At 30.9% G+C, this 72,089-nt stretch overlaps 5 protein-coding genes and 2 long non-coding RNA genes across 10 annotated transcripts in view; 4 read left to right on the top strand and 3 right to left on the bottom strand.

Moving 5' to 3' along the window:
* The first annotated feature begins 15,438 nt into the window (after positions 1 to 15,438).
* Positions 15,439 to 17,187, top strand: LOC148202593 (uncharacterized). Its single transcript, XM_088108847.1, has 2 exons — positions 15,439 to 15,960; positions 16,386 to 17,187. Exons 1-2 carry the CDS (start codon positions 15,542 to 15,544, stop codon positions 16,417 to 16,419), a joined length of 453 nt encoding a protein of 150 aa, XP_087964973.1. The 5' UTR covers positions 15,439 to 15,541; the 3' UTR covers positions 16,420 to 17,187.
* A 7,990-nt stretch (positions 17,188 to 25,177) lies between these two features.
* LOC148202592 (protein neprosin-like) lies at positions 25,178 to 28,290 on the top strand. Its single transcript, XM_088110606.1, has 7 exons — positions 25,178 to 25,309; positions 25,400 to 25,486; positions 25,617 to 25,811; positions 25,920 to 26,087; positions 27,150 to 27,203; positions 27,428 to 27,574; positions 27,763 to 28,290. Exons 1-7 carry the CDS (start codon positions 25,181 to 25,183, stop codon positions 28,132 to 28,134), a joined length of 1,152 nt encoding a protein of 383 aa, XP_087966732.1. The 5' UTR covers positions 25,178 to 25,180; the 3' UTR covers positions 28,135 to 28,290.
* Positions 28,291 to 38,563: 10,273 nt separating this feature from the next.
* Positions 38,564 to 41,029, top strand: LOC148202591 (protein neprosin-like). 2 transcript variants are annotated; one of them, XM_088110555.1, is made up of 7 exons: positions 38,564 to 38,750; positions 38,846 to 38,932; positions 39,071 to 39,265; positions 39,381 to 39,548; positions 39,911 to 39,964; positions 40,193 to 40,339; positions 40,542 to 41,029. In XM_088110555.1, exons 1-7 carry the CDS (start codon positions 38,604 to 38,606, stop codon positions 40,911 to 40,913), a joined length of 1,170 nt encoding a protein of 389 aa, XP_087966681.1. In that variant the 5' UTR covers positions 38,564 to 38,603; the 3' UTR covers positions 40,914 to 41,029. The 2 variants fall into 2 exon arrangements, with proteins under 2 accessions (XP_087966681.1, XP_087966682.1); XM_088110556.1 differs by lacking the exon at positions 39,071 to 39,265.
* Positions 41,030 to 47,055: 6,026 nt separating this feature from the next.
* On the bottom strand, positions 47,056 to 49,136 carry LOC148202590 (uncharacterized). The gene is made up of 4 exons (XM_088109659.1): positions 48,842 to 49,136; positions 48,489 to 48,742; positions 47,445 to 48,374; positions 47,056 to 47,352 (listed from the first exon to the last, which is right to left on the bottom strand). Exons 1-4 carry the CDS (start codon positions 49,134 to 49,136, stop codon positions 47,056 to 47,058), a joined length of 1,776 nt encoding a protein of 591 aa, XP_087965785.1.
* A 2,583-nt stretch (positions 49,137 to 51,719) lies between these two features.
* On the top strand, positions 51,720 to 55,165 carry LOC148202589 (uncharacterized). 3 transcript variants are annotated; one of them, XM_088108491.1, is made up of 3 exons: positions 51,720 to 51,853; positions 52,397 to 52,803; positions 53,863 to 55,165. In XM_088108491.1, exons 2-3 carry the CDS (start codon positions 52,424 to 52,426, stop codon positions 54,515 to 54,517), a joined length of 1,035 nt encoding a protein of 344 aa, XP_087964617.1. In that variant the 5' UTR covers positions 51,720 to 51,853; positions 52,397 to 52,423; the 3' UTR covers positions 54,518 to 55,165. The 3 variants fall into 3 exon arrangements, with proteins under 3 accessions (XP_087964617.1, XP_087964618.1, XP_087964619.1); XM_088108492.1 differs by lacking the exon at positions 51,720 to 51,853 and adding an exon at positions 51,867 to 52,006; XM_088108493.1 differs by lacking the exon at positions 51,720 to 51,853 and adding an exon at positions 52,028 to 52,049.
* Positions 55,166 to 62,748: 7,583 nt separating this feature from the next.
* LOC124841474 (uncharacterized) lies at positions 62,749 to 64,174 on the bottom strand. The gene is made up of 3 exons (XR_007029114.2): positions 64,089 to 64,174; positions 63,816 to 63,920; positions 62,749 to 63,199 (listed from the first exon to the last, which is right to left on the bottom strand). It is a non-coding gene; the product is annotated as an uncharacterized LOC124841474 (long non-coding RNA).
* A 7,438-nt stretch (positions 64,175 to 71,612) lies between these two features.
* The window catches only part of LOC148202588 (uncharacterized), a 1,531-nt gene continuing 1,054 nt past the window's right edge, over positions 71,613 to 72,089 (bottom strand). The window contains exon 3 of the long non-coding RNA XR_015784636.1: positions 71,613 to 71,938. This is a non-coding gene — a long non-coding RNA (uncharacterized LOC148202588). The remainder of the gene's footprint in view (positions 71,939 to 72,089) is intronic.

Genomic DNA, 72,089 nt, shown 5'->3' with positions numbered 1-72,089 from the left:
TTTCCTTGTGGTGATTGACGATAGGGAGATTTGTGGTATGAGAAGGGGAATTAGGGGAAAGGCTATGAAGCAAACCCTTTTAGGATTTTAGGGTCACAAGGTTTGGTTTCGGTGAGTGGAAGACACCAAGGTATTGAGGGGTTGGTAGTCAAAGAATGAATGCGAGAGTGGAGAGCGAGAGACATGAAGTTTGTATTGGGAGTTGCAATGTTTGATGGGCCGAACCAAGTGTGGAGAGCTAACCCTACTCCTTTGTTTGGTGATTGTGTAATATGTGTCGATCTATTAATGTTGAAGTCTATGTTATTTCATTTGTTTCTTTGGATATTGAGTATTGAAGTTGTGAAGTAACATAAGCATATTGTAATGCATTTTGGATGAATGATCCTTATGGGTGTTGTGTTGTTGTGTACAAGGATAGTGGTCAACATAAGTTACTAATATACTTTAGTTGTTTGTTCATAACAGAGGTTAAAACCTTAAATGTTAAAACCCCAAAATTTAACCTAAAACCTTCTAAAATCACCACAATAACTCATACCTATTTTCTTATCATATTTTTATCAACTTACGGTGTTAACAAGTCTTAAATAACATATTACCAGATCTGAAATCCCAAATTCTTCAATCCAAATCTTATATCCCAAACTTGCCTATTAAAACCTTCATTTTTAACCACAAAAACCTATTTCTTTCACAACTCAATATTCCTTAAACCTTGTAGCCAATTTCAGACATCAAAACAACTTTATAACATGCAATTCATGACATCAATGACATCCAAATTACATTACATCAGAAAGCAATCCTCGAATAACCAAACATACTCATTTAAATAAACTAACATTATCATAAATATTGAAATTATAACTCAACTAGTTTAACATATATACAAGCACAAAACTTACACAACAAAAATAATTTAAGGTTAGACATCTAGCTTCCCTTACCTTACACTGAAGCTACAAAACATTGACACTCTTGCTTCCGACTCAAAAAATCTTAAAAATGCCTAACAATCGCGAAATTGGAAACAAAGTGAATGTTTAGGACCACTAATCAACAAAGAACAAGAAAGGAAAAGGGAACGAGACATGTGTCACCTCTAACCAGAGAATTTAGAAACAACTAGTGAAAAAATAAGGAGCAGAAACTTACTTGCTCTATAGAAGAAATTGATTAAGTAAAAACGTAGACCTCGTTGTCATAGTCGTTTGGACATCTCCTGATCGTCAAAGAAATGACTCATAAGTTAGAAAAGGTAGAGAGAAGTGAGAAAGAACTCAAAGACAATTTTAGGAAAAAGGCGATTTTAGATAGTGAAACAAGTTTAAGAAATTCTATTTATTTTATTGAAATATTTTAAAATAAAATACTCAGTCTCACTATTTTAAAATATCTATCAACTCTAATATTCTATTTCTTCAGATTCTTGCATATATTATATTATCATATTTTTATTAATCTCTTAAATATTAGAGTTATTATATATATATATATATATATATATATATATATATATATATATATATATATATATATATATAATTAACCATTAATTAAAGATAATATTTCTTGTCACTAAAAACGATAATAGTTAACTAAAATATAATATTATACTTCAAATATATATAGAGAGAAAAAGATTAAAAGACTTGATAACTGAACTCACTAAAATGTGGAGTGAAAATTGTGAAATGTTATGTTTGTTTTGATTTGAACTACTTTTTAGTTCACAGATTTAGAAAAATTATTTTTTTGGGTTAATAATAAGTTTTAATCCAGTTTAATTAATTTTGTCTACCCTAACATTGGAGAGTTAATTAATAATATTAACTAACATTTAATATTTTGATAAGTGTTATATTCTATAAAAATATTAATTAATTTATTAATATTGATAATAATAAAAGAATTCGAGTTAAAAGACTTTTTTTTCCAGTAGAAAAGAATTAAAATATAAGAAACATATGGGATACTTCCGTCTATTTACAAAGTAAAAAAAAAAAAAATTGAATCATCGATGAATGCCTTATACATTGTCAGTTGAAAGACATGCATTGGTTTTCATTAATAAAAACATCGTAGACAGTGACGGTAACAGAATGCCATGGCAGAGGGTATTAATGCAAACGAAAAGAAAAAAGTTGACGAAAAGTGTGCCCAGTGTAATTCTCTTCCATCTGACAGATACCTTTTGGCTTTTTATTTTCAAAAATATTTTCTGATTTCTGAAACAATTTCGTCCACGCATTAATTGTTATAATTATCGAACATATAATTATCGAAAATATAAATAAATATAAACATTTGCAATAATATTGTCTCTAAAATAAAACTCATATTAGCAGTGTTATTCAATTTTATGTGAGTCTAATTGTATTACATTATTTATACTACATTCTTGTTTAATTATCTTATAATCAGATCCATATTTAATAGTTTTTATTTATATTTTAAATTTTCAAATCAAAAGTTTTTTATCATTTAAAATTTTAAATTTTATGTCATATTATCATATTCTTATTAATTTCTTAAATATTACAATAAGTTTATGTTAAACATTATTTTAAATTTTGATATCTTAATTATGTTAATACTCCAAAAAATCATCAGTTATCTATTAGTCACATGTTTGGATTCAATTGATTATAAAAATATTACATTATTACAATTAGTCCATTATGATATTTATTTAAAACATGTGACTTTATACATGATTAACAACATAATACACTGATAAATACAGAAAAAATGTGATATATAGATTAAAATGAACATTGAATCTCACCAATGCATATAACCATGAATTCGAATAGGTTTCAAGAACAATAAGACTTGAAATTATGATATAATGTGATCTCAATTTAACTAATATATGAATGTACTTTAGTACACTAATAATCCAATAATTAATTCAATTCATACCTAATAATGTGAGCCCTCATATATAAGTTAATGTTAGAATGTAAATTTTCACACTAATTTTACTTAAACATCATTTAAGAGCATTTTAACCTCTGAACACTGTTCTCTGTCTTCTTCTGATCTGACAAAACAAAATTGGCATGCAAAAGACCAATGCATGGCTGTCTGAGATGCATTCTCTGACTTCTTCAGGAAATAATTAAAAAGAAAAGTTGTCATTTTCTGGTTTCAGAGAATTCTTGTTTTGGAAATGATTCCAGTCACGACTGTGATGTATCAAAGAAAATCTTCGAGGCAAAACAAAGAAAGCTTTTACCACGGAAATAAAAAATAAAAAAAATCATTTAACAAATAAAATAAATAAATTTTCCTAACAAATAACAAAGAAGAAACTAAAAACTGTTTATTTTGTGATTATTATTGACAGGTTCTTCTTCAGCTTCACCTCTTCAAAACTTACTGAAACTGTTTTCAAGAAGTTGACCTGCAAAATATAAATGGAGCATTGGTAATCTCAACAAAATTTATTAAACCCATATAGCTAATGAGACAAATACATAGCTGTTTTTTGGTATCTCCCAACTTATACACAGACATGCAAGGTTCAAACAAATGCAGAAATGGCAGAAACTGTATTCATGCTGCTTCAATACACATGGGAATATAATATTTGAGCTTGATCTGAATGTGTGTACAAATGGCAGCCATGCAAAAGGGTATGAGTCTGTCACCTTTTAAATAGCTGGCTAGATGAAATTTCTTCAGAAATCGAAAAATTTTCTGATAATAAAAAGCCAAACAGTATCTGTCAGATGGAAGAGAATTACACTGGGCACACTTTTCGTCAACTTTTTTCTTTTCGTTTGCATTAATACCCTCTGCCTTGAGATTCTGTTACCGTCACTGTCTACGATGTTTTCATTAATCAAAACCAATGCATGTCTTTCATCTGACATGCATCACTGTATTAGGTAAAACGATCAGCTCTGTAATTAATTCTGTGATGCAAAACGATGAGGCTGCAGTAACACCACATATTGTTTTGCAGCAGTTGGGTTAATTAACCCAGTATGATATATATTTTCTTAACCTCGTATTATATATATTTTCAAAAAGATAATGGTAGACTATTTAATTGAAAGCACCCAATGATTAATGTATATTAAATTTATCATTAATAAAATACTGTAAGATAATTATAGAAATGATGATGAGAACCTTTAATTTAATTAAATGAGGATCATCCATTGTGCTTGTGCGGGCTTTAGTTGAAAGGATTTAGCCAATATGACATACTATAATAACTAGTTTGTTTTATAATCAATTGAGCTCTAGATAAATACGTATATTTTTTTTTCTTTCACTTTTTTTTTCTTTTCTTCACATAACATTGATAGTTATAGTTTTTTACTCCATAAAGTGATAAAAGTAGACATGGAACTAGACAAACAATTGATAGACACACAAAGGGGCTAGTATTGAAATAAGCTTGTGTCTAAAAAGTTGGTGGACAATGTAACTCTAATTTATTTTCTATGTTTTCTCTTCGATTACGTTATATTATTATTTCTACTATTTTGAAACAAACAAATAAAATTGCAAAAATTATTAATAAATGTTCTCACAACTAATTTATTAAATTGCAACCTTTTACAAAACCATTATATTACGATATAATGTAATGATGTGATTATATTTGTAAAAATATTATATGTTTTTAACTAATTTATATATTTTATTTATTTTCTATTTTTCTCTTCAATTATATTATTGTTTCTACTATTTTAAAACAAACGAATAAATTTGGAAATTTTTTAATAAATATTCTCACAACTAATTTATTAGATTGAAACCTTCTACAAAACCATTATACTACGACATAACGTAATGATGTGATTATGTTTTTTACAAGAAATTTTTATTCAATTGTGGAATGTGATTTTAATTTGTTATATGAGATGAACGAAATTCAACAATATCAATAATTAAAATAAAAAATCCTTAAAAATTAATTAACAAATAATGTGATTTGATTTTTTATTGTCTCAAAATTAATAAAATATAATTTAACTCTAACCACACAATTCATTTAACATTCAAATATTGTAAATCTTCTCCTCATACAACTTAAATAGTTTAATATGTTGATTATGTTAAGATATGTGGGTGTTAATATTTTGTTTGCATATGTTACATTTCTACATTCTTTTAATTTCTCCTAAATGAAAAAAAAAATCATAAATGACATCCCATAACAGAAACAAAAATATCATCAAGTTAATATAAACAAACATACATATATAAAAGGTTAAAAAGAAATATTTTTTTAATGGTAAAAGTCGTACTTTTATATTTAGGTTGAATGATTAATAAATATAACAGGCTTATCTCTATTTAATATCAATAAATATATAATATTAGTATTTATTAATTAACTAACAATAATTATAATAAACTCTCCTATTACCCAGTTTTTAAAACGAATTATTATTTTACATAAATTACTAAGCACTAAATATTATTTATATAGCAGTTTAGTTAAATACCTAATTTGGTTACTTATGATTATATATATTGTTACATGCATTTGGTTAAATATCATGGTTGTTTTGAGTTTTTTCATGTAAATTTTTATAGTCAATTGAATCTAGATATGTAACTAATGAATTGTAGTTGTAGTTTTCAAAACCATATTGTGAAAGAATAAAATCTTAATCTAAAATGTTAAAATATAATTCTTTCATAATATGATTTATAAAATTGAAATTATTACAAACCATTAGTCACATGGATTCAATTGATTTTAAAAATATTACAGAATTAGAATTAATCCATCATGATATTTATTTAAAACATGTGACTTTGTTACGGCTTTCCGTGATCCGTGTTTATCTCAGTGAGCGAGTTATGGTGTTTAATTAACCATGTGGTGTGGTGGTTATATTTTGAGTATGTCTTCTGGTTATACTTTGTTAATTTAGGATTGTACCTTTCTTCTTTTGAAAGGTAGAAAGATAGTCACATTTCCTCTTACAAGGGGTAGAAAAATAGATCTCTTTGTCTTTAAGAGGCGGTGGAAGAGATTAATCTCTTCATCCATGATGGTATAAGAGACTGAGATTCAAGTGACGCATTTTTCTCTTTTGAGGGGTAGAAAGGGATGAATTTCTCCGCTTCCTCTGTTCCTTCCAGCAAGCCTTCCATTCTCTCTCTGTCACCCACACACTCGTAGCCCTCAATTTCCATAGTGACAAGGATAATAATGAGTTTCTCCGAGAATCGTTTGCAGCCATTGAACTTAGGAATTCTGATTACTATCATGGGGAAGATGAATTTGGTAAAGCAAGAGGTCCAAATGAAAAGAACTTAGACTCTTTGAACGAATATGATTTAGGGCATTCTGGTGAATATTGTTTAGCAGCTGATATTGATCGGGAAAGCTTTTGTATGCCTCAAGGTTGAGTCATATGATCACATGCAGGAACCGTATCTCTAGAAGCAGCACAGGAAGGCTTTGACCCATTTAGACAGAAGGACTCATCGCAGATATGGTAGTCTTGAAAATGTTGAGGTCTCATATCTTCGACATCACTTATCCAAGGGGAGAAAGGTCAATGGTTTATAATCTGTTGTCAGTCATGATTATGCCCTTGAGGGTCATGGTGAGGAACAAAGTCATCGATCCTTCTCTCGAAAGGACTCACTTTAGTTACCTCTGAATGAGAGCTCCCTCGGTAATCGCTTCCATGGTAGAATAAAACTTCCAGCAAATGCCAAAGCTGGAGGCAGAGCTGATGTAGACTCGAGAAATGGAAAATCATCTAATATTAAAAATGAAGAAGTTACTAATGGATCAGATCCTACCCAAATCACAAAGACACAAAACGATGTGTTGTCTGAGATCAAGGAATATGTCAAAAATCAAAATAATGAAGAATCCAAGGTTGAGGTCACTGATGCAGTTGGAGGAGAGACTATGCCTTTGACGTTGTCGCCGAATTGAACGCCTCCCTCTATGTCTTCTTCCCATCCACCACCACTGCCCTCTCCCTCTTCTTCCACCTCCCAATCCTTGAGGGAAACATAAAGGTCTCACCTTTGGGAAGCACCGCTACAATGGGAAATCAACTCTTTTGGGCTTTGACTCATGGTTGAAACATCATTGATTGTTGTCAATAAACAAATAAAAGGTCTCTATGTTTGTGTTCGAAAGCAGTGGGACCCTCTCCACTGCTTAGATGAAAGTTGGCACCATGCTCAAAATCACTGCAATTTCGAAAACCCTAATAGAAAGAGGACACCTAAGGAAGAAAACAATGCTTTATTGCGTCTTTTATAATTAAATTTCACCTAATGCATAATTAAATTCCACCTAATGTGATCTTAGTGTGCCACATCAGAATTAATTGTTTGGTCAACATGCCATGACATAGTAAATTTAACACCATCCACTGAAATTAACGACAAGGTTCCAATTGATCAATTTTACATAAATAAGAACCTAATTGAGATAAAAAGAAATACGATGACCTATTTGAGATAATTCTACATAAATAGAGACCTTTAAAATGATTAAACCAAAGTTTTATTTACTTTGCAAAAGATTAGGAATTTGTATTAAACTATATATTTTCGCGTGGGATTTTGAATAATTAATATTTAAAATTATAATATTTATATGGAAAATAAAACTTTAATTACGTACTTAATAAATTTCTTTAATATTCATTACTTTAAGTGATTCCCAAACTTGGAGCGTTATACCCCTCCCCTAATAGTTTATTAAAATAATATTTATCTTTTTCGATATAGAAATTAATAATTTGTAAACTTTATACTTAATTTGTTGCGTAATACTATTTTATTTATTTTCTATTTTTTTATTACATTATATTGTTATTTCTACTATTTTAAAACAAATGAAAAAATTTGGAAAACTTGTAAATAAATGTTCTCACAGTTATTACAGTAACATCCCAAAATATAGTATAAAACTATATAAAAAAGTCATCACATATATGATATGATAAAATAGTTATGGATCAAAAGATAAAGGATAATCTTACAGTCATCCAAAAACAACTATAGTTTTAAACTTTATATACAAGTGGTTAGCAAAACTATGTACAAGGATAATCTAAAACTAACTAAACTGCGTTCACACCAAGAGCCTACTCCACTGACAGCTCATTCCCCTCTGCTCACACTTACAGAATGATCATAGCCAACCAAAGAAAAAAATAGCCACACATACAAGCACAAGTACAAAAACAAAAAGGTAAGCTAGATTTCAAAACAAGTTATAGATTATTTAAAGTAAATCATACAAGAATTAATCATATCGATCTCAATCCAACCATCTTAATATACAAATACCTAATCGACCGTCCGAACTTAGAATGAATAGTAAACTATGGCGGGTTGTCTACTTGTGGTGGCCTCTACTGCTTTGCAAAGCCATTGCCAATGGATTTCACCCTACCAAACACACAAGGTTAGTCCGTTATCGCACAATAGGCCTCCAGGTAGTGCATACACTAGGATCTCCTACTACTCTCACCACATGTATCAATCTTCTCTATGTGAGAATGAAAGATCATTAGAGTGTTAGGATAACTCCCAATACTAAGCTCCTGTATTCATTCTAAAACACTTAAAATATCGAAGGAATTCTCCTGTAGAACCCATATTACCAACCGTGAAATCATTTGGAACCAACTTAATCATGCATACATTTACAATCGAATTACTACATTTCTCAAACCAATCACAAACTAATAAGAAAAGAGTACATCACAATTGGACCAGTCACTCAGCGAACCCCCTTTGAGCGACCTGTTGAGACTTCGGCAAGTGTACTGAATCGTTCAAGTAATAAAACCGGTAAGACCGGATATCGTTTCCCAAGAGACTCGTGTCACCAAACAATCGTATAATTTCTAACTACTTTAGACTAAAGAATGCTTCCATAATTTGGGTTTTAGTGCAATTAAAGTAAACATGAAACATAAATGATAAAAGTGATCTTAGATACTAAAACACTTGGAAATGGAAAGATTAGAAATGATATGGAATGATATTGTTGGGTTTATGATTTGACCTACTTCACTCTTATATATGGTAACTCACTTCCTCTTCATTAATATGCCAATGTTAATCTATTAATTTACTTAAACCCAATCCCTTGGTAGAGAGAGCCTAGACTTCCTCATTAGGCTCCAATCCCTCGGAAAACCTAACAATTATTTCCGCATTAAGAATTGAAATTTAAGACAACCAAAGGTCCTAGTTCTATCCCTAGATATTATTTCCTTTAGGTGTTTAATCCAAGTCCAGATTTACCCAACATTTCCCAATATCAAGCAAACCCTAAAATCATGTCATGGGTAGCAATTTCACAACAAGCATTAAGAGAAGGAATTAAACACTAACAATCAATGAAAGAGACATATATTCATTCAAAACACAATAGTTTACATAAGAGTTTAGTGGCTATATCAATCCCCCAACAACAATGAAACTAGCTCTCCATGAATGGAGAGCTCAAACTTACAACAATGGTGGAAATGGAAAAAGGAAGAAGACCCAAGGGTGAAGAAGGAATGTTCCCACTGTTCCTAGCTCGCCTCCAAGAGCTCCAAATGAGAGAAATTGTGTTTAGGCAGCAAAAGATGTAGATCCCCTTGTGTTTCAGCCCTAAATAGACCAAATTTGTCACATCAACGTCACGGCACGCCAGCTACACCCCAGCGGTAGCATTCCAAAGAGCTGGCGCTCAGCTGCACACCAACAACAACATTCCAGATAGCTAGCCTCAGCTACAGCAAGTCTGGACAAATGGGGCTCAGCTGCAAGCCAGCCACACCTCAGCTTCAGCATTTATCTTTGCTCTCAAAACTTCTTCTTTTACCTTCATTCTTGCTTATATGGTTCTTCAGTTCTTCAGTTTGGCATACAAGCTTGGATGTAAATGACCAAAACATACTAAACAATGGGAATTAGTGATGAAATTGAATCATTAAAGTTTAAGATGCAAGCACTTAAGAAACTAAAAGAAAACTAGGATTTACAAGACAAAAAGCTAAGAGTTGATATTTTCTCTCAATTCGACACTGAAATCATGGTAAAATATGCCATTATCACGACCCCAAAGTGTTCTCGCTCAGCGACCCTGCTCGCTACACGAATCCCCCAAATAGTACCCCTAGACTCTAAACCACTCGCTCAGCGGACCCCTCGTTGAGTTCCAATGCTCCCAAACCTTGACCTCTCGCTCAACGACTCAACTCGCTAGGCGAATCATCTCGATAGTGGTCCAGAACCTTAACTTACTCGCTCAGCGACCCCATGTGCTGGTCGAGACCCGAGACAGTGGTCCAGGCCCTCCAAACACTTGCTCAACAACCCATCTCGCTAAGTGAATAAAACTCACAGTGCTCCCAAACCTCACCCTCTCACTCAGCGACTCCGCTCGTTGTGCGAATACTAGGACAGTGTGCCAGACTCTGCCATCACTCGTTGAGCGATTACTCTCGCTCAACGAGTCTGCGTAATTCTGCAGCACCAAACTGCAGAATTACCCAACTCATACTAAAATTTACCAATTCTAACAATTTTTCCCAACTTCTAATCCTCCTAGATTGTGTTATATACTTAACTAAACTTAACTAAGTGTGTCTAAACCTTTCTAACCTCATTCTAAAGTGTTTACTAGCCAAATCACTCTTCAAAACCTATCAATCATCAACTTATGAACCCAAATCACATTCTACCGCTTTTGACACAATTTTAAGCAACTTATGAACCCAAACCAGTCCTATTTGACTTACAAAAACTATCACAACATACCAAATGAGTATCTAACCCCAAATTCTTATTTTCACTACACTTCATCAAAACTAACCTTAAACCATGACAATATGATTCTATTCACAACTTATCAACATTATAACAAATTTCTCACATTTCATATAACCAATAACATATCAAACATCATCCAATTCAGTCATCACAATTCATCAATTTCACACTCAACAGTCAATTTGCATATTTTCATATATCCTAACATCATGAATTCAGCTCAATCAATTCAAAAGTCCTAAACTACCAAACATAAACAAGTATTCACTAACTAAAAAAATGCTAGCTTCCCTTACCTCAGTGAAATTCTGCACAGCTTTAGAAAACCCCGATCAATGCATGCACTGAAAGGAGACTTTAGAAAAACTACAAATCACCGATTGGTGATAGGAAACCAACCTTAGAACCTAAATGAAATCAAGAATTGAAGGAAAAGACTACTTAATACATGCAAAGAGAAATTACTTGCATGATCAAGAGCCAAGAAGTCACTAAGTAAAGGGGAACGAAATTTACCGACTCAAATCACGAAATGATCGCCTAGACACTTCTTGATTGTCGAACATATGATCCGAGAGTGAGAAAGGTTAGAGAGAAGTAAGAGAAAGCAAAGAAAATAGTGTTTTAGAGAGATGGAAGTATTTTAGACAATGAACAAGTTTTAGAAAATTCTATTTATATTATAAGATTATTTTATAATAAAATACTCGATCTCATTATTTTAATACATCTATATACTCTAATACTCTATTTTCTAGGTTCTTTTGTAAAAATATTATATATTTTAACTAATATACATATATGTATATATATTATCTATATCAATTCATACTAATTTTATAACATATATTTTTAAAGCTCTATAGATCTTGAAATAATTTAGAATGTTATGCCAACAAATTAAACCATCCAAATAGACGGTAGTACTTTTATTATAGGAAGAAAATAAAGTAAACTTCCAAAATTTATTATTCAAAATTCAATTGTTATAATTCACATAAAAAAATGTAATTAATATCAGTATATAAAAGGTGCCAGATTGAAAAAAATAAAAATAAAAGATATTTATTTTCAGAAAACATTTTTATTCAGTTGTGGAATGAAATTTTATTTAGTTATATGAGATGAACAAAATTGAACAATATCAATAATTAAAATAAAAAATCTTTGAAAATTAATTATAAAATGTGATTTGATATTTTGTTGTGTCAAAATAAAAAATATATAATTTAAATTTTAATGGTTTAACTACTCAATTCATTTAACACTAAAATATTTTAAATCTTCTGCTCAAACAACTGAAATACTTTTCTTTATTGATTTTGTTAAGATATGGGCGTTTAATATTTTGTTCCGTTACACTTTTACATTCTTAGGAACTTCTCTCAAATGAAGAATAATAATAATTTTGAATGACTTCCTGTAAAAAAAACAAAAATATTATTAAGTTAATATAAAAAACATACATATATAAAAGCTTAATATATATATATATATATATATATATATATATATAAATTTAATTGTAAATTTCATACTTTATATTTAGTTTGAATGATTATAAAATATAACAGGCTTATCCCTGTTTAATAGAAATAAATATATAATAAATTAATTATTTATTTTCTATCATTATATTGCATATTATATTAATGAACATTCACTTTAGTATAAAAAATTTATTTGACTAAATTGATAAGTTTTTCTACTGAGTAATTTTTATTTATTTTATACTAAATTTTTAAAACTGTTCATAAATATATCTATATTCTAAAGAATTATTATTTCTGTTTTTAATTTCAAGTAATTCACTTAATAATATTATTTAATAAAAATAATTAAATAATAAGCAACTTGTACCGTCACGTGACTGACTAAGTGCTATATAAATGTAATCTAAAACGCTCAAAACTCACAACATCAGCGTCTATCGGGATTCTTGTCTCTCGGGGATTCTTTCTTTCACATCATCGTAGTTTTGTTGCTCCGGTAGCCATGTCTGAGGTTAGTAAGTTCTCCACTAATATAGCTTTTTATATTTTATGTTAAATTATTGGGAAAATTTTGTTTTAAACGAGTGTATTTCAATTTTTTTTAAATAATATCAATTTGTTTCAGTTTTAATTTTTTTTTCTTAATAACTAATTATTCTTATTTATTTTAAGATAATTAAAGAAACGGTATAAACTATTTTGTTCAGTTTATAAACATAAAAAAAAAAATTACACCCATGTCTGTTAAAAAACATGCTTTAAAGTATATGATATCTGCTCTATGTACTTGCCCTGTATATATTGTGGACAACTATTTTATATATAATAGCAGCTTAAAGTTTGTGCTTTCTTTTAATATTAAACATTTTGTTTATTTTTAACAACTTCTTTTTAGGTGTACAGGTAACTTCTTTAAGAAAATGTTTATTTTATACAAATCATAAAAAGAAAGAAAGTAAAATAGCTAATTTATCTCAGAAATGAAGCACTAAATTATCAGACATTCTAGATGTTTATATAACAAGAAAATTTTGTTAAAGCGATAAAAATATTTTATTTAGAAATAATATTTCATATTAGTCCATCTTCTAAACCATGCCATTTTGCAGACAAGTAAGAAGAGAAACATCATTGTGGAGGAGACAGCAACATTAATGGCATTATCCAGATAGTATTTCTCAAAATTGTTTTTTTGCATAGACTCTTATACTACTACTCATCTTGTTCTTTATTGTGAACGAAAAAATTGCTTTGTTTAATTAGCATATTAATTTACATGCACATGTTTTGGTTAATTTGAAAATATATATCTTTATTTTGTGTTTAGTTGTTGTTGGAACCCATTCTGACTCATGTCTATAAATATTGGTGAGATTTGATGATATCCATTTTAATCAGTTTAACAATTTTTTTTTCATATTGATTTCTGCATTTTGTTGTTGTTAGCCAAATTATGATTTAGGATCATATATATTGTTACATGCATTTGCTTAAATATCATTGTTGATTTGAATGTAAATTTTTACAATCAATTGGGTCCAAGCATGTAACTAATGAATTGTAGTTGTAGTTCGAAACCATATTATTATGAAAGGATAAAATCTTAATCTAAAAGGTTAAAGACAATTCTTTCAGTGATATGATTTACAAAATTGAAATTACAAACCATTAGTAACATGTTTTGCCCCAATTGGTTATAAAAATATTACATAATTAGAGTTAATTCATCATGATATTTATTTAAAACATGTGACTGTATACATAGTTAACAACACAGTGCATTATTGAATATAAAAAAAATGTGATGTATAGATTAAAATGAACATTGAATCTCACCAATGCATATAACCATAAATTAGAATATATAGGACTTGAAATTATGATATAATGTGATTCAGTTTAACCAATATATTTAGTACACTAATAATCCAATAATTAATTCAATTCATACCTAACAATGTGAGCCCTCATATATAAGTTAATGTTAGAATGTAAATTTTCACACTAATTTTACTTAAACATCATTTAAGAGAATTTTAACCTCTGAACACTGTTCTCTGTCTTCTTCTGATCTGTCAAAACAAAATTGGCATGCAAAAGACCAATGCATGGCTGTCTGAGATGCATTTTCTGCCTTTTTCAGGAAATAATTAAAAAGAAAATTTGTCATTTTCTGGTTTCAAAGAATTATTGTTTCGAAAACTATTCCAGTTACAGCTGTGATGCACCAAAGGAAATCCTCAAGCAACCACAGAGAAAAAAGAGAATATCATTCTACAATTACATTTATCACTTTATATTGTTTGTCTGTTATTTGAAAACTTTAAAATAACAAATAAAATGAATAAATTTTGCTTAAATATAACAGAGGAAAAACTAGAAACTATTTATTTTGTGATTATTATTGACAGGTTCTTCTTGGGACTTATGGTAGCTCCGAACTTATACAGAGGTTAATTTTACTGCATATTATCTTTAACAGCTGTCATATTTAATATTATTACTTAATGAATTAATGGCTGAACAGATAAAGACAGACGTGCAAGGTTGAAACGAATGAAGAAATGACAGAAACTGATTCATGCTGCTTGAATACACATGGAAATATAATATTTGAGTCTGATCTGAGTGTATGTACAAATGGCAGCCATGCAAAAGGGTGAGATTCAAATTCATCAAGGCTTCTGTTATGCAACACAGTAAATGCTGCTGAGATGTATTAGAGTGAAGAGCCTCAATCACAGATATTATGTTAAGCTTCCAATCCTGAGCTTAGTTATTTTAAATGAGAATTACAATAATACAATCTCATTCAGACATTGTTGAGGTTACAGTTTTTATTTTTACTATTAGCAGTAACTTGTAATAACATTTTACAGCTGTAAATAATTTGAATTTCATGGAATATTATTTCTTGTTTTGCTTTTTAACTGGATTAATGCAATTATGTCTCGGTGGATGGAATCCCAAATGCCAAGAAGGCAGAAAATTTAGTCTGACAGCCTCCAAAACGCAGACCTTGGAATGCAAAATTGCCATTGAATTTTCTGACAGCAAAAGTCACACTACTACAAAAGTCGCATACTGATGAAAAGTTTTCTCTCTTAGACAACTTGGTGCCTGGATGCACTATAAATACATGTAACTTTTACGTAACACAATCAAAACACTTAGAATTTTTCATCGTTATTCATAGTTTCTCTCAAGAAAACACATCTTGCATATACACATTTTGTTCTTTGTATCTTTTTCGTTAGAGAATGTGTTTTCAAATCATAATAGCTCTTGTGCACTACAACGGTCGCGTCATCAATGACGAGCTTCTGTCATCACGATTTGTGAGCGAAGTTTCACGATATCTTGAAGTGAATAACTTCATGGCAGTAAAGGCTCTCAAACAAACAATTCTTAATTTGTTCATTGCTTCCAATGGAAAATCATACACCGTTGATTTGTGTTACCGTTGTCCCGTGAAAGCAAATGATCAGTTAAAGATTTCTTATCGTACTGTGATGATTGAGGATGACGACGATGTAAGATTCGTGATTGGTTATGCCAAAAAATACGAACCTCACGTACAGCTTGAGGTCATGGCATTCATCCGAGAATACATCGAAACATCTGCTGATGTCATTTGGGAGCACTTGGAAAAACAGCTAGATGATTCATTAAATACCGAGTAAGTCTATGATTTTTTTTTTTAAATTTCTAATGTATGTTTGTTCTTCAATTTCAAGATATGTTTGCTATATCCTAATTAATAATATTTTTGTTTTACTAATTAAACCAACCATCAACCACATATAATTAAAATGTCTATTGTTCTGCAACCAAACTTGTGTAATATTCTTCATTAACATTTTTTAGGTGGACACAAAAAACATCGTAATGAAAATGCAGCATACAATTCCATCGTAATGTATCTTTCAACTAATGTTTTGTTTTGCATACACATTCACATCATTTTAATGGAATGATAAGGTTCGCTGATAAAAAAAAATGGAATCATAAATTAAGGTTGAAATGAATTTAATAATGCAATTATCTGATAGTTGATAGATAAATTTCTGTATATTAAATCGTTTCAGTTTTATTTCTTGACAGCAAAACACAGTCAGAGAGGGGTTCTACTATATGAGACGAAACCAGTACATCAGTGCATACCAGTTTTACCTGCTAGAAATAGCTGATGAACTCAGTTGAAATCGAAAATGTACAACATTTGCAACTGCTTGGAATTAAGAAAATAAACAAATTTATAGCAAGTCACTAGGCCTTTTTTTTTTGTTTTTCTTTAAAAATTAAATACATAAATATTTTATTATTCAAAATATTTGAATATTGTATATTGATTGTGACGGTAACAGATCAAGATAAATGTCCTCCTCGTTCATCCTATAACAAACATGTAAGGTTCAAAAGTTATACAATAATGACAGAAATCGATTCTTCCTTCTTGAATACAAATGGCAACTACCAAATTCATTAGTGTTCGTTAACACTTTCAATTTGAAAGTTTAGAAAACACTGATAAATTGTAATACTAGAGTTGCATGGCTGCCATATTTATCCAAGAAATATGAAACCGTTTCTTATTATTGTATAAATTGAACTTAGTTATAGAATGGGTTAAGAAGACATTTATCTTGAACTGTTCCAGTCACAATCCATGTGTAATATCCAAATATTTTGATTGATAGAACATTTATATTTATCACTTTTAAGAAAAAAAAAACTAGTGACTTATGCTATAAGTTTATTTATATTCATAATCACAACTAGTAAAATGGTGATGTGGGATGTAGAATCTTGGTTGTACATGATAGGGTTTCGACCCCCAAATTATTAGTAACAAGAAATATTATCTTTAATTAATTAATTATATATTTATTTTATGGAGAACAAATTTTTTTATATATCTATAAATAATATAATTCTAATATTTTATATAAGAAAATTATCAAGCGTTATTACAAGCGCAATCAAATAATATCGGACAGTGTTATAATTCTCAACTTTCTAAAAACCAAGACAAAAGTGAAAGATAAAAAATAAAGATATTAATGGAATTAAGTAAGGATCAATAAAATTATAAAAAAATATCACCAACTCACAGTGCGATGGAACCTTAAAGTTCACCCCCCAACTGCAATAATTAAAACAGGACACAAAACAAATCAAGGAGAGTGGCTCCCTCCACCATTCAAATTTATACTAATTTTTTTTTTCAAAAATACCCTACTTTATTTATCTTTTTTAAAATTCTAAATCTCCCTACACCACCATACCTTCCAGACCAGTTTTTCCTTCTATACATAAATCCTAACTCCATTACCATTGTCGCTGCCACCAACCTGATCGGAGAAAGAGGTGAGAGTTACTTCCTCCACCAACGTCAGAGAAAACTTCAATGGTTGCTCCTCTTTCTATGGCGACCATCTTAATTTCGGCAACTTTCCAGCATCGGGGACACTCCACAACGGCGAAAACGACGTCCCGACTCGACCTTCCTCTTGTCAATCCTGACCGTCACGGAGCAATTGGGTTTTGGGTTTGCTTTGGTTTCTTCTTGGTCTCGCGAGTCGCAACGGCGACATTGGGTTTTTAGGGTTTTGTTCTAGGTTTAATTTGGGATTCTTGGGTTGGTTTTTCTGAATCCAGATTTGAAGATGAAGACGCGAGGGAGGAGATGATAGAGAAGAAGAGCTCGCGCAGCAAAGTGATTTAGGTTGGTGAAGGTTTTGCAATAGAGGTTTTTGGTGAAGAAGATGATCTTCGCCGCTGGTGCGACAGCGACGCAAAGTGATTCTCGTGGTGCGGCCTGGTGTGAGTAGCTCATGGAGAGACGTTGGTGCGTTAATGGCGGAGGCGACTCGCTGAGGACTGGTGGTGAGGATGGTGGCGATGCTAGGGTTTGGCGGCGTCAATAGAGGATTCACGGTGATGGTTGAAGATGACGGCAATTTGCAGTTCTGATGGTGGTGGCCATGGAGGCTTGCGGCTGACGGCGAGGTTGATGGTGGTGGAGATAGGGTTTGGCGGCAGCAAGGTTGGTGACTGAATTAGGGTTTCTGTGTAGAAGAGAAAGCTGACATGGCAGGTGAGGGATGTAGGGAGATTTAGGATTTTAAAAATGATAAATAAAGTAAAATTGACTTAGAGTATTTTTGAAATAAAAAAAAATAGTGTGGAAGTGTAGGGAGCACTTGGGGTGGTGAGCAACTCCCCAAATTAAAAAAAGATAGGGTTTGATAGATACGTTAGTTACCATGTTATCGGTTGAGTATCTGCAAAAAATATTATAGTATATATTTTTATATCACTCGATATCCACATATATATTTTATATTTTCTAATTTTAAAAAAATAAAATATAAACTTAGATTAGATTAAAAAAACTTAAGTACAATTCAAATTAAATTATATGAAATATTAGTGCAAATAAATTTAACTTTTTTAGAAATTAAATTTAAATGAATTGCAATAAAATATAAATTCTAAAAATTTAATCTCTTACAAAATAAATTCAATTTTATAAGTCTAAATAAAAACAAATAGAAATATGTGAACACAAATTTAAAATTATTCTTAAATGAAAAATAGGTTTTCATTATTAATTTTATTTTCATCGTTCAAATTTAAAAGATTAATTAATTAAATTCAATAATAATTATTAGGTATAATCGAATACATGATAGTTTTATGTACTTCATCAATAAAGGATAACTAAATATCTATATCTGAAGTAGATACAACTAGATAGAAGAAGATTTAGTTGATATAAAAGTGCAGCTGTGTTAAGAGAATATGAATAAAAGTAAAATTAATGTTTGAAAAATAAATTAAAAATTTGTGATAAAAAGTAAAACTTTCACTTAAGAATAGTTTTAGAAATAAAAAAAATTTAAAGATAGTTTTAAAAATAAAAAAATTTGAGAAATTACAGGAACATGTCGTTGTGACGGAGGAAACAACCCTCCACAACTAAAAGGGACAAACTAATCGAAATACCACCCAAAATAAACTACATAAACACCCTTTTTACATTTAAAATGTTTAAAACACAATAATTTTGTCAAACAATTATTCAATATATATATATATATATATATATATATATATATATTTTGAATGATTTAAATTTATTCAGACTCTTTAGTAAAAAATTTAAGTTGTTCTCAGGATGGGATAATATTGTTTTATTATAAAATAATTTGGAACTGAATTGAAATAAAAAACCATATGTAAAAACTAAATTAATAGTAACATATTTGAGATTGAGATTTGACATTTCTTTAACTCAGGGTCTTAATCGTGTTACGTGTCACTAATACTTTTTCAATAAGAATCTTTTCATTCAATCATATTATTTTCATAAAAGTAATACTTTGTCACATGTTTATTTAATTTATTTTATTTGTTAAATTTTAAAACATAAATACGGTCTAATTTTATAGACATTTTTATCTTAACATTGTGGAGATATTTTATAACTCTTATTTATATATATATATATATATATATATATATATATATATATATATATATATATATATATATATATATATATATTTTGTAGCGAAAGAGAAATAATATTGCAAGTTTCATAACTATAATTGTGTGGATTTCAAGAATACAATTCTAGATGAAATTGAGTAGGATAGACTCAAGTTTGAAGAAAAACCAAGGAAAGCGGATACTAACCCTTAGCCACTTCTCAGCACTACTGATAGTGTTAGCAAGACTTGGAATCACCAAAATATTAGGTAACACATTTATAAGCAATATGTTTTCATTATCCAACGTAAATAGGTTTGTTTACTCCATTTATTTTTTCACTCTTTAATTAAAGTCCAAAACTTTTATAAAATATTCATTTAATTATTTCTTATTATTTATTATATTATTATACTTAATATATATTTTTGAGAGTCTTAGAATATTTTGTACATAGATCTTTCATCCACCTACAAGGATCCCTTCATCAATTATCGCAATTATCAAATCAGCTCCTGAAATTCTTATTTGGAATGATCATGTTCATAGTTAAACTTAATTAATTTTATGTCTAAAATTTTGAAATACAATAAAAAAAATTTAAGGTTACAGTTAAAAGAAAATTAATAGACAAAATATTAACCAAAGTTTTGCAACTTATTTCAAAACTAAATTAAAAGAAAAAAATATAACAATAATATTAATCTTCTACTGAAAAACAAAAAGAATATTATAAAAGTAGTTTATTCGAAATCATGATATTTTTTCTTAAATTCATTCAAAATGTAATTGAAAAGCAAATTAATTGCCATAATTATCACCGAGTCCTCCAAACAAGAGAACATAACCATAGTCAGGTTCTTGATCTCCGTAGTATCTAACATCATAACATTTAGGATTGTCAGTGAAAAAATGAGTTTCATGTACTTTAGCTCCATGAGTTTTTCTTTCATTATCTTGAATCGAAACTTCTTTAAAGTAACAAACATGTAGAGAATTATCATCACAATAAGTAAAATGTTCATACCCACCCCATCAGAGGACTTTGAGTACTAGAATGAGTTCTTATTCTTCCACTCCAACTTACTTCATTAGCTGAACTCATGTGCAATTTTGCTGGAAAATATCCAACAAATTTATTGTCTATACCTATCCACCAATTTTTGGTCACGGAATCCTGAAAACATACATACTTTTATGAAAAATAAAATAAAATAATGCCTAGTGTTAATTACGTCGGTCGTACAATATTAATTTTTTTTTCACTATATGAATTCAGTTTAAAAACTGTATTAAAAAAATAAAAATACATTAATACCATGTGATTTAAATCTAGTTCTATATTTTTATAATAGTGGAAGATATATACAATTATTATCACCTGAGAAATAGAAAAGGCATGCTCATAAAGTGGTCCTCATAATGGGAGAGATTAAGTATGTTACTCCAAGGTCATTCTATTATTCATGCATGATGTTTATTTTAATTGCACTTAAATCTTACTTAAGTATCACACGAGTCTCTTTGGGAAACGATACTTGGTCTTACCATTTTATATTACTTGAATGGTTCAGTACGCTTGTTGAGGTCTTAACAATACCCCTTGAACCGAGACATATAACTACGAAAATGCCATAGCGTTTTGATAGGCTTCAGTCTTTTCTAAACCGAAGCCTATTATGCGAGTTAAAATGCAGTTTCTACACTAGTGGTCCATCAAATTGTGCATGGATGTATGACAGGTGTCATAGAGGAAGATGTGCTTTGAAAGAGTTTTTTATATTAGGAGTTGAAGAGTTTATAACCAAAGCTTGTGAACAAGACCATTATTACAATGAGGGAGGAGTTTGATGTCCATGTCTGAAGTGCGATTGTACAAAGATTTTAGAAGAAGCAGTTGTGAAGGTTCACCTCTACAGAAATGGTTTCAAGCCTAATTATTTCATTTGGACGGATCATGGTTTAAGAATGCTAGAAGATTATGTACATAATGATGTAACTTGGACCGAAGGTGAGCCAAATAACCAATTTATGACAATGGAAGACATGGTGCATGATGCTCATATGCAATACGAGCCGTGCAAAGCATCTAATTCAGATAACATAGGGCAAATGACATGACACTATCAGAACATGTCGACAAATGGTGTTTTGCGTCCTCCATGCCATGGAGAGGCTTGAAAGCACTTTGATAGAGTATATCCTGACTTTGCCATAGAGCCACATAATATATGGCTCAGTTTATGCTCTAACGGTTTTAACCCATATGTACACGCATCAAATATACCATATTCATGTTGGTCAGTAATTGTCACCCTGTACAATCTTCCTTTAAAAATTTGCATGTCTAAATGTTTTTGACTTGTCTCATTCTACGGTCATTCAATCCAAAGGTAGTCATATATGTGTACTTAGAACCCTTGATAGACGAATTGAAAAAGTTGTGGACTAGTGTCATAACATATGATATTTCAAGGAGACAAAACTTTATGATGAGGGTCATGCTTATGTGGACAATTAATGACTTTTCTACTTATGGTATTTTGTCTGGTTGAAGTACTTAAGGTAAACTGGCATGTTCACACTGTGTGGAGCATACAAAGGCCTTTAGATTATATCATGACCGAAAAAATTCATGTTTTGACTCTAATGAGAGTTTTGTACCAAATGAACATTCATTTAGGAAGAATAAGAATGCTTTCAAGAAGGGGAAGTGGACATGGAAGAGGCACCACCTAGACCTTCGCCACTATTATAATTAATTCTTAGATAAAATACATCATAGACTGTCTAATTTGAATATTTTATTATTTGTTATTGTCTACCAATATTTACAATTTCATAATTCAATATAATCCATTTTTAATAGATAATTTAACTTTTAAACCTAAAAATTGGTAGTATAAAAAAATAACTAAAAGTTTGTTCTTTGATTATTCAACAATTTCAAAGTGTTCATGAGTTCAAATATCCAAACATAAAAAAAACACAATATTAAAAGTCATTGTCAAAACATAAACCAAGGGATGTGGATAGGGAAGAAACACCACCTAAACCTTCGCCACTATTATAATTAATTCTTACATAAAATACGTGTCTAATTTGAATATTTTATTATTTGTTATTATCTACCTATATTTATAATTTTATAATTCAATATAATCCATTTTTAATAGATAATTTAACTTTTTAACCTAATAAATGGTAGTATAAAAAAAAGTGAACTAAAAGTTTGTTCTTTTGATTATTCAACAAATTTCAAAGTGCTGAAGAGTTCAAATATCCAAACATAAAAAAAAACAATATTAAAACTCATTGTCAAATCATAATACAATTCTACAATTAATTATAATCCTAAACTTTATTTCTTCTACCAGCTGATCGTCCTACATTATTTGGAAATTAAATATCCAGGGATTATGGATTAAGTTTTATGTCTCCTAGAGTATCAGGTCGTGTTACGACAATGAGATTTGGAGTGATCACAATAAAAATTATATATTTTTCTTTTATAAAGTATTTATATCAAAATTTTATTAAGTCAAATCATAAAGCTTTATTTTTTATCAACTCTATTAGGTAATTAATGAGGAGGTTCACTAAGGAGATACAATACCAATGAGATCTGAGCTTAACCATATAAGGGATTGACACCACTCTCTACCCAAAACCTTAATACAATGGGTTAATGGGTCTTCACTTTTATATGCTGCTCCACTTTATCATTTCTACCCAATTTGGGACTTTCTCACAATTAGATTCTTAATAATTCTCCCCTTCAAGGATGAGTCCCTTCTGTGACATCCGGACACTAACGAGGGCGGGGAGTGACGCCGATGCAAGAGGCATGGTGCAGGGGGCACAGACAAGGAGCGGCTCCTGGCAGCTTCGAGTGGAAGGGGTACATGGACGAATCGAACATACACCGGAATGAGAGGGATCTGGAGACTGTGTAGGTATGGGACTATACAGTTGAAGGATAGCTTAAAGGAATTGATTTGACTACTCATATCACCAAAATGCATTTGCTTTTCAGTAGCCTGACTCATAAGAACTCCATGGTTAAGCGTGCTAAAGCCTGGTTATGGTTAAGCGTGCTTGGCCTGGTGGTGATCTGTGGGGGCAATGTACTTTTGCTAGTAAGACTTTTGATACAGGGACCAATGTACTTTTGATACCACTTGTTAGACTTGTAAGAATATACTTGTGATTCATATATGTATACTTTTAGTGGTATTGTTTTTACTTATACATGCTTTAATTTTATTTATTAACTAGAGGTATACAAACCTACCAAGCTCAAACAAGATACATGGTTTCAAATTTTAAGGACCTATGGCAACGGTTCTTGTTGCTGTCATATCCTATAAAATTAAATATTTATTTAAATATGGCACACTATGTGGCAGCGGTTATATGTATAACCGCTGCCAAAAAGCTAGCTTATTTTTTGTTTGCTGCTTTGGGTATTGGTGAACTGAGGCAGAAATTTATCACTTTTTACCTTGGTTCCTAATCGAGGCCAAAAATCCACCCATTTTTATCTCATCTAGATATACCTCAGATCGAAGACAAGTGTCAATTGTAAAAGATAATCATTATTGTTTCCCTTCATTGCATTAGTGTTACTTTATTATTCATTTAATAAAGAAATTGACTTGACTTTGAATATATATTTTAATAAATAAATTATATATATATATATATATATATATAAATAGAAATAACATATATTTATTAAGAATTATTGAAGATATGTAATAAACGCTTATAAATACCATATAATAAATAATAAATACTAAATATTAAGTGTTATGCATTAATAACTATATAATAAGTAATATAAAATAGTAATTATATGTTAAATATTTTGCTCAAATTTATTAAAAAATATTTAAAATCATAAATGAAAAGAAACCACACATATATATATATATATATATATATATATATATATAATTATAATTATAACTATAACTGATATATAATTATTAAAAGTTAATAAAAACGTAAAATGAATGTTAATAAAGGCCATATAATAAATAATAAGTGTTAAATATTAAATCTTTTGTATGACTTACTATATAATTAAAAATATAAATGTGAAGAAGCAGAACGTTTGACATATTTATTAAAAGTTAATAAAGATATATAATAAACGATAATAAATTCCATATAATAAATAATAAATAGCAAATATTAAATTTTATATTAATTGATATATAATAAATAACAATAGTTAATAAATTTAAATATGTTGTTCAAATTTTATAGAAAAAACTTAAAATAATGAGAAGAAACGCAATGAGTATTATACATTTTCTTTATGACACTCATGACTATATATATACATCACATGTTTGGCGTTATTATTCATCTAACTTATTGTAGTGGTGAAAAGGATGATTCATATCTTGTTATTTGTTCTATATTTCTTGAGTAGTCATGTTTGCGACGGAATTCCATCTATACTAAAGGAAGATTTGAAGTTAGAGAGAAAAGTTGATAAGCCTTCTATTAAGAGTATTCATGTATGTTTTAATTTTTTGATATTTCATTATATGCTTCCTTTAGTTGATATCACATTACATGGTTTAATAATTTTATTTTGGATTTGATAGATGGAAAACGGACAAATTGTTGATTGCATTGACATTTACAAACAACCATCGTTTGACCATCCTTTACTAAAGGGTCATAAGTTGCAGGTGTATAATTAAAATCTTTAATTACAAAGAAATTTGACTTTCATTTTCTTTCTTATATTTGTGGTTAACTTTCAACCCTTCTTCCACCATGTTTCCCATACTCTGAAAATTGTTTCTTTATTTTTTCTAGAGAAAACCCAACTTCCAAATTACAACGGGAAAGACAAGACAAAAAACTTTAGGAACAAAACCCATGTTTGGATTGGATAAAGATGAATGTCCGATGGGAACTGTTCCTATATTGAGAACAACAAAAGATGATTTTATTAGAGAAAAATCACTACTCAACGATCATATATTGGTTCAAGATATTCCTGGTGTTCATGTAAGATTTTTTATAAAAGTAGTTTAAAATGTTGATATTTTATTTTTTTAAATTGTATTCCATTTTTTTTTAATTTGGCTATTTATTTAAATATATTGAATTTTTCAGATTGCAGAAGTTGCCCTTAAACCAGATTATGGCCCTTATTACGGAGTCGGAGGTATAAATAGTATTTTTAATCCACGAGTTGATACCAAGTTTCAAATCTCTATGTCTCATTTGTGGGTTCAAAATGGTCCCATAGAATCCACTAACAAGATCTCATTGGGATGGCATGTGAGTTGAAATTTTCACAATTAGTAATTTTGATGTATGTGCATGTATGCATGTGTTTGTGAGTGTGGGGGCATGTGTGTGTGTGCTCTTGTGCATGTCAGTATGGGTGTGTGTTTGTGTGTGTGATCTTGTGTGTATGTGTGTACATGCATGCACATATGTGTTTTTGTGTGTCTCTATGTGCTTATGTTTTTGTTTGGATAAAAATGTGTGTGTGCACGTATGTGTATGTTCTAATGTACTATGTACATGTATACTACATGCATGTGTGTGAGCATATGTATATGTGTATGTCTAGGACTGGACATAAGATATTATAGTTAATATATTTTTAATAAACTAAAAAAAACTAAACTACTTGATATAATATTTAAATTGTTTAAGAGTTCAGTTTTTAAAATTAAACTTATATCAATTAACTAATAACTTAACTAGATTTTGTATTGAAAAGTTAACCATGCTATCAACTACATAAAATGGTAAATAAAATATATAACTATAAGCACTTGAACGGTGAAATCATAAAAGATTTTGAAGATAACAATGTTTTGGTATATATTAATAATAATTTATTACAAAGTTACGAACTTAAATAATTATTTACAATATTAAAAATATTAATAAAGATCAATACACTACAGTTTCAATTTGGATTTGAATTATGCTAATTCACTAACAAGTTCAGGTGCTTAAATTCAAATGATAAAAGTTTACTTTGCTCATATTATTTCTTTTTATAATCTTAATTATTCACCAAAGACAATGAATAAATTTGACAAATAAAATAGATATTTTACTGCTTTTTTAAAACTGACAGTAAACTTATTTCTGAATGCAAAATTTAGTTATTAGTTAATTGATATAAGTTTAAAATTGAGCTCAAAAACAATACAATTTGGATATTATATTAATTAGTTTAAGTTTTTAGTTTATTATATTACAGTTAACTAAAATTTAGTATAATTTAGTTAATTTTATTTAGTCCTGTGTATGTCTACTTGATGATTTAATTGGTATTAATTTGAAAAAGAAAAATATATTCTAAGTAATCTAATATTTCAGGTGATTCCAGAGATGTATGGTGACTATTTAACCCATATTTATATATCATGGACGGTAAGATATATCATTTCATTTTTTTTCTATACTTAGTTTATAGAAATATAACATATATTTATTCCTATAATAAGTTTTTCTTACTTAACGAAGGATATCTTTCTCTTTTCGATTTCGTTTATAAGATATAATTAAATTGTTACTGTACATCTAAATAAATTTGAATCAATTAATATATCATTTTAATATTATTATTCAAATTTTGATATATTAAAATTTTACAGTCAGACAACTTTAAGAAGACAGGATGCTACAATCTTCAATGTGCAGGTTATATTCAAACTAGCAGAAGACTTTACCTTGGTGCAAAAATAGATCCCGTCTCTCAATATGGAGGACCAATTTACCATATTGCGTGGTCCATTTCTCAGGTCATATTCATTGTATATATCTTTCACTATAATAAATAGATAGTACTAGATTTAACTCATACATATTAATATATTTTGATTTCTTGAATACACATTTTTTACTGAATTCATATAGAAAAAAATAGTAATTAATATTGTATGTTAGACAGAGTTAGATATTTCTTTCATAAAAGTGTGTATGTTTTCAGGATTCTGTGACCAAAAATTGGTGGATAAGTATAGATAATAAGGCTATCGGATATTTTCCGGCAAAATTGTTTTCAAACATGAGTTCAGCTGATGAAGTAGGTTGGGGTGGAAGAACAAGAACTCGTCCTGGTACTCAAAGTCCTCAAATGGGATCTGGCCACTTTCCTCATGATAATAATATTACGCACGCTTGTTTCTTTAAAGAAACTTCAATTCAAGATAATGAAAGAAAAACTCATGGAGCTAAAGTATATGAAACTCGTTCTTTCAGTGACAACTCCAAATGTTACGATGTTAGATACTATGGAGATCAAAAACCTTTTGGTTACATCCTCCTGTTTGGAGGACCCGGTGGTAATTGTGGCAATTAGTTTGCTTTTTAATTAAATTTTAGATGAAACTAAGAAAAAGTAGCATTATTTTCAATAAACTACTTTTATAATATTTTTTTTTTGCAGTGGAAGATTAATATTATTGTTTTTCTTCTCATATTTTAATTTAGTTTTGAAATAAGTTGCAAAACTTTTGTTTATAGATAGACAACTATACCAATAGTTCTTTATTCATAATGGACGAATTTTACTAACGTCAGTTACTCATAAATATTAAATTTATCTCCCACCGATGGAATTTTATGGATGTAATGTAACATTACTTCAGAATAAAATTCTAATTTATATGTTATATATTATTTGGGTTTCACGTTTCTAATTAATGAAATATTTTGGCGATTAATTTACTTTTAACTATAACCTTAAATTTATTTATTGTATTTCAAAATTTTAGACATAAAATTAATTAAGTTTTTCTTCTATCGAAAAAATTGTTCATGATCTTCCCAGAGATGAACACGATGATTTCAAAATAAGAATTTCAGGAGGTGAGTTGATAATTACAGCAATTGACGATTGGATCTTTAAACGAGGTCGGCGAGAGATCTATATGTACAAAAATATTCTCAGACTTTGAAATAAGTAATATTAAGTATAATAATATAATAAATAGTAAAAAGGAATTAAGTGAATACTTCATAAAATACTAAACAAATAATATTTATAAAGTCTACAGACCTTGAATTGAAGGCTGAGAAAAATAAATGGGGTAAAGAACCTGTTTATGTTCGGATAATGAAAACATGATGCTTATAAACATGTTTCGGAATATTTTGTTGATTCCAAGTCTCATGAATTAGTCATGTAGGTATAGAAATCCCTCCCCAAAATTTGAAAGCCAATAAGAAGTACAGTGGGATTGAGTTAGAATTAATTAGCCTAAACTTTGTATTCAATAATGAAATATGAGATTGAATTTTGACAATTTTCATTTTGGAGGTCGACATTCCAAGGTCATTTCTTCAAAACCCTTTTCTAAAAGTAAAAAAAAAAAGTGTCATGTTTATTGATGGATGGATTCTCGATGCACTAATGATGTTTTTTCTTGATTTTTGAGTATGTTACATCAGTTGGTTGCTACCTTTCCATCTACCTATTTCATGCTAACCATGGTAAATTTACCACACCACTCTTGCCAACATTATCGATAGTGCTAAGAAGTGGCTCGGTTTATCCAATCTAATTCTTAAAAGGGTTATAGTATCCAATTTCATTGGTTTCCTACTCAATTTCATCTAGAATGGTATTCCCAAAATGCACACAATTATTTAGTTCCCTTTTCTCTATTCTATAGAAGGAAATTGTTAAAATAGACAACAAAATTGTTAAGATTTTGAATAACAAAACACTACCAGATGATAAAGTTTATGGTCAAAGTAAAAAGTGTGGTTAGACAACTAAAAAAAGTATCTAATGAACAGTGATAATGTGAAATTCGTCCATTCGTTTGAATATCAAAATATATAATGAGTAGTATTGCTTGCAATTACTTAATTGATTTATACTCATTAGAAAATGCAAAGGCCAAATCTAAAGCATTAGAAAAGTTTAAAGATTAGACGAGTCAAGGTGTTAGATGATTTTAATTGTAGAAATCATTAGGTAAATGCATTAGACAACCTAAATGTCTAGACAACCTAAGTTATTGTGTTATACGATTAAGGTGTTAGATGAGTACGGTGTTAGACGAGTCAAGAAAATTCAAGTCATCAGACGATTAATGCATTAGACAACTCCAGACAACTAATGTCATAAGACGAGTTGAGTGTCAGACGACTATGACATTATACAAGCCAAAACAGCTTAAGTTATTAGATCACTTATGAGATGACCTTTGTAACACCCATTTTAGGATGTCACTTATATTTGTAAAACAACCTCTAATACCATTATTAAATAGTGAACTTAGAAAACAACCAAGAAAAACATTATTTATTCACACAAGCAATGTTAAAACTGACAAAAAAAAACTTTATTTCAATTCAAACATAAATGTTGTTCACAAATTACAATGTAAAACAACATTGTTTAATGTTAAAACTGACAAAAAAAACTTTATTTCAAGTCAAACATAAATGTTGTTCAAAAATTACAATATAAAACAACATTGTTCCAAATACATTTAGAAAAATCCCAAAAGATTTCCCAGTACGTCTCTACACTTTAAGAATCTCCAGTATCATGAGTAACAACATCTGCTCTCGTATAACAACACGAGTTATACAATCATTGTACAAAAATAAATAAGCTAACCAGAAAAAAGACACAAGATGAATATAAAAAAAGTTTGACTGACCCACACCACTCATACCCATCATACCAATCCATATGAAAAGTAAAATCAAATCCATCAAAGTCACCAAATCGTATCACCACTAAGTAATACCCAAACAATATTTCTTTTCCCCATATTGTTACTCTTCTTGCTTCCATAAGTCTTATGAGTAAAAAATCTACTTAATTCCATAAGCCTTACGAGTAAAATTCTGCTTAAGCCCAACGCCTTACAGTCAAGACCTGTTTCCCTTGCTTCCCAAAACTCTTAAAATCTGTCAGCTTACCAAAGCCTCACAAATAGAGCACTCTACCCAACTCAAACCAAAGCCTTATGGGCAAAATAAACCTCTTTTTTCCCCGAATTTATAGTTACGGTAGAAGACATAACAAACAAACTCGCCTTCCAACACCAACTGAACCTAATGAGACATCACCAATATCGTATTCCAACAACAATTGAACTGCCAAGATAACAAGCATACTCGTCTCCCAAAACCAACTGAACCGATGAGCCATAACATAATCACGTCTTTCAACACCATTTGAATCGACAAGACTTACCACATTAAACAACTCAATCAACAACAGAGTAATACTCTTATTTTGGAAAGACCATACTTGATGATAGCCAAGACAATATTAAATGTACCAAGGGACTCTCACTATGAAATTTGGTGATACCTAAGTTAAACGTAATATTTTTTATGGTTTGAAGCATCTTAATGAAAGAATAATTGAAAAATGGTAAGCTGGATTTGTTAAAAAATGAAGAGGTTATTGCATTGATAGAAAAAATGTGAACCTTTTTGTGGTGTAGTAACCTTGATCTATCAAAGCAACCCTTTGCCTTCTTTCCTATAGGATCGTTCTATGTTGACTCTTAAGAAATCTGGTCTAGTAACAATGAAAACAAAGACATCTTAGATTACCATGCACACTTAAACTCCAAGGTACACCAATCACTCCTCTATGAAGCTTCAACTGTCGCTCGAACAATCGTTCTGGGTATGGCCTCAATCGCAACAATTAGGATGTGATGGACATGATCAACAATGTGGCTTCTGCTCAAATGGTTCATCGTCTAGCTCCTTAGCTTCAGTTCCTTCTCCATAATGGCAGCCATCTCAGTATGCCCCTTGGAATCCCTAGGGCTAGACTCCCCCTCCTTGAGGCATGCCTCCTTGTCCTTTTCCCACATCATAGTGGGCTCGCCTTCGAAGCAAGTTGGCATTCTAGGTTAATGTTAGAAATAGGAAGCTTTATATCTCAATCCAAGAGGGGGGTGAATTGGATTTAAACCTTTTTTGAAAATCTTTTTCAAATCTTTAAAGAGTTCTTAAAACTTGAAATCAATACCCAAAGATTAAATGAATTAACTAAGTGAACAAAAAATAAAAGAAAGATCAAAGAACACCAAGATTTATACTGGTTCAGCTTATCAAAAGCCTATATTCAGTCTTCTCCCAACAACCTGAGTTGAGAGGCTTTCCACTAAATCAAATTTGAGTTGAGAATACAATGAAACTCTCAATTTCAATCCTCACCACCCTCAAATAACATTACAACACAAATAAGAGAGGCAAACACTCAGTCTCACCCAATACAAGAGATGAAAACCTTCAATCTCTAACCTGGCTTACTCGCACAGGTGCTACACAATGTAGAAACAATGATACACTGATCAGAAAACACTCTTCTAGTGTAGAATTATTAGCAACAATGAAGTCCACTTGATCTTGAATGAATCTTTGAATGTATCATCACCAATGAAGCATGAAATCCTCTAAGAAACAGACCTCGAGTTTTTGAAAGTATATTAGTATTCTTGAGAGACCCTATACACAAAACTCAAAAAGTATATTAGTATTTGAACATTAAAACGTTAATGAAACAAGTCTCAAGTCAGGTTTATATAGAAAATTCAAATCCTGACGCAATTTAATCGATTATATATTATCATAAATCTATTATGCTTTTGCCTATATTTTAACAGATTATTACACATGTATAATTGATTATTTCAACACTTATTTCTATAATTACTTCTTCTAACAGACTTAACAAATTAGACTACTTGCATAATGGATTAGACCTTGCTTTCAGTTTTAATCGATTATTGAACTTATATAATCGATTATATTGTCACTTAGCCTAGTTAGTCATCCATTTTCCTTTTTAACAGATTATATTACTTATATAACATATTATGCCCATTTCTCTGTTTTAATCGGTTATATAACTTATGTAATCGATTATAATAGAGTGATTTGCTCCTGTTTAGCTTTCTAAGTGTTCTGACTTGTTCTAATGGATTATACCCTTTATGTAATCGATTATAATTACATGAAACTAAATTCTCAATTTGTTTTAGGCTTATTTAACTAATCATGAATGAACTAAGACATCTAACAGTAACATGTTAATGATTTAAACATTTGTTATGTCACTTTATTGTGCAAGAATGATTAAAATCATTTGGCTTAATATCCTATTTTGTCCCCAGTTTTGGATAACTTTCAATTAGGTCCCCACTTGGTAAAATTTTCCTCAATCAAATTCCTTTTGTTAAATACTCACAAACGACGTTAACTTTTTATTCTCTTTCCTCTCTTTCTCTACAACACAGCAGACCTACACACTTGATAGGTAAACATTTTTATGAATCCAAATGAACCTCTTATTCTTCTCATTCAAACATATAAAACCCATTCTTCTTCCTCTAATGAAGCGAATCTGCCAACCCAAACCTGCAAATTGAAACCTAATCGCGAGAACCCAATCACAGCAACACCTAAACCTCCACTTTGTGCCTCCATTGAACTAAATCACACCGCCACTGATACGCAAAACCATCGTGAGGCATCGTCCTCTTTGCGCCCCTGTGAAGCTATAATGCTGAAATAAAACATGCCATTAAAGGGATCCCGTAAAACAACCCAAATCGCCTTCCTCGTTTTCGGAAAGCGCCACGAGCCATCACCACGGCACGAGTTCGCAATCCATGTTGGCTTCACCTCCGCGAGTTCGATACCCTAGGGCCTAACACCATATTTTGCTCCCCAAGCAGTTCGTTCGAGTAATGAAGATGTAGTGGCATGAGGTTTGTAGTGGTAGAAAGAAGAAGATCCAACATTAAGGTGACCCGTTGTCAAGGACGGCGATGACGATGACAACCCTGGTGGGGACGGAGTATTGAGATGGAGGAGAACGCAATGCTTTTTTGATCAGACGTGATAGAAACCCTAGGGATCGTGGTTGTCTGAGAAGAAGAAAAATAAAAGGTTTGGGCTTGGCCCAATCTGCGTTCCACTGTCTAGAAATTGTTCAATCCTTATGTTCTTTTCATCTACGTGTGGGTTTTCTTCTCCATCCATTTCTTCTATGTACAAACACCGTTAGGGCAAGCTTCCTCTCGCCACTGCCCCTTTATCCGGTAAACACTAATGTCGTTTATAACTGGCGATGTCGTTGACTTTGTGGCTCTTGTAGACCCTAGCACTACCATTCAACCGTCTTTCTCCCAATCAAATTCTTGTTCCCATTTTTTTGTTTTTGCTCTCTGATTTGTGTGTATTGTGTTAATTGATGGCAACGATGTTGAGAATAAAAGATATGATGGATTAATTGATTGCTGACAATGGAGGTGGAGAATGAGTGGGAGAGAATAAAAGAATGTTTAGGGTTGGATAATCAAGGAATGGGTTATCTAAATCAGAGTAATGAAGGTGGAAAAATAGAGATTGTGCATTTGGCTTAGCATTGACAAAAAGGTCTATTGTTGTAGAGAAACAAAGCATAAAGAATAAAAAGTTAACGCCATATGTGAGTATTTAATGGAAAGGACTTGATTGAGGCAAATTTATCTGAAACAACATTTGGTATGTTAACAAGTTCAATTTGAAATGTTGAATAAAGAATGTTAGAATGCACAGGCATGACAACAACAATATTCATGGCACGTTCTATAGGTTTAGTATTCAACAGATTAAAAGCGTTAACATCTACGTGAACCTCAAAGGAATCAATAGGAATGTTAAGTTCAGAGTATACTTTCATTATTTGCTCACTAGATACCTCATCAGGATCATTTTCCAGCCATTTTACTCAGCAACTTCCTTGCTCTATTGGAGTCTTGTCCTGAAGAGAGCCTCCAACAGCTGCATCAACCAAAAACCTTTCCTTGTACAGGAGTCCTTCATAGAAGTAGACCAAGAAAAAGGGTTCTGAAATTTGGTGGTTTGGACAGGCTATGCAAAGCCTATTGAACCTCTCCTAATACTTTGTCAGGCTTTCTTCTTAAAACTGCACAATGACAGTGATCTCCCTCCCAATGCTTGCTACTTTGGTTGCTGGAAAATACTTGTTCAAAAACCTTTGTTGCATCTCTTGGAAATTCCCAAAAGGTTAGTGCTGATAGATGAACTAGTCTCTTGCTGCACCTTGCAGGACATTGGAAATGATCTCATCATAACTACTTCATTTGGAACTCTGGCAGGTATCAAGGAGGAGCACACCCAGCTAAAGTCCTTTATGTGCTTATGTGGGTCTTCATGCTCTCATACATGGAATATGGGCAACTGCCTTATAAAGCCAACCTTCAACTCAAACTTGGGTGAATTCTGCTCGAGAGGTAGGTGGGTGCATGTCAGGTCGTGACCCATTGCTTGGTTGGCCAATTCTTTCATGGATTTCTTCGCAAGAGCATCCATAATAAACAAATCAGCTATATTCCCTTAACAGTTATAGCACTCTCAGACCACTAAAACTACCCCAAGCTAATCCCATTAATTCCTCAAATACGGCAGAACCTACTCTCAGCCAAAACCTCTTCAAACAAATGTTCAATCAAGCACACAGGAAACAATTGAAAAGCAACACTAATCACAGATTTCAGAATTAAGATCTAAACACACAAAACAAAAATCAATATTTACAAATGCTACAACTTCAAAATCAAATCCTAAATTCACTAAAGAAATAAATCTAAACACACAACAGAGAAATGCAAAGACTAACTAAACAACCTAAAACTCAATTCGTCGAGTCCCTGACAACGACACCATTTGTTAAACTGGTTTTGGTCGCCTTAAAGCCAACAAACCTAAATTCTCTACTAATGTAGTATAGGGGCAACCTAGGGAATCAATCCAAGGATCTAATATTTATTAAGTTTAGAATTGTAGCCTAATTATTTATTTACTAAAAATTAAAACTAGGTGGGGAAAAATTTAATGAATTATAGAAAGAAAATAAACTAAATGCTTATGAAAATGCATGATTCTAATGGATGCATGTAACACTATGAATTTGTTTAAAAAAATGAATTACAAAGCAATAATGCAAATATGAAACCTAAACTAGAATGGAAGAATAATATGTGCCAAATGCAATACTAATGAAGAAATGACTACGCTGAACAGAATTAAGATGTTAGCTACACTACTATGTAATTGTAAAAATCTAAACTAATGAACATTACTAAAAGAAAAACTGAACTTAAATCTATGAATTCTTTAACTAAAATAAGCAAAAGAAATTAAAATGGAATACTGGGAATGAATGCAATGCATGAAAGATGTAATCAACAATGCATAATATCTAATGCAGAATATCTATATACATGGTCTGGAAAACAAAAGCTCAATGTAGTGAATCTGGATCTTCTTATAACAAAACAATTTGAAAAGGAAACAATGGGTTTCAATTTCCAAAACAAATTGACCTAAAATTTAACCAAATAAAATACCAGAAACCCAAATGAGAAACTAAGAACATAAGATGAAAACAAAAATTCAGGAGAAAATTTGCATTAGACTGGACAAAAGAATCTCAATTACTCTCAGAAAGACATTCTAAAAAGTCAATCCCCCAATTTTGTGCACATCTAACATAAAAGACATCAGAACCTATCTACAATGTATCATATATCTCAGAAGACAAAGAACAATAGAATAAAACAGAATAAAATGACTAAAACGAAAGTCTAAATTGCAAGAAAAGTAAATTGCACACTACAAAATTTATGTTTTGTTTACTTGAGATGATTTGGGGGAGATGATTTGAGAGAAAGTGATTGAATGGATTTGACGGTAAATTTTTTGTTGTTTATTTGAGTGAATTTTGAGGTAATTGAGAGTGGATTTGGAAGTAAAGTTTGTGAGAATTAGTGTAGGATTTGATTGATGTGACAAATTTAAAAAATTTATTTAATTGGTAGAAATTAAAAATTATCAAAATGTCCTTAGTTATTAAAGTAATATAAAATGATATTTGTTAATGTTATATTTAATTGTAAAAATGTTTATAAAGAATAAAAAATTAAAAATAATTATTAAAATTAATTTTTAAAAAGAAAAAAATTATAATTTAGTAAAATAAATTTATTTTTAAATTATAACCAAAGTTACACTAAATTATTAACTTCAAGATCTTAATATCACCAAAGAGACTGAACAGAAGGAACAATTTATAAATTATAACCTTTTATACAAGACATGAACCAATCAATTCCATACCCTGTATAAAAATCAAGTTATTTCCAAAGCACCTTAATTTAGGAAATCAAAATTCAATCTCAACAACCACTTAAGAATCCCCAAGTTACAATCTAGTTCCAGTGTCACCTATATACTAATTGGACGACTAACACAAACAAATTAACAACTCACTAACTAGTTAAGCCTTTGAATTGAACAGATCTCTAGTTCTCCACAAATTAACAACTCCACCACATAACCCACTCTAACAACTCAACAGCCAAGAAAATAATAAAAAACCTAAAATAAAAAACTAAATTAGGGAAGCACGGACAAGAGTCTTGACCACGTCTGCTTCGGGGTCGAGGCTGCGGTAGTGGTCAGGGGCGAAGCAGGGTAGTCTCCGGCGGCGGCCAAGGGCGGTTTCATGGAAGAGAAGGAAAGTTGGCGTTTCATGGAGTGCATGATCTGATCGGGCGGGTTGGAGGAGGCAGTGGTGGTGGCGGCAGCAGAAGGAACGCGTGGTGCTGAGATTTGTCGCAGGAAGGGGGATCGGTGGGGTTTGGGAGTTAGAATTAGGGGAATCGAAAGGGATGGCAGAGGAGAGGAAACAAAGATTTGAGCTTTTGTTGAGTGGGAAAATAATAAGGGGTTAATGGGAACCGAATATCACTCACTGAGAACCAAATACGGGTTATTTAGAAATTCTTCACACCTTTGAAATCGAACACGGATAGAAGGAATCGAATACACCTCCACTGTTGTTCCTCATGTCATACATCGCATTTCCTCGCTCTGAAACCCGTGTGAACAGTTCTTTCTGTTCAAGAGAACACAATAAAGAGAAGCATACAATTCTGCAAAGAAAAGATAACAGAAGTGAAATGTACTTTCTGTTTAAGAGAACACAGTGTTAAAGATGATGGATGATTGCTTTGAAGATGTTCCTTCAAGATAAGAATCTGGTCACTGCCAATTATAAAATATAATTGTTGTCGTTTCTTTTCACTGCACTAATATTATTTTACAATTCATCTAAAAAAATTTTGACTTGACTTTAATATTTCAATCAATTTATTATTTACATATATATATATATATATAATTATAGATGACATATATTTATTAAAAGTTAATAAAAACGTAAAATGAATGTTAATAAATGCCATATAATGAATAAGAAGTGTTAAATATTACATGTTTTATATTAATTACTATATAATAAGTAACGTACAATAGTTATTATGTTAAATATATTTTTTCAAATTTATGAAAACGAATTAAAATCATAAATGTGAAGAAGCAGAACGTTAACTACATTATTTTTTTATGAAATTCGTTATCATATACAGAAAATATTTTACTTTATCATTCGTCTAAATATGTTATTAGCTTTACTTTGAATAATTTAATCAGTTTATTATAAATATATATATATATATATATATATATATATATATATATATATATATAATTACAAATGGCATATTTATTAAAGGTTAGTAAAGATACACAATAAATGATAATAAATGCTATATAATAAATAATAAATACCTATTAAATGTTATACTAATTGATATATAATAAATAATAATAGTTATATATTTTAAATACATTCAAATTTGATAGAATAAAACTTAAAATCATGAGAAGAAACTTGAGATTATCAACCAACCTATTGAAGTAGTGAAAAAGATGATTCATATATTGTTATTTGTCCTATATATGTTGAGTAGTCATGTTAGTTATAAAGTTGATGGAATTCTATCTATACCAAAGGAAGATTTGATGTTAGATAGAAAACTTGAGATTATTAATAAGCCTCTGATTAAGAGTATTCATGTATGTCACAATTTTTTTGATATTTCATTATATGCTTTCTTCCTTTAATTGATATCACATTACATGTTTTAATAATTTTATTTTGGATTTGATAGATGGAAAGTGGACAAATTGTTGATTGCATTGACATTTACAAACAACCATCATTTGACAATCCTTTACTAAAAGGTCATAAGTTGCAGGTATATAATTAAAATCTTTAATTAGAAAGAAATTTTACTTTAATTTTCTTTTCCATATTTGTGGTTAACTTTCAACCCTTCTTCCACCATGTTTTTCATACTCTAAAAATTGTTTATTTATTTCTTTTCCTTTTTTAGAGAAAACCCAACTTTCAAAATGCAAGTGGAGAGACAAGACAGAAAACTTTAGGAACAATACCCATGTTTGGATTGGGTAAGGATGAATGTCCGATGGGAACTGTTCCTATATTGAGAACAATTAAAGATGACCTTGTTAAAGAAAAATCATTACTAAACGATCATATATTGGTTCAAGATATTTCTGGTGTTCATGTAAGATGTTTTTGTAAAAGTGTGGTTTAAAATATTGGTACTTTATTTTTTTAAATTGTATTCCATCTAATTTTTAAAATTTGGCTATTTATTTAAATATATTGAATTTTTTCAGATTGCAGAAGTTGCCCTTAAACCACATTATGGTCCTTATTACGGAGTCGATGGTATAAATAGTATTTTTAATCCACGAGTTGATACTAAGTGTCAAATCTCTATGTCTCATTTATGGGTTCAAAATGGTGCCAAAGAATCCACTAACAAGATCTCATTGGGATGGCATGTGAGTTGAAATTTTCACAATTAGTACTTTTTTTATGTATGTATGTGTATGCAGGTGTTTGTGATTGTGGGGTGTGTGTCTGGATGTGGGTGTGTGTGAGCACACATGTGTGTACATGTACATGTGTGTGTTTGTCGTTATCGGTGTGTTTATATATATATGTGTACATGTGTGCACACATGTATTTTTGTATGTGTACATGTGGTTGTGTTTGTGTGTGGATAGGGATATGTGTGTATGTTCTAACTTACTATATGTATGTGTAATGCATGTTTACTTATGTGTCTATGTCTATGTGAGTGACTTAATTGCTATTAATTTGAAAAAAAAAAATTCTAAATAATTTAATACATTATCACCAGGTGAGTCCCCAGCTGTATGGTGATCATGCAACCCATTTTTATATCTCATGGACGGTAAGAACATATAGTTTCATTTTGTTTATACTTACTTTATAGAAATGTAACATATATTTTGCTCCTATAATAAGTCTTTTTTACTTAATTAAGGACATTTTTTTTTCTCTTTTCGATTTCGTATATAAGGATATAATCCTTATTATAGATCCTAAATAAATTTTATTTAATTAATATATCATATTAATATCATTATTCAAAATTTGATATGGTGTTAAAATTTTATAGTCAGACAACTACAGAAGGACAGGATGCTACAATCTTCTATGTGCAGGTTTTGTTCAAACTAACAGAAGAATTTACTTTGGTGAACCAATATCTCTCACCTCTCAGGATGGAGGACCAATTTACGACGTTGTCTTCTCCATTTCTCAGGTCATAATCATTGTATATACCTTTCACTATAATAAATAGATAGAACTAGATTTAACTCATATGAATTGATATATGTTGATTTTCTAAATACACATTTTTAACTTAAATGATAGTGAAAAAATAATAATTAATATTGTACGGTAGACACAATTAACACTAGGCAAATATATATATTTTTTCATAAAAGTGTGTATGTTTTCAGGATTCCGTGACAAAAAATTGGTGGATAAGTATAAACGAAAATTCTATTGGATATCTTCCAGCAAAATTGTTCTCAAACATGAGCTCAGCTAATGAAGTAGGTTGGGGTGGAAGAACAGGAACTCATCATGATACTCAAAGTCCTCAAATGGGGTCTGGTCATTTTCCTCATGATAATCCTCTGCACGCTTGTTACTTTAGAAAAGTTTCGATTCAAGATAATACAAGAAAAACTCGTGCAGCTAAAGTACATCAAACTCATTCTTTCACTGATAATCTCAAATGTTATGATGTTAGATACTTTGGAGATCAAGACCCTTACTATTATTACGTTGTACTGTTTGGAGGACCCGGTGGTAATTGTGGCAATTAATTTGCTTTTTAATTAAACTTTAGATGAAGTTAACAAAAACTAGCCAGATTTCTAATAAACTACTTCTATAATATTCTTTATTTGCAGTGGAAGATTAATATTATTGTTCTTTTTCATATTTTAATTTAGTTTTGAAATAAGTTGCAAAACTTTTGTTTATAGGTGGACAACTATGCCAATATTTCTTTGTTCATAATCGGCGAATTTTACTAACGTCAGCTTCTCACAAATATTAAATATATCTCCCACCAATGGAATTTTATGTCTGTAACATTACTTTAGGATAAAATTCTAATTTATGTGTATATTATTTGGGTTTCACATTTTTCTAATTAATGAAATATGTTGACGATTAATTTACTTTTAACCATAACCTTAAATTTATTTATTGTATTTCAAAATTTTAGACATAAAATTTATTAAGTTTTTTCTTGTATCCAAAAAATTGTTCATGATCTTACCAGAGATGAACGCGATCTTTTCAAAATAAGAATTTCAGTAGCTGAGTTGATAATTTCAGCAATTGATGATTGGATCTTTAAACGAGGTCCATGAGAGATCTATGTAAAAAATATTCTCATATTCAAATAAGTAATATTAAGTATAATAATATAATCAATGGTAAAAAGGAATGGTGAATACTTCATAAAATACTAAATGAAGTGGATGGACCGGGCGTCGTATGATCGTCTTAATACACCACTCATGGTTCGTCCTTACCAATCCTTGTTTGGTAGACCGAACGGTCGAGAAAACACCTTGGTCTGTAGACTGGACGGTCGAGAGATTGTCTTGAAAGGCTTGACTGGACAAACCGGACTATACTAGATGAACCGGGCAATCATAATTTGTGATTTAAGATGAAATTAAGGTAAGGTGCGATTAAAGTTATTGGGCCGGGATTAGGCCGTGATTAAGATTCTTCTAACCCAGGCCCATGGCAAAAACTATAAATACAGAAGGTGTGAGATAGGTTGGTTATGCTATTAACTGTGCATTTATTACTGTTCTGATTTGATTGTATTGATAGTATTCTGACTTGAGCGTCGGAGCACCTTTAGCAGGTTCCCACCCGCTCAGCTTGAAGGAAGGAGGTTCTAAGAATCACCAGATGGCGAAATAAGAGTGTCAGAGATCTTGGAGTCAAACCGGACAATCTAGGACAAATTATGAAAATATTTGATAGTGACTCGACCTCAGAACCGTAACACTAAACAAAAAATATTCATAAAGTCTTTAGACCTTTAATTGAAGGCAGAAAAAATAAATGGGGTCGGGATCCTCTTTACGTTTGGATAATAAAAACATGTTGCTTATAAACGTGTTTCCGAATATTTTATTGATTCCAAACCTCTTGAATTAGTCATGTAGATATAGAAGTCCCCAAAATTCAAAAGCCATTAAGAAGTACGTGGGATTTAGTTAGAGTGAATGAGCCTAAACTTTGTCTTCATTAATGAAATATGAGATTGAATTTTAACTATTGTCATTTTCGAGGTCATCACTCCAAGGTCATTTCTTCAAATCCTTCTCTAAACGGAAACGTTTCTTTTGACAATCAAATGATGCTAATTTTTTGACAACTTCACGTGACGGATGTCAATTAGACTATTTTAAATGAAACTTTTCTAATATGTAATGTAACGTTAAGGGTATTTTGAAAAGGTAGAGAGAATCACCCAATTACTTTTCACGGTTTCCCTTCTCCTTTTTCATCGCAGTTTCTATTGTCTTCTTTCCTTCTCCTCTTCCTCTCTCTCGCGAAGCACCGCCCTCTCCACCATTGCTCTTCGTCTCTAGCGCTCACACTCTTTCCAGTGAACCGCATCCACCATTACTCTTCCTCTATCGTGCGAACAATCGCCCTCTCCACCATTGGTTTTCCTCTCTCGCGCAAATCTCTCACACTCGTTCCACTAAAGCGCACAATGCACATTGTCTGTGTGTGTCACTCTTCCTCTGTCTTCGGATTTGTCCTTATCTTGTGTTCTCTGTGTTTTGGTTCCATTTTGCCTCTTTCCCAGTCTCCATCAACGATTGAAGGTTTCTCCTTTGTCCAAGCTTGGGGTTTTTCGTAGTGATGAGATTGATAGGATCATATTTTGAAGGTTTATGTTTTTGTCAGTGATAATGTTGTTGGTATGGGTTAAAATGTTATACCCTGTAGAAATCATGAAATGAATATTGTATTGTAATTTTTTATTGTATTTTTGTATCTTTTGTTTCAGAGGATTAGTAGGAAAGTTGAGTGCTTAATGTGTATTGGAGATTTATTAATTGTTGTATGTTTATTAATTGTTACTAGGTGATATGTTATTGTAGGCTAATTTGATCTCTCATTTAAAAGAACTTAAACTGAATAAGAACACTTCATTATAGTTTTAGACTTTAATCTCTGATTCAGCTTTGCATCCTTGAATAGGCTATCATGCATTAATTTCCATTTGCTGCTATATTTAGTTTCAACTAGTAATTTATAGAATATAGTCTAGTTTCAACTCTACATTGTATTTTCAGTTCCATTTTAGCATTATAGACTTGTCTCAATCATCTTATTAGGTTTCTAAACTCTTTAAAAAAGTCTGTCTTTTTCTTAATCATATAACTCACACCATTAACATTCATCAAGACATATTAGCTATAATTTAGCTTCCATTGGCCAATTCTCAATTCTTCATCTATTTCACTTGTTCAGTTCTATTACCTATTCATAAACACCATTTTAAGCTTCTTCAAATCATCACTTGCACATTTGAATTCAGGTTTTAAGAAGTTTTCAAGCCAGAAAATATGCAGTAAAAAGCTATCATTTTGGGCTTCCACATAGAAATTTCAATTATGCATTCATTTTCCAGCATTACGTATTCATACATAATGGTCATTTTAGATTTATTAGGCATTTATAGGTATACTTTTACATTGCATCCACATTCTGCACCAAAAATTCCAATTAAGGAACTGTTAAAAGGGCTAGTTGTAGGTTCATACACAAAAATTTTGTTTTACACTCTTTTTTTGCATTGTAACTGCACACTTCTCATTCATGAGGTCAATTAAACTAGTTGCATGCATTCTTGCATCTTCCATAGCATGTTTCTTTATTTCCATACAATACATCTAGAGCATTTTAATAGTTCATTTTTTTTTTCATTCTATATTTTTATTTTTCCCTCATTGCATTTTCATTTTTCATACAATATATGAATTCAAATTTATTTTGAGTAAACAAAAACTCCATTTGAGGTTGGTGAGTGCTGTCACATCATTCTCTGAATTGAAATGATAGAATGAAATGGAGTGAGGTCAGGTGTAGTGGAGGTGATGAGGTAATTACATTTAATTTAATCACTAATAAGAGTTTGTTTCTCCCTAAAATATGCGAGCTTAAATAATTGATTCAAAAAATGTGCCACAAATGGTGATGAGGTAGTTACATTTAATTTAATCACTAATAATATTATTCATTATTAAATTCAAAAATTAATCCATGAACAAGCATTATATTATATGTTAGTTTATCGTAACTCTTGTGTAATAAGAACATGTTTGCTGTAATACCACACACTAAATTCAAATTTTCATCAACTTTTTTTTGTTAATGATTAATAATCAAAATCATTACTATTTTGATTTAAACTACATAGGTTGACTTTGGACTTAAATCTGAATTTATTGTGAAACAGTTTTATGCATTACATAAAGGTCAAAATATAAAAAAAAAACTACTGAATTCTATAATAAATATTCTAAAAATCATACAACTGAAAAATAGAACACATACATACACACACACATATATATATATATATATATATATATATATATATATATATATATATATATTATTTTATAATATTTTAGTTCTTTAAAATATGTTTTTGAATAATTTGAACTTTTAGTTAGCTACATTTACAATGTCTAATAACTCATAAAAAATCAATTTCTGAGATAAATTATTTATTTTACTTTATTTATTAAATAAATAAATAAAGTGTTTGGTTAATGTGGATAAGTATATATACAAATGGTTCAGAATAAACATAAGAATTAAATGAAAATTTAAGAAGCTATAATATACAAAATAATTTTAATTTTCCATAATATACAAAAACCAGATCTATAAGTTAAGTTTTTTTATGTCTTGTATAAATTTATTACCTTGAACAAAATTATATACTAATCATTTATTTGTCTTAAAATAAATAAGAAAGAATAGTTGCTTATTAAACCAAGAATTTGCAGAATATTTTCATAGATTGTATCTTTCTGTGCACAACTGTTCAACATGGTGAATGAAAGAATGTGAAAACGTTTACTTACTTCAAAAGAAATTATTATACATTTTTGAAGCTCCTCATCATAGGAAATAGAATAGAAATTGAGAACATATACATATATATATATATATATATATATATATATATATATATATATATATATATATATAATACATCCAAATATTTAAAAAAAGTTTTTCACACAGAAACTGGTATAACATTGTGTAGGAAGAGTGTGAACAAAATTTACTTACTGAAAAAAAAATATTCAATTTTACAGACTCAAAGCAAAGCAAATAAAAGTGAAAGAAAGAAGAAAGGAGGGTTGAAGAGACTGTGAAACTTTTAACCAATTAGGTTAAATTATATACACAAAAAAATTATCATTTTAATGTTATTTAAAAAATTTATAAAATATTAAATACAAAATATTTTAAAATTTATGTTAGTCTAAAACAACATCCGGTTTAAATTTTAGGGTTAAATATGTTTTTAGTCCCTAAAGTATCAGACGATTTTGTTTTTAGTCCCTGCTCAGAACTTTGATGGTTTTTAGTCCTTATTGTTTTGAAACTCTGAGAATTAGTCCTTAAAATTGGACGGTGTTAAGTTTTAGTGGATGTGGCAAACGACGATGCCACGTGATCACTGATCTGCTCTCTTCACTCTCTACCATGTTGGATGTTTAAGTGTTGAACTGAGATTAAGTGAAGAACACTTCATGATCTTTTATAAATGAGATTTGAAGAAGTTGGGTTGTTCTTCGTGGCTGCAGTTGAGGGCAAAGAACTTGGGTACATCTGAAGGTTGGAGTTGGTATTCTTGAGGAGGTAAGTTCATATGTTTTGGTTTTGGTCTTCTTCTGTTCTTCGTGTGAATATGAGGATTTGGGATATAAGGTTTTTGTGGGCAGGAAAGCTGATGAAGGGATTGCTTTCTTGTAGTGAAATGAAAGGTGACAGTGGAGGAAATGGTTGGACGCGAAGGTCAATTGGTTCGTCTAAGTCGCAAAGCTATGGATCATCACGGTTACCTTCTAAATTGTGTGGTTGTGGTGAAACATTGTTGGTTTTGAAGGCAACTACTATGAAGAACAAAGGAAGATTGTTTTATAGATGTAGAAATTGGGCAGTAAGTGATTAAATATTTCATTTCATTTGCTGAATTTTGAATTAATCCTGTGTTGTTTTGATTGCAGAGTAATTCAAGTTGTAATTACTTTGAATGGCATGATGAAGGAGTTTCTGAAACTGAAGGAAGCTTTGAAAGAAAACGTGAAGAACTTCAAATGTGTTTGGAAAATGAAAAACTTGTACTGGATCTAAGGAAGAAGAACGACAAGTTGAAAAGGAAATTAGAAGAAGAGAAGAAAGTTGGAAAAATGATGTTGTTGTTGTTTGTCTTGTCATGGGCGTTAACAATTTTCTTTTGTATTATGTTTTTGTTGAAGATGAATTGTAATTAAGAATTATGGTTGAATAGAATGAGGATTGTCTGGAAATTCTGGTTGTTGTTTGTTTTCCCTTTAACATTCCACTGTTACTGGTATATTGATTTATGTTAATAAAGAAAAGAGTTCACAGCATAAGAAAGTACAGGCAGAGTATCTGTAAATGTGGACTTGGAATAAATAAAGTTAACTTGCCATTATGCAAAGATGGAATACAACACGAAGTTTAGTGGTCCCTATGTAAATGAAGTGGTCACATACTATTAAATAAGATAAGTTTAGTGGTCCCTTTCCACTACAAAAAATATTAAAAGCAACCACAAAAACCACTGTACCCACTACTAGAATTGTTCCCTTAGTGGGTCACTGTGAATTACAAAATTCATTAAAATAAAGGGTTGGCTACAATAAATCTTCAATTGGTACTAGCTTGGGACCCTAGATGTTGTGCAGCTAGTCGTGAGGATGTTCTTCTTCCACCTTCGTGCCTTGATGCAGGTCCTGCTCCACTGGCACTTATTCTTCCCCGTTTTGATGTTCCTCCTCCTTGGTGACCTGATGCAGCTCCTGCTTCACTGCCACTTGTTCTTCCCCTTGTTGATGTTGGTCCTCCTTCTGACGTTGATGGAGGTGGTTGTGGTTGAAAACCTCCTACACTGGAAGTGGCCCTTGTGCTGCCAAATCCTTCTACACTGGAAGTGGCCCTTGTGTTCTGTAAATGGAAGTAAGCAACATTGCAATTGTAAGATTGTAAATAAGTTTGAATGTGTAAATAAGTGAAGTTGTAAAACATTTATTTTATACCTTTTTGTTTGCCCTTTTACATGTTCTTACATTATGACCAAATTCATTGCAGCTGCTACACTTCATAACAAGATTCTTCTTTGATAATTTTGTATGAGTGACATATTTATCAGCCTCCCTTCTTCTTAGTTTTTTAGGTCTTCCAGGGGGTGTTTTATAAATTGGAGGCAGTAGGGAACCAGATTCAGAACTAGACCACAATTGTTGTCCATTGATTGGAACAATTTCAGGGCCATAACAACTCTCATAAGCCTCTCTCTTGTAATAAGGATGTACATAGTCTTCAGGGTTTTCTTGTTTGTAATTTATGGCAGCCACAACGTGCCTACAAGGAATTCCTACCAAATCCCAAAAGTAACAACTACATGAATGGTTACTTAGGTCAACTACAAATTTATCCATAGTAAACCCGTGAGTGATTTCAAATTTTGCTCCCCCTGCCCAAGTTGGAATCCAATTTCCACTCTTCTCAACTTCCCCAGCAAGCCTATTTCGTGGTTTAGGCATCACAACTCCTGTATATGTCTTTGCTTTTTCTCTAAGTGTTTCAAACCTCCTCATAATGTAAGTTCTAATCCATTCCATCATAGTTATGATAGGTTTGTCTCTAGCTAGTAAAATTGTACTATTAAATGACTCAAACAAATTATTTAACAAGACATCGCATCTAGGATAACTACTAAATGCATGTTTACACCAACGATTAGTTGGAATAGATAGCAACCAATTGTAAGCATCAATGTTAACATTGGACAACTCATCCATTTTCTTTTCCCAATCCTGTTTAAATGTGGCCTTCGCAGCCCCCATCATAAGATCTCTAATAAGCACTCCTCCACCAAACTTCTTCTTGTAATTGTTATACAAGTGCCTTAAGCACAATCTATGTTCCACTCCTTCCAAGATCTCATCAAAAACTGTCATTAGTCCCTGCAAATCACAAAAGTTTGTCATTAGTCCCTGGAAATCAGAAAAGGTCCTGCTCAATAGTAAGTATTCCAATTGCTACTGTATAAAAATAGGGAAATATTAAAATGAAGATACCTTTTGTTGATCAGAGATGAAAACCCAACGTTGACGATCAATGCCTCCAATATCTTCCAGTAGTAGTGTCAAAAACCATCTCCAACTCTCTTTGCATTCATTTTCAACCACATCAAAAGCTAGTGGGAAGTATTGGTCATTCGGGTCTCTGCCCACTGCCACCAACAGATGACCCCCATATGTTGTCTTTAGATGACAACCATCTACCCCTATGAAGGGCCTGCAACTTCCTAAGAAGCCTTGCTTATAGCCCTCTAAACACATATAGAATGAGCCAAATCTTGGAGGCAAACTTGGTTAGGGTTGATTGACTTTAATTTTAAATGTTCCAGCCTTCACTCTTAGCAATTCACCCACATAATCATATACACGACCGTATTTTCGCTCTCCATCACCAACCAAAGAATCCAAGGCAATTTGCTTGGCCTTTCCAGCTTTCCAAGCAGTTATTCCAACACTGAATGACTTCTTAATGTTATCAATTATTTGGTTCACAGTCATGTTAGCCACATTTACAAACCTATCTACTAATACTTGTGCAATCCAGTTCACATTTGCACTTTTGTTTCCAAAGACCCTTCCACAACTGTGTCGTCCAACCAAGGTTTTCACCCTAAATGTTTGCTTCCCTCCTACCTTGCTAGCCATAATCAGAAAACCACATTTGTTTTAACAAACTGCCCTTACTCTGTTCAGGTCATTCTTCACAAACTTAACCTCTTTTCCATTTAATACACTATGCTCCAATAGTGCATTTTTAAATTCCTTTAAAGAACAGAACTCCATCCCCAATTCAAATCTGAAGTTCTTGTTCATATCATCTTTTCTAAACTTTTTAAATTTCCCCTTTGATAACCTCACATCCTCATCACTATCTACATTTGAATCCAATTCAACATTATTGTATTCTTCATTGATCTCATGATCTCCAACTTCTTCATTCAGTAAAAATGAACCTTCCCCAACATTGCCTCTTCTACTCACACATTTCTTCTTCTTTTTCATTGTATTCCACCTATCCAAAACTGGATTAATGTTTCTCCGAAATTGGTCCACCCTATCATTCTGAACATCAAACCCATCATCTTCATTAGCCATTTTGTCTTCTTCACTGTCATCCATATATTCTTCAGCTGAAGCTTCTACTTCCCCCTCAACAACATTCCCCCCTTCCTCTTCTTCCCCAAGATAATCATATTCATCACCACCAACAAACTCTTCTTCTTCCTGACCCATTTGAACCTCTTCATGTTCATCATCACCATCACACTCTTCTTCTTCCTCACCCATTACACCCTCTTGTTGTTCGTCACCACCATCACACTCTTCTTCCTCACTCATTTGAACCTCTTGTTGTTCATGACCACCACCAAACTCTTCTTCTTCCTCACCCATTTGAACCTCTTGCTGTTCCTCACCACCATCACACTCTTCCTCCTTACCCTTTTCAACCTCTTGTTGTTCGTGACCACCATCACAGTCTTCCTCACCCTCTTCTAGACCCATTCCACCCTTTTGTACAATCTCATCCACTTTGGAAACCACTTCCTCCGTGTCTATGTTTCCTTTTTCAACATCACCCTCTTCCACTTCCTCAGCCACTTCACCACAACTAAGAAAGTGAACTTCCACTGCCTCACTAGGAACATGTTGAACATAAATTTCTACCTCTTCCTTATTCTCTTCTGCATAATTAGCCAAGTACAGTGCTTCACTGTCATCACTCAATAATCTCACATTATTCATCAGCCTTTGTTTGGACCCCTTCCACCAAAGTTTGAAGTCTGCATCATACTTAAATTCTTTAACTATTCCAACCGCTTCAAAATATGACCAACGATCCGGATCAACTCCTTTGATCACATGTATCTCTCCTCCAACATACTATAGCCCCTTATTACTAACAAACTTCCCCATGTGATGCAAACAAATGTCGAAAACCATTTATAGACCTATATTCACACATCAACGATTTACGCACAAATTGGAACAACCATAATCGAAACAGAAAAATAATAGCTTAGCTTACCTTTACGCTTATCTTTACACTTGTCTTTCACGACCACCGGAACAACCACCGCAACCACCACCGCAAGGACAACCAAGATATAATGGTTCCTGTGAAAGGTTTCCACTACAATGCTTCCAGTAAAACTACGTTTTCCCACAATTCAAATATTTACTTTGACAAATTGTGAACCCTATATCTGATTTCAATCAACAACATAATTAACTGACTTAATCTCAGTTCAACACTTAAACATCCAATGTGGCAGAGAGTGAAGAGAGCAGATCAGTGATCACGTGGCATCGCCGTTTGCCAGATCCACTAAAACTTAACACCGTCCAATTTTAAGGACTAATACTCAGAGTTTCAAAACAATAAGGACTATAAACCATCAAAATTCTGAGTAGGGACTAAAAACAAAATCGTCTGATACTTCAGGAACTAAAAACATATTTAACCCTAAATTTTATAATAAATTAACATCAAGGCATCAATATAGAATGGAAATGATGGACTAAGTTAACACAAAACTATTGCAAAACAACAAGAGTTGTATTGTATTGCAGTAGTTTGATCTTAATATATAAATAATTCACCGATGGTGCTGACATAAGAACATTATTTTGTCTCCATCCTAAGTTTTTCACACCTTAAAATAGTGTCACAATTGTTTTCATATCAAATTTAACAATTATTAAATTGACATGAATTTAACATTTATTTGTAAAATGATAAACGTTCTTAAAATTGATGATGTGCAGGTTTGCAATATGCACAAAGACTTAGTACAAAGTTAATCTTTTGTATTTTTTTAGTCTGAATGTTTCCATAATACTTCCATCTTAAATTGTTTAAAAATATATTATTAATTAATTTGTAAGATAATTTATTATTAGCATTTAATAATTAAAACTATAATTGTATTGCGAGTAACAAAAACAAAAGAAAAGTTACTAGTTAATATTTCTTTAAAGTTTTGAATTAATAAAATTTATTTTTCTCACTTATATTTTTTATGTTATATTGTTACATAATTAAAATATTTTACAAGCTAAAATATTTAAGCAAAAAAAATAATACGAAAAAAAAAATCAATCAAAATCATCAAACACTTATACCACTGTGTTTGTAATTCCTAGATAAAACTACTTTCTCTTTCACACATAACAAATTTAACCTCAAAAAACATTTTAATTTTTTAATATAAAAATATTACAACAACCACAAAACATGGGTTAATTCTTCCTCTGTTTCAAGTAATGTTTTAGGTTCTGTACAATTTTTGTTGTCCTCTCTTTCATCTTTAACGCAATCTAATCTCGTGGCTCCATCCCCTCCTAGATCTACTCTCTAACAGGTACCAATTTTACATTCCTGCTTTCTTCGATTCATTGCAACGAATTCCAACGTGTCTCCATTGTTTATTCATCTTGTTTCTCCCCCATTTCACGATCTATGCTCAATGTCTCTGCTATGTTCGATTTCAATTGAACTCACTGTTGGAAATGCCGTTAGTGCTTCTGGTTTTCTACCTGCATCAATTACCCATCTGGGTCATTTCTAATACCCTAATAAATTGAATGTTTAAAGTTGTATACTTTCATGACTGTGTATGCTCATCTGCATGGATTTTTCAATTGGGTTTTGATTTAGCTCTCTTTATGTGTTTGTGCATCATGTCACTTAGGGCGCTGTAGTTATATAACTGTGTTTTTGGATAAACTTATATATATAGAAGGAAACACTACACTAAACCAAACATACCCCATATAAAGGAGCTTTGAGGCTGTTTAGCTGAGATTTCTATTTTATCGCACTGTGGTAATTACGATTTTATGGGTAATTGAGCATTCAGCAACGACAGGTGTGTGTAGTCTCAATTTTTCTTCTTTCTTCACAGGCTGTAGTAAGCTGTGGTTAGTCATAGATGGCACTCTCGGCTTCACGAGCAATGTCAAAGGGTGTGGTGGTATCGGTTCCTGTTTTGGTTCTGTCTGCATTAGTGGCTACGGTTTTCCTGTTCTTCCTTTTGTCCTCCCTTTCATCCTGCTCCTGCCCTACTACAGACATCTCTCCTTCCATTGCTAGGAGTGTTGGTATTGGTGTTTCCGAGTCTGGCAGTGGTGATGTTCCATCATTACCAATGAAGGAGTCTGGCAGTAGTATTGCTCCGTTGTCAACAAGGAAAGAGGATGTTGAGTGGGTGAAGGATCAAATCCAAGCAAATGGGCTTCATATGCATGACAATGTGCTTCGCAAGGGTATTAACCCTCGCACAAGGGCTCAGCAACTTGAGGATCTGAGACAGTAAGACCCTTCCAAACTATCAAACTTTTTAATCCAAATGTGTGTGTGTATGAGCATATCTTTGTTTTGGGATTACCATTAAACTTTATTATTAGTCATCATAATGGTGATTTAGGAGAAGCCTGCAATTTGTAGTTTGCCATGGAAGTTGTATTTTGGAAGGGGGAGAGCACATTGAGGGGGTGTGGGATTGATTAAAAGTTCTAACAATTCAGACCCTAAATATTAGCCAATATTAGGAAAATAAATTAACTAGCTGACAAGTAGGCTAGCCCTGAAATCATGCAGGAGTCATAAAAGGTGAGAGAAGATGCAAGAGAATGAGAACAGATTGATGTTCTTGGAAAACTCAGTGCTACTGCCTTTCTTTTTGTCTCTACAATAGTTTTTGCATGATGCTATGCTTCAGACTGAAGTTTGTTATACTTTCTGTGAAAATGTGTTTTAAATACTGACTTCACTTGACATTTTTTTTCAATTTTGAATTCTCAATTTATAATTGTTGACGGTTCCCCTGTTTCTGATAATGTAGTACTTATCCATTTGATTGTGAATAATATAGTTCAAGCTAAGTTTTTTTTTGTTAGACAGCTATGTTTCTGGGAGTGTTTAGTTACGGTTAGGAATGAGAAGAGTTGGAAGGTTTATCAGAGAAGGAGAAGAATGAGTCAGTTGAGCAACCCAACTGCTTATTACAGTTGGGTAGGGTGGGAATAGCTGGTTATAAATTGTAGAGGGGTTAGTGTTGGGGAGACTTTTTGACAGTTGTTAGTTAAACAGGATTAAGCCTGTTGAAGGGGTTAAGCCCTTGCTATTGTGAGTGTACAGACTTGACTTGTGAATAATACACTACTCCGTTTGCTTTCTTTCTGTGTTCTTGGCGCCTAAGTGTTGTTTCTAGAGGATCTTGAATAGGTTTCTTTATCAGAAACCTATCAGTTACCCTCTTCGAACCCATTTTTGAGGCATCCGTTGCAATTTCTAATTTCATTTTATTGAACATGGATATTTGAATAACCTTTTTGGTTTTCTGATCTCAACTTGTTCTTCCAAGCGCAGATTTAAGGGCATATCTCACTATGAGAAACCTGAATCAGATAATCACACTGCCTTCCCATGCCCTGGGGAACTGCTAGTGGAAGAGCACCATAGCAACTATGGGGAACCTTGGGCTGGGGGAAGAGATGTATTTGAGTTCCTTGCACAAGCCACTCAACTCAGACCAGACTCATCGGTGCTAGAGATAGGCTGTGGCACTCTTCGAGTTGGTTTGCATTTCATTCGATACTTAAATTCTGAACATTTCCATTGTCTTGAAAGAGACGAGCTGTCTCTGATGGCAGCATTTATGTATGAGCTTCCTGCCCATGGCCTTCTACACAAACGGCCTTTGATAGTTAAGGGGGAAGACATGGATTTCAGCAAGTTTGGTTCTGGCACAGTTTATGATTTGATTTATGCTAGTGCTGTATTCCTTCATATGCCTGATAAACTTGTGTGGACTGGACTGGAAAGATTAGCATCTAAATTGAAACCATATGATGGAAGAATTTTTGTATCGCATAATATAAAGTTCTGCTCACGGTTGGGAGGAGAGGAATGCACGAAGAGGCTAGCAAGTTTGGGGCTCGAGTATCTTGGGAAGCAAACTCATGACAGTTTGTTATTCAACCATTATGAGATATGGTTTGAGTTTAGACGGTCAAAGGCATAATGTATGTGTTTCTGTTATATAGAAGCGTGAGAAACATCTCTAAATGGCTTCATGACACTAAATGTGTGTTGCTCATCTGACAAATCTTCAGCAACAAAATGATATCCTTGCTTTGAATCTTAAGAGGTGGCATTTTTTCAACTCGGTTCATCTCGTGCAGAAATCTGTGATACACTTTTGACTCTTCAAAACAGATGAACCCTATGTAATTTGATCGAGGACTCTATAAAGGCAGGAAGATTTGTATTATTTTTTGGGGTCCTTTTGTAGTAGGGCACCTTGAACTTTACATTTTCTCATTGTTTCTATATAGGTTCTGATATGATGGTTGTATTTAGCAGTCTTGTTATCTGGCAACTGATTGCTGTTTTGACAATAATTACACTAGATGGTCTCTAACACCTGTAATGATGATGTGACTGTGGAATACATGTACTTTTAGAATTATGTGCTATAACAGGAGTGTTTTTCAGAAGGTTCCAAAATACTCTCCGTTAAAGGGAAAAAACACTATGATGGAGGGACCCAAAGACTGTTTAAAGTGTTTTTCCTTTTTGAGCCTTATATGTAATGTTAAAATTGCAAGTATACTTGGACACTTGTGAAATCTTGTAAAGGGTCTTCAACCCTCCTTTCTTCTTTCTTTCACTTTTATTTGCTTTGCTTTGAGTCTGTAAAATTGAATATTTATTTCTCAGTAAGTAAATTTTGTTCACACTCTCCTACACAATGTTATACCAGTTTCTGTGTGAAAAACTTTTTTTAAATATTTGGATGTATTATATATATATATATATATATATATATATATATATATATATATATATATATATATATGTATATGTTCTCAATTTCTATTCTATTTCCTATGATGAGGGGCTTCAAAAATGTATAATAATTTCTTTTGAAGTAAGTAAACGTTTTCACATTCTTTCATTCACCATGTTGAACAGTTGTGCACAGAAAGATAGAATCTTATACTGTATGAAAATATTCAACCTTTTTCTTTGTTAAAATGAAGAAGTATTTTTTTTTAATAGAGTTTGTTTTAAATTCATAAGTGTTAACATTTTCCTCTAGTTTGTTGCCATGCCTTCATCGTTAACAAAGAAATTTCTTCGTTTAGTAGAGGAATCGACAACAAACCAATGGAAAAAGTTAACATGAATTTGTTTACGGAAGTTCTGTAGTTTAGTGAAGGAGGAGTAACGTTTTGAAAGGATGCGAAATCCAAATCTATCAACCTTTTCCTTTGGTTTCTATACTCCTTCAAGCTTTTTTGTGTCCTTGAAGGAGATAACAGAAAAAACAAAGAAAAAAATTAACGGATGGAGTTCATAGCAGAAATTTTATAGATGGATGTCTACAGGTTATCTAAGTCTTCGAGACTGTATTTATAGACATCCTCTGTAGGGTCTATCTTTTAAATGTTTTTAAGGAGTTTATGAATTTTATGAATGTTTTAGCGTTTTGAAAGGCCTTGGAGTTGTTACAAGTTAACACAAAGAAACCTTGGAGTTGTTAAAAGAAATTTTATAAATGTATGTCTACATCACTAATTAGTATTGGGAAAGGCCTGATATGGGCTTCAATAATAAAAGACAATCTACTTAAATGATATATGGGAAAATGCAGTTTGCTGCTAGAAACGAAGAGGTTGACGTCAATTTCTTCAGACCTCCAAAGTGTCTTTTTGGTTTAATTCTTTTTTCTTTTAATCCAACAATAAACGTCAGATTCCTTGGGCAAATGACGTATTATTCATTATCCAAAGGCAAAGGTCGCTCTATTTTTTCTTTTTCCTTTTTATTCGTTGGTTTAAAAGAAAAACAAATTATTTCTAGAAAAAAAACTATCGAATTGGTGAAAGTTTTCGACATTCTTTGGTTGGTTTAAAAGAAAAAAAGAGGGACTGAGGTTATTGTTAATGTTGCCTGTTCTGTTATGTGGCTTCATATGTGACTTCCTCCGTTTAATAAAACGTCGAAGCCATGAGTACAATGACGTTTTTTCGTTTGGTTTAGAAGAAAAAATTAAAAACATAATTTCTAGAAAATACAACGTCGAACGCGAAGAAGAATTGGACCTTATATGGTTAGTTTAAAAGAAAAAGAAAAAATAATAAAAAGGAACTAAATAACAAAACGTCTAAGCTAGTATAAAACTGATATTTTATGGGTTGATTTAAATGAAAAATAAACAAAAAACTGCTAGCTGTAATATACAATGTCCTTCTGTTGTTACGGTAGATGTCATAGTAATTAAATCAATATTTAGTATTTATTTATTTTGTATTGGATGTCGACTGCTTCCTTAATGACGTTATGTGATTACGACAATCACGTCCAACCCCTACTTGTTCGACGTTCTACATTACTGCTGGAAGCAAACCACTCTTTCGTTATTTTTTATTTTAAATTGAACGTCAGATGTTTCTAAAGTTGACGTTATGTGATTCTAAGGTCATTGTTTTACGTCAATGTTGGCCTTATTTGACGTTAATACATTTTAGATTACGTCGATATGTTTCTTGTTTGATGTTAATACTTTTTAGACGGCGCACTATTTAGTGAATGACGAGGAGCGAATCAATTTATTTACGATAATGCCACCGATCATTTTTAACGTTGCATATTTAGTGCTACGACGTCCAACGCGTGACGTTATACGCTGTTTTTGCACTAGTGAGTACATCAAAATGTCAGTTTGATAGGAAAAGGTAAAGTTAGAGAATTAAGTGCACAATGAATGTGGAAAGGAGAAGAAAGGTCTTAGAATGGATAAAAAGGATGGTTACAGTATAAGTTCCTAAAGAGGGTAGTGAGAATGATCACAAAGTTTGAGTTGGTTGAGATGTTTAGAGATATGAAGTGGTAGTCCGTGTTAAGGTTAGTTTTCATCTGGGATAGTTTTGTGGTGGATTTGAGTGACCGATAGAGTTTGATCAAGAGAGAAGTAGTTGTTGGATGTTGGGTTGCAGAAGACAGTAAGTTTATGGGTTCAAATCAAGTTGAAGAGTTGGTGTTGCAGGCTAAGGGTATTATGAGATTTAGGGTTTAATGCTAGGGTTTGTATTGCTGAAGATTTTGAGTTGAAGAAGGTAATTCTTGAAGAAGGTTTTAAGTTAAGTTAGCAGTTATGAGTGATGCGGCTGTCGTGGCCCATACAAATTTGATGTGCATTAAAGAATGCAGTATAGTGCTAGGAAGTGACTCCTAGGTCGTCTCTCAAGGACCAAATGTGGTTCGAGGCTTAGATCAAACACGTAGTGGGGGATTTTGAAAGTATTTTTGTGATTCAAAATGAACTAAATTAAAACTGGAAATTAAATACAACCAAATATAATTGAAAATATTGAAATAAATGGACAAAGCATGAAGACCGAACGGTTCTACATTGAGACCAAACGGTCTCTAAAGCAATTGAGGAAATTGGAAATGCAGGAAGATAAAGAAGCCGAACAGAATAAACATCATAATGAACGGAAACAATAAACCAAACATAATAGACAACATAATGAACTGAAAAAGTAAACTGAACAATGCAAAAGGTAAATATCCAAACACAATTAAAACTGTTAAAATGCAACACTTCAATTAAAAAGATTAATGCTCATCGTAGTTATTTATCCCACACATCCATCACGGAAACAACACTAAAAAAAAATGCTTGAACAGGAATAATATAGATTAGTAAGCTACTTAACCTGAATGTATACCAATATCAATAATAATCCAACACACAAAAAAAATACTTTTAGGTGCAAGCTTAAAGCTAGTAAAATGAAACTCTTTGAGCTTTCTTTTTCTCCCTGGACATAACCGTGTGTGCCTCATGCTCTTCATCAAAGAAAAGAAAAACAAATACTAGCACCGTACACCTACTACTTCTGCCTAGGCCATCACTTCAAAAGAAAATGGAATAGAAGATGCTTCAAGAATTCCTTCTTAGCCGTGACCTGTACACCAACTCACATCCCATCACCTCTTCATTCTCAAAGAAATAAAGGAAATAATTCTTACACACCCAGCTGCCAAATCCCTTGGCACGTCGCATCCTCCTAGACTCCCACCTAATATACTTCTCATTTCATAAAAACTAAAAAAAAAGCTACTATCATTCCAGCAACCGTAACATCACTTTTATTCATTCCAGCAAAGAAAAGAATTCCATCACCGTGTCACCACTTCCTTCTCAATCTCCGTGCAGCACCTAATGGAATCAGCGCCTACTCTTCGTTTCTAAAAGCTTCAATCACCATTTCTTTTCTTCAACCGTAGCCCTCCATGCTTCAATGTCCGTGTACTACCAAAAACAAGAGTTGAATGTGTCTTCTGTGGTTGGTGGCTGCTGCAGCAAGAAAAGATGATCTATACCACCCGTCATGTGCTTCCTCAAAACTGCTGGGCCTCTCTCTTTTTCTGCTGCTTCCTGGACGCGTTTTTTTTTTCTCCAAGCTGCTAGATGCGTCAGCTTAATCATGGGCCGTGTTGGACTCTCCTATCCGCTGCTGCCAAGCTAATTTCCATGGTGCACGCTGCTTCACTTCTTGCTGGACACAACCCCTGCTGGACCAGCTGTTGTCCGCATGATGGCTTGTTGGACTTTTGATGTGAGCTGTTGTACGCTGCTGCCAAGATGGACCTGCAAGCTGTTGGATTCTCCTTGGACGCGTGTTGTTGCTGCTGGACATGGGATGTTACTGCTGCCCGCGTGTTGCTTCTCTTGTGCAAGCAATCTGCTGGACTCTCCAAATCCTCAATTGAATTCAACCCGTGAGGTGCTTGATGCTGTCCGCGTGAATTGCTGGACGTCACCTCAAATTTGCTGGACTAAGGTCGTGATGTGCTGCTGTTGTGTGCACCTCTTGCTTTCCTTAGTGCCTTGTTGTTCCAGGTCGTGCTCACCAAAATTCAATCCCGTGCACCTCTCCAAAATGAAGGCCCCTTTCTCCCAGCCAGCTGGACGATCATGTGCACACCAAAGCTGCTGGATTTTGTGGACGTGGCAGTAGCGCTCCAAAATCGATTTCCCATGGGCCGTGACACCACACTACTGGACCATTTCCCTCACAACATGCTTTTATTTCCTTTGGGCCGTGAGCTTCCCTTCCATGTGCATGTGAAGTGCTACTGTCGTGTGCTACCAAGTGTGGGTCGTGTTGCTACTGCCTCTACTAGACCATCATGATTAAAAACAAATGAAATCAGCACTCCCTCCAATGCTTCCAGCCGCTCCAATTAATTTCCATGGGCTGGGTGTGCTATTGCCTTTTTCTTTGTGCACACCTCCTTTTCCATTTTACAAAAAAAAAATGTAAGTGATGTGGCATTTCTCTAAGTCCTAAAATATTACCCAACAATTTTCCTACAATTAATAATGTAAATAATTAGTTTCAGATAATTCAAATTAGTTAAAATAAAAATTTATTTTCAAATTAAGAAGAATTAGTAAAAATGAAAAAATACCGGACATTTAAGCACAATTCCTGATTAATTCTAGCACAATAAACTAGGTAAAGTCAAGAAAATATTGACTCATCAATGAGTACATGAAGAATTCTAAGTGATGTGGCGTTTGTGGAGTCAATCAAAGGGCTCAAGTTTGAAGTTTATGTGAAGTGGTTTCTTGGTGATGGTGGTGCATCAAGTGTAGTTGAGCGAAAGATGGGAGCAAGTGTTATGGGAATCCAGGATGTATGTTAAATGCAAGTGAAGAAGAAATGATGTTGTTCTTTCATAAGTTTAGGTGTGATCACTAGTGAGGTTTCGTGGTTTTCAAATTGTTCTCTGGTGGTTTATGGTCTTCAAGAGAAGCTTCGTGTTTCAAAAAGGAGGGTCAGTGGTTATACCTCAGTTGTGAATCAAGTAAGAAAGTGAAGAAAAAGGGTTGTTAGAATAAAAAAAAGTTAACATGGATATGTGAAGAAGAGAAGATCAGGTCTTTGTGGCATAAAGGGTTTTTGTTTGGTGTTTGAAGCAAAGTTAAGGGTATCAATTCCTTTTTGGATTATTTCTGTGGAGGATGTGGAGTAAAATAAGCAGGCAATGGTTTGGTTGAAGAAGTAATGGTTTGGACCTAGTGTAATCGTTGAAAAAAAAACTACAAGTTTGATAGATCTCCGAAGAAAAGTAGATGATCGATTGGAAATCGTTTAGTGTAAGTTTGGGCAACTAGGAACGACTTTTGGAATGTACGTTTTTCAGGGATTAGGAATACTGTTTAGGAAACAAGACAACGAGGTTATCGTGAAAGAGAATAGTTCTTAGGGTTTTAGCAAGATCATAGTTATTTTGAAGAAGGTTCTTCAAGGGTGATTGTTTTTGGGTTGCAGTTGACATGAAGAATGAGTTATTTTCAGTAGGATGATGAATAAGGAAGTATGTGAATCAGAGTAGTGCAGCAGATGATGGTGGGCATGTTCTTATCAGAAAGTGGTGTGTATGAAGAACTTTCTTAATCATGGGTTGGTGGTTTGTGAGGGATGAGTTTCTTTAAAACAATATTGGTGTTGGTATATGAGAATAAGTTAAGAGTGTTTGGTGATCTTCAAGAATCAGATGTGATTTTAGGAATGGAAGAAATAGATATGAGGCAGAGAAGACAAGTGAGCCTACAGTTTGAAGTAGCAATGCCAACCTTGAAGTGAGAGAGCACAAATGGACAATGAAAAAAGAGAGCGGGTTAGTGGACGAAGGGGATGAATTGAGATATGGTTTTGAGTATAGTGTCAATCTTGAGATAAGGAAGTGTTAACATATGGTTTGAACAAAGAAGAGATTCAAGTTCTTGGTTTGATAAGATTTGAGTAATAGTTGGTTGAAGAATATGAAGACCGGGGTGTCTAAAGTGAAGTTGTAAAGAAATTTCATTAGTATAGTTGAAATATTATAACTAGTGGGTTTCTCAAAATGGTTGAGAAAGGGCAGTTTAGACAATCCTAGTTTGAGATGTATCATAAGTTGCTTTGGTATTGATCAAGCTAGTGATCTTAAGTCGAGGAGGATACAGATCAAAGTATGATTACAGGCTAGGGGGTCAAGAAATGCATATGGTTCAAGTTAGTGAGTTAACAAAGTGAAGATGTAGTGCTTAAATTGATTTTGTCGCTGCAACGAAGAAGAATATTACTTTGGTAATGGGATAACATAGTGGGAAACTATGCTACTAATAACAAATTTATGAACACCGAAAAACGGCGCCACAAACTTGTTTAACAATCGACAAGTGTGACCAAATCGTATCAAGTAATAAAACAAGGTAAGACCAAGTATCGTTTTCCCAAAGGACTCACGGCCTAGTTTAGCTATATGATTTGTTGATTATTTAAGACTTAAGAACAAATTGACTTTAGGTTTAAATGCAAAAGACAGTAATTAAATATGTATGCATGAATTTGATCAATGGAGAGAATAAAATACAAACACTTCAATGAATTAGATGGATGAGTATGTTGTTGGGGTTATCAATTTCATCTTATCCACTCTCATATACTTTAGGAATTCATCATTCTTTTCATCAATGCTAATGTCACTCTCTAAATCACCTTGCAAGAAGGCCTATCCTTAATTATGAATTCATACAATTCCTAGCATTTCTAGTAATTAGTTCTTAAGTACAGGAGTTTAACGGCAACCAATATACTATTGGGAGAAATTTCCCGGATCTAGATTTCCCTGTACGTTCCCATATCGACAAAACCAATAATCATAACAATGAATGAGTTACAATATATTGTGTCAATTATTTCCCTTAGACAACATATGATCGATACATTGTTTACATTAAAATATTAATTGCTATTTATTGAAGAGGAAACACATTTAACAAAAAATATATAAAAGTCATAATATCATTCAATACTAAGCTTAATTTAATTAATTTTGTATATGCTCTAAAATACACGAAGTTTTTGTCTTTCAAAATTGAAAATAAAAATAATATTCAGAAACTTTGTAGTGGGAAGATCTTCTTAACATCACATGCATCTTCTTTCATGCTTCTTCTTTCATGTACAGGAGTTTAACGGCAACCAATATACTATTGGGAGAAATTTCCCGGATCTAGATTTCCCTGTACGTTCCCATATCGACAAAACCAATAATCATAGCAATGAATGAGTTACACTATATTGTGTCAATTATTTCCCTTAGACAACATATGATACATTGTTTACATTAAAATATTAATTGCTATTTATTGAAGAGGAAACACATTTAACAAAAAATATATAAAAGTCATAATATCATTCAATACTAAGCTTAATTTAATTAATTTTGTATATGCTCTAAAATACACGAAGTTTTTGTCTTTCAAAATTGAAAATAAAAATAATATTCAGAAACTTTGTAGTGGGAAGATCTTCTTAACATCACATGCATTCTTTCATGCTTCTTCTTTCATGCTTCTTCTTCCGAGCTTCTTCTTCAGATGGAGAATATCTTCATATGGAGATACTTAGTATAACAGTTAATTTAACATGATTTAATATTTAAAATTCATAATATCCTACTATATTTAGAATGATTTAATTAATTGGTATAAACTCTGTGGAGTTTTTCGTTTTTAAAATTGAAAATAATCTCCACAAAGTTATTTAGGGGAACATATTCTTAAGATTTATTTTGAAGAAAGAAAGTTTCTCCACATGTCACCGTTGCTCCCCTCTCAACGTTGAGAAACCTATAAAATGGAAATGATATTTCTCATTATTAAGTTTCACAACAAAAAAATATACATTTGATAAATGCTTCTTATATTTTTGCGTTTTGTTATATATATATATATATATATATCATTTATAAAATTGTAACATTTATAAAATTGTAACATTTATAAAATTATAACATTTATAAAATTATAACATTTACATCTCCTTATAATAAACTCATTTATAAAAGTATATATCATCAACACACATAATAAAAAGAAAAAATAAATAAATGCCCGACACGGGTTTTCTATATATTTTCATGGATGAAAATTTACATGAGAAAAACAAAAAACAAATAGGCTGCTGCTTTGAAAAGATCATACAACAATAACCAACAATAACCGATTTACCTCCAGTTTAGGTATAGCAGTACTCATTTTTTTTCATATCAAATTTCTCAAGAGATGCAGTAACAAAATTTGTTTGTAATATTGTCCTATATTATTTAGTTATTATTAGTAGAATTTATTGATAAATATTTAACTAATTTAATTTATTATTTTTTACTGTACCAAACATTGCATGCTCTAAAACATAGGTGATCTCAGCTGCATTTATCTGTTGCAGTAGTTTTTATATGCTAACCTGTTGATACTGTAATGTTTTTGCTGTGAAAGATGAGATCGTTTATTTGATTAGCAGCAACACCCATGTATTTTTTATGCATGCATTTGTTGGATCTCTTCTTACCTGTTTGCAAAATCATATGGTTAGAAGATCTAATAATAGAAATATAATTTGTGAATAAGATATTTCTGCAACAGTTTATAAGATCAACTATACAAAATATACAAGTTTTTCAAGTAAGAAATTGAAGTTGCATATGTTTATAAAATATAAAATCCTATGAAGACTTACCCATTGAAAAGCTTCGGCAGCAAAGAAAGAAAGGAAAGACGTATGGAGTTTTCGGCGGCAGTATAGAAAGAGAAGGAAGACAAAAGAGAGCGTATGAGTTTTAGGGTTTTATGTTAACTTTATATAGATGATGAGGGTCCCACTTTTTTAATTATGTGGTTATAAAAGATCTCTCATCATTTAAAACATTAAAATAGATATAAAATTATAATTTTGAACAATTTGCATCATAATATATAACAACGTTATAAAATTGATATAAATGAAATAAAATTTTACTCAATAAAAAAATTATCACTCAAATAAATGTTTCATACTAAATTGAATATTCATTAACATAATGAAATATATATAATGATAGAAAAAACTATGATCAGCTTAATTAAAATAATATGATATTATTATTATTATTATTATTAATGAATTAATTAATTATCTAAACTTCTATAAAAAATAACTTAGTGTTTATAATATCTATTATAAAACATTAAAAAAATCTTTAAATAGCAACTAATTTTAAAAATAAAGATAATTAGTTAAAGATAACTAATTTAGATATTAGTTTATAAATTATAAATTATTTCTTAAAAATAGTCACAATTATGAATAAGAAGCAAAGGTGTTTTACAGAAGCCACTCTTGAAATTGAAATGTGAAATGAATGCACTGGCTTTTGCTACATTAGTACATTCATTTCACATTTCAACATTAAAATTTATTTTATTTCATTTTTTTTATAGGAACACATCAGAATCCTACAATTTCTATGTCTTAAATATTGCAACTCATTTTTCTGATATTATAGGGACTATAATTTTTTTTTCATAGATATTATTTTATTTTAATAGAAATTTGGATCAAGTAATTCTTTTAAAAATAACAATTGTCGCATGAAGAGTATTTTACCAATCATTCATGATTATTGAAGAAATATTCATTTAGTCTAAATCCAAGCCTGTGTTAATTTTCTATCATTTAAAATCGACAAAGTGTGACTTTTATTTAAGTAAAATATTACTATGTGCAATAATATGCATTTTTGCGTGCACAACATATTTTTCTATATTGTGTTTATTGTTGAATCCATTTTTATTAAACAGCTGCTGTTAGGAAAATTTTTTGTTATGTCATATCATGTCTTTCATGACATAAGAATTTATAATCATGCTATGTGTTATTCCTTTATATAGTTGTTGATTGATTTCAAATAATGAAATAACTTATTCGTGACCATGTTTTTTTATTGTTTATGTAATGTGTATTTCTTAGATGAGAACTGCAAAAAAAAAAGTAAAAAATATGAAGATTTGTTTTATTACATGATTTATAAAGTCTTTAAGTGAAAATATGTGTACAAATCATATACTTATATATGTTATAAAATTAAAATTAATTTAAACAATAAACTATCATTAGTTACATGTCATATATCAATTATGTTTTAATTTATCTTTTTACGTTAAAGTATAGAGTACTTACAGAAAATAATCATATATTTATGTTATTGTGACAAACACTTTATAAATAACTTTCAATTGAATAAATTAGTTCTGAAAATTTTGATTAATAATTTCTTTGAAATTTATTCTATTTGTTTTAAAATAGGAGGAGTGATATTTAAATTTAATTGAAGAGAGAAAAAAATAGAAAATAAATTAAACTACTTATATATGTATGTCTATATAATAATTTCTTTAAATATTTTTTTAATTATTTTATTTTATACACTGATTTTATAAATAAATATTTTTTTGAAAATTATATTTCAAACTAATTGTTTTTATTTTAATATTTTCATAAAACTTTTCCTTCATTTTTTATTTTTAAATAAAAAGACAAAAAAGTAAAACCCAACTCAAAATTCAGTTACTCAAAATATCAAATTTGGACTTGTTTTTCCATCCATCTGTCTGTGGATCAGTATTAACTCTCACTGGAATTTTAAACTTAAACAATAACCATTCTATCTCTGTAAGTTATTGACACAATATTCTTTTGAAAACAATTTATTAAAATATGATCTTTGACTGAAAAAAAAAATTATAAATACAACACTTTAAAAAAATATATTAACTTAAATTTTCAAAGCAAACCTTAAATGATCTGATACAAAAAATAAATTTCAAAGAAATAATTAAATTTTCAACTAGTTATTAGCCCAAGATTGCCTCAATACAGAGCATTAAATGTTGTATTAACTATTGATATTCATATCTACACCCTTCAAGAAATAATTAAATTAAGATTGTTAAAGAAGATCTTTTGGAAGAAAGTAACAATTACTGAATTCTTTCATATGGCAAACATGAAGAGGTAAAATTCAAATCCATCGTTACTTTTGAGAACTTTTTTTTTTCATTTTACAAATGTGTATTAAGATCAAAGACATGTTTTGTTATACATTAGTGAAAGTAAATCAAAGAGAAGAAATATCAATGACAAAAATGAAAAATGTACCTACTTATAACTCTTCTTTCAAAAAATTTATCTAATTTCTGAAAAAAATTTATTCCGGCCAGCTATCATGAAAAGTTATATTTCATATTCTTTTTAAAGTCTCGTTTCTAGTTTCATTTATATTATCTAAAAAAGAAAAACAAAATTCGTAGTCAGACAGACATTTTTTTAAGGTGGTCCTCTTCTTAGCCTTCATACATGGTGAGGGTTGGTGGCAGCAAAAACACTAATTGAGATTCGTAATACTATGTCACAGTGTATATATATCAGTATAGCTGATTTTATAGACTGTCAGATCAAAGACATGCATTGGTTTTGTATTAAGTGATGTAAAACTTTAATCAAAATAGATAGTGACAATCACATGATTCCAATGGAGACCGTATTATTGGAAACAACAAAAACATTTGACGAGAAGTGTGTCCAGAGCTATGTCAGATCAAAGACATGCATTGGTTTGTATTAAGTGCTAATTTGATTCCTCCTAACAGATGCTTTAAATTTTTCTGAAATCTGAAGAAATTTGGTTGAGTAGTAATATCACTATTTACTTTGAGAATATCAAACTTAACCTAAACCAAAATTATTTGAGTTCTTTTTCTGTATAAAAATAAATTAATGCACGGGTTACTGTTTTTCAATGGTACTGTGGTTTGTAACCTAGTTCAGCATCTCAATGCTACATTAATATACCTTCATGATAATCTGTTTCACATTTCAATGGAATTGAAAATTTTCTTGAGTAAAGTAAATGTATGTCCCACACTGTATCAGTAAATTTATTGGTCGTGGCACACATCTCAAAGTTTTCAATAAAAAATAAGGAGGAGCATTGGATTTTCAAAAATTCAATTTAGATCAAGAATTAAATTTTGGATCCAAATTTATTTTTACCTTAGAATTAGTTTGTCTTTTTATAAAATTGAGGTACAAAACATCAAGTTTTAAATTCAAATTCAAATATTTAGATTAAGCTTTAAATTCAAATTTTCATTTTTTTATAAAAGTAATTCAAATTAAATTTTATAAAACTTGTATTGTTATATTGGTTTATTAAAATTTCAATTTAAATAAGTTTGCCTTAACCTTTACTTAAATTAGTCAAGATTTACCTCTAGATCAGATCAATCAATATTGACCTTTGGTTCATATTGATTCCTTTCAAACATTAGTCTCGATGAACCTAAGGTTACCTTTTGCTTGAGTTGGTTGGATCTCAATTTTCGTTCCAAATCATATTAGCTCACAAAATAAATTTTGGTTAGGACTAACTTGATCAAATTCATCCAAATATTGGTTAGAACAAACTCAACCAATTTGTCCAAATTTTGATTAAAAGACTTAGTCAATTTCACCCAAAAACAACTCATTTTAATTTGGTTAAATTTTGATCATGATCTTCAAATTTGGGCATAAAATGACTTAACTAAATTTGACCAGATTTTGATAAGGTGGACTTTTTCGAATTCAACAAATTTTCGATTACGCTCGACTCAATAAAATTTGATCAAAATTTCGACCAAATTTTGGTTAAAGTTGACTCAGTCAAATTCAACCTTAGTCTAGACTGACACATCTCGACTTTCGACTTTACCCTGTCCTTAGGTTAATTAGAGTGTTGTTTAAGATTATATTAATGTTTTGTTACTTGATATTGATGGGCTACTTGGGTCATTTTGGGTTAGATGCTTGATTTGATATTGGTTGTTACGCTTTTTTTCTAAGTTTTCATTTATTGTAGTTTGTTTACTATCTTTAATTTTTTTTATAAGTGTTTACTAAAGAAAAACTTTTCTAGCTAATGCATGTATATTTTTTTAATCACATTTTGTTAGATTTTTTATTAATTATTATAATAGTCATAAATGTTTTTTTTCAAATATAACACTAAAATAAAAAAAAATGAAAATAAATTATTAAAAATATCAATTTAAGATTCTGAATAAAAAAAACCTAGCGAGACATTAAATCTTTTCTAAATATGAGAAACAGGTGGAGAAGAAGATTTAAAAAAATTAAGCACATACACTTAAGGTTAAGTTCTTTTCACTTCCTGATCTACCCCTATCTTGTTCTGTTGATTTTCTAGAAACAGTCTTCATATGCCCGAATTTAGATATGCTTAATAAACTCCGAAAGCTATATCTTTATCATAATAAACTCATGGATTTTTATACATATATTCGACATTTTCTTCCTGCACCCATGGTTTCTTCTTGCATTTGGATTATTTAACTTACACCTTTTCATTCATTATATTTATATGTAGATTATAAAACACTTCTACTTTAAACATTTTTTTTCTTTGAAAACAAACTTATTTTTTGACTAATATGAGGGAAAATAACATAACTTGGGATTGCATGTGCAGTTAAAACTTGTGTTACTTTCCAAATTAAACATTCTAATATTATTTATTTTTAATATTTAATATTTTAATTGCATAATTTAAAATGTACTATTAAAAAATATATTTTGAATTATACATTCTTAAATATATTATTATTTATAAATGTATAGTTAACTACATAATATAAAATATATTATTTAGAAATGCCTTTTAGAGTGTAAAATTCGTATTTATTAAATAATGTTAAAAATAAATAATACAGAATTGTGTAATTGTAGATTGTATACTTGACTCATGTCTCATGTAGTTAGGATTAGGGTTAAGGTGAATTTAACTCTACTAAAAAAATTTTAAAAAACATAAACTATTTAAATCATGTAAATTTTCATTTCTTTTTCTTCTCTTCTTATCAATTAATACGTGAGTATTTCTTCACTTTTAATCTTACCCTTCATTTATCGTCCTCACTTTTTCACAGACTCAAAGTTGTAAATTTAATCTAATTTAAGGGCACATCATAACTCCTTCTGCTATATCATCCAAAATTTAACAATACAAATAATCAAATTAGACAGAGACATTAAACTCAGGCCTTTGGATGAATTATGAAATTTCTTTTTCCTAAAAATATACCCATTAAAAATATTATTTAATTAAACATATTTAATTATATATTTAATTAAATATTTTTTAAAATATTTAATTTAATATTAATCATCAACTTTTAACTTATTAAAAATAAATCATAATTCAATTTTAATGTGAAAATTATCTACAAGTAGATTTTAGTTGATATATCTAATATGAATAATCTAATCATAAATTTTTTGAATAAATTCAAACTCGAAAATTTAAATAAAATTCTATTTTGATTCAATGACATCTTAGAGTAAAAATTTAAACAACGTTATTGTTATTTATTATTATTATTATTATAAAAAATAATAATAGTTTTTTGAATTATAAATAACTTACAGCACTTATTATATATTAATCCTATAAGTGGAAATATATGAAACATAATAAATGTTTGACCCAATTTTAGGGTCTCGTTTTTCTTTTTAAATTTCTCAATATTTATTATGATTATGTTTTTAGTTATTTATTGATCACTGTTATTAATATTTTTTTTAAAGAGGGTCTAGGTGAGTTATTGTTACTTTTTTTAATTTGTATTTAATAAATAAATAATATTTTTAGTAAACAATATTTTTCAAAAATGATTTTTGAATATTTTTCTTAAAAAAAGAAGAAATTCGAAGAAGATAGAATCCAACTTTTTTAAACTAAAATATAGTTTCAGAAAGTTAATTGTCAAACTATTTTATATGGCAATGAATTGACATGTTGTTTAATCTTTCAGTCATTTTTTTTATTGAAACAGTCATTTAATAAGTAAATTTCTTTTAATTAAAGCAAGGAGTGTCTTTGCATTGATATAATTGGTTGAATACAAATGGGAATATAATACAGATTACAGATATGTAAAATTGAATCATATCAATGAACATTTTTCTGATATAACAATCAGTTAAAATAATGCTGTAAAAAGTTTCATCCATATTTGTAATACCTAAACTCTATTTGGACACAATTTTCATCAGCATCATTAGATCTAATTAAATTACAGCAACACTTCCTTCCTGTCTATTTATATATATACTTTATTATACTTTACAATAAACTTATACTTTATTAAGTATATATTTAAACATATCTGCCAATTATTCTAAACAATTGTATGTACACTTGATTATGAGAAATTTATAAGAACTTGAAATTTGATGAAAAGCTGTCTCATAATGTCTCATAACGTAGAGTAGGGGTTATGCTGCATAATTGGATCAACTCTTTTATCATTTTACCATGATAGAAATTAAGAAATAATTACAGTTTTTTATATTTAAGATGAATATGTTTTTTTTTAAAAAAAAAATTCATAGATTAACTCTAATCCACAAGATTTTTGTAGATATTTTGGTTTTATGAGTTTTTTTTTTTAGTTTTAGTCTTAGTAGATTTTTCCGATCTCAAACCACATAGGTTACGACGAAACCATGTAAAGAAAGTCAAATTGACATATTCATGCCAGAGTTTTTTCACTAAATTAGTGATAAGGGTACTTTTGAAATTTCAAATGCCTTAGGAAATGTAGGAAGAAATCATGGGAGTACATAAAAGAAGAGCTAGTATCTTTATATAGTTAACGAGTCGTCGATGGAATCTGGGAAGAACTTTCTTTTCATCAATTTTGAGAAGGTTTTAAAGATCATTGATATTTGTACAAGCTCTTGACACACCTAATATTTCTTTTATGATATATGTTTTTCTTGTTGGAATAAAAATAATAATTCTATTCTTTTTACCTATATTTCTTTTAAAATTAATAATCGTTAGTGTTTAATAATTAAATATATGTAACTGTATCGTGTAACAAAGACAGGTTAAACATTAATCTTTCTTTAAAGTTTTGAATTCATATATTTTCTTTTCTCACTTAAATAATATATATATATATATATATATATATATATATATATATATATATATATATATATTAATATTTTGTTTCAACAATATATTGTGTCAATTATTTCTATTAGACAATATACGTTGTTTCCGTCTAAAATATTAGTTTCGATCGACCCAGATTAATTTGAAAGAAATAATTATATATAGAGAGAGAAATTGAAGAGAAAACACATTTAAGAAAAAAATACATAAAAGTCATAATATCTATCACTCAATATTTACAATAGATTGAAGTAGTTCTTGACTTTCAGAATTGAAGGTGATATCCAGGAATTTATGTAGTGGGAGATCTTTTTTTCCTTGATGATGATACAACAACATACTTCACAGTGAGAAAAATCTTCTAACATCACATGCTTCTAAAATCTTCTATTATGTTTCTTCACTCAACAGATAAATTTGATAAATTTTGTTGAAGAAGTCATATTTCTCCACATCTTGACTTTTATAGATTTCTTGTTGAAGAAGTAATGATTTACACACATCTGCTACGCTCTCAACATTAAGAAACCTATAAAATGATATAAAACGAAATGCATGATCCTTCTCATTATAACAAAAAAAATATGAATTTGAAACATGTTTCTTATTTGATTTTTGCTTTTGTTTTATATATTTGAATGCAGATTTTTCTATAACCATAATGCTTTTGTTTGTTACAT

This window comes from Vigna umbellata, chromosome 3 (genome assembly GCF_029865625.1).
Source record: "Vigna umbellata cultivar VRB3 chromosome 3, Vumbellata_1.0, whole genome shotgun sequence".
NCBI classification, from domain to species: domain Eukaryota; kingdom Viridiplantae; phylum Streptophyta; class Magnoliopsida; order Fabales; family Fabaceae; genus Vigna; species Vigna umbellata.
Note: the sequence above shows the minus strand (reverse complement) of the source record. Positions and strands in the feature narration are given on the sequence as shown.

What these genes read in the sequence shown, in the direction of transcription:
- LOC148202590 (XM_088109659.1), bottom strand. Translation starts at nt 49,136, where the DNA reads ATGGCTAGCAAGGTAGGAGGGAAGCAAACATTTAGGGTGAAAACCTTG. An exon ending in TCATCTCTGATCAACAAAAG is followed by an intron (nt 48,375 to 48,488) that starts GTATCTTCATTT and finishes TGTGATTTGCAG; the next exon opens with GGACTAATGACAGTTTTTGA. An exon ending in GTAAAAGGGCAAACAAAAAG is followed by an intron (nt 47,353 to 47,444) that starts GTATAAAATAAA and finishes TTCCATTTACAG; the next exon opens with AACACAAGGGCCACTTCCAG.
- LOC148202589 (XM_088108491.1), top strand. Translation starts at nt 52,424, where the DNA reads ATGGCACTCTCGGCTTCACGAGCAATGTCAAAGGGTGTGGTGGTATCG. An exon ending in CAACTTGAGGATCTGAGACA is followed by an intron (nt 52,804 to 53,862) that starts GTAAGACCCTTC and finishes TTCCAAGCGCAG; the next exon opens with ATTTAAGGGCATATCTCACT.
- LOC148202592 (XM_088110606.1), top strand. Translation starts at nt 25,181, where the DNA reads ATGATTCATATCTTGTTATTTGTTCTATATTTCTTGAGTAGTCATGTT. An exon ending in TAAAGGGTCATAAGTTGCAG is followed by an intron (nt 25,487 to 25,616) that starts GTGTATAATTAA and finishes TATTTTTTCTAG; the next exon opens with AGAAAACCCAACTTCCAAAT. An exon ending in AAGATATTCCTGGTGTTCAT is followed by an intron (nt 25,812 to 25,919) that starts GTAAGATTTTTT and finishes TGAATTTTTCAG; the next exon opens with ATTGCAGAAGTTGCCCTTAA.
- LOC148202593 (XM_088108847.1), top strand. Translation starts at nt 15,542, where the DNA reads ATGTGTTTTCAAATCATAATAGCTCTTGTGCACTACAACGGTCGCGTC. An exon ending in GATGATTCATTAAATACCGA is followed by an intron (nt 15,961 to 16,385) that starts GTAAGTCTATGA and finishes ATTTCTTGACAG; the next exon opens with CAAAACACAGTCAGAGAGGG.
- LOC148202591 (XM_088110555.1), top strand. Translation starts at nt 38,604, where the DNA reads ATGATTCATATATTGTTATTTGTCCTATATATGTTGAGTAGTCATGTT. An exon ending in CTCTGATTAAGAGTATTCAT is followed by an intron (nt 38,751 to 38,845) that starts GTATGTCACAAT and finishes TGGATTTGATAG; the next exon opens with ATGGAAAGTGGACAAATTGT. An exon ending in AAGATATTTCTGGTGTTCAT is followed by an intron (nt 39,266 to 39,380) that starts GTAAGATGTTTT and finishes GAATTTTTTCAG; the next exon opens with ATTGCAGAAGTTGCCCTTAA.